Here is a 55,182-nt window from a genome sequence, read left to right on the forward strand (position 1 = left end):
GGCTGGATGGCTATTCCTAGGAATGTTCTGGATCCAGAGAAAGCTGTAAAAGCAGCCGTGATGTCTGAAAAGAAGAGAGTTTTGGGCAGGCCATTTACCCCTGCCTGCCTTCGTGTTCTCATCTTAAACCCCACTCTCTGATTGGCTGCAAGGATGAAATGGTAACGTATGGAAGTCACCGGCACAGTGACTGTGATGGGGAGCACTCAAACAGCAGCAGGGAGGGAGCTGGCTCTGGGCTTCTCCATCCCCATCCTCCCTAATGCAAACAAGCCTCGGCCTCACTGCTCATTACCATATCACGTGTTTGCTAAGAAACCCTTTTCCTGATTTTCCATCATCCTCACTCTTCTTGTCGGCATCCAGAAAGCTGTAAATAGGGCTTCGGTGACATCTATAGGAGTCTCATTCTTTTAAAAATTCAAAGCACGTAATGGCTAATGGTAGCATTTATAAAATCTGAGTAGTAGAAGCATAGGTATATGTTATGACATTTTCTGCACTTTTATCTGCTTAAAAAAAAATTTTTTTTTTTTTTGAGACGGAGTCTCGCTCTGTCGCTCAGGCTGGAGTGTGCAGTGGCGCGATCTCGGCTCACTGCAAGCTCCGCCTCCCGGGTTCACGCCATTCTCCTGCCTCAGCCTCTCCGAGTAGCTGGGACTACAGGCGCCCGCCACCACGCCCGGCTAATTTTTTGTATTTTTAGTAGAGACGGGGTTTCACCATGGTCTCGAGCTCCTGACCTCGTGATACGCCCGCCTGGGCCTCCCAAAGTGCTGGGATTACAAGCGTGAGCCACCGCGCCTGGCCGCTTAAAAACTTTTTTAAAGAAAGTTTGGGGGGCAAAAAGACAATTTACATAATCCAGAGGGAATTTCACAGGAGAACTCATGGTGGGGACAAAGCCACGGGCAGGTGAGGGCAGAACGACCAGGAGGTTTGGTGAGAAAGTGGACGCGGGGGTATCGGGGGTGTTGCCCGTGATTGGTGAGGGTGGCCAGGTGGATGGCTGTGGCATTCATGGATTTAGAGAACACAGAGAGCAGTGGGTACATGGGAGCAGCGCGATGCCAGGGGGACATCCAATACAGCCGTGGGGGGCAGCGGGCCCCTGAAATGTGTTCCCAGGAAGAGGCAGCCACCTGTCAATGATGGTTCAAGCACAGAGTAAAATGGCCAATGGGAGGGAGCCAGACAAGGAGAGCCACGCCGGCGCTCACAGCCAGGCAGAGCAGGAGAAAGCGCTGGAAATGGGAGAATTGGAAGCATTGCTACATCAAACAGCCGAATTTTGAAAAGCAAACAGAGGAAAACGTTCACAACAAATGAAACAGACAAAAGTCTGCTGTTCTGAACAGGTATAGTGTTCTTACCATAAATAAATTAAAAACACCAAGATTCTGATCACCAAGTAGGTAAAATACTTGAATAGATGATTAACCAAAGAGGAATTAAACGTGTTAACAATCCTATGGGGAAAAAAGTTAAAGAAATGAACTTGAAGCTTTTCACCTATCATGTTGCTGGTGTGGTGCTGATGACAGTGGTTTGGGGGATTGTTTTTAATGGTCTCGCTGGTGAAGAAGTGATGATTTGCATTGCTGGTGATGGTGATGGTATACAATTGCACGGCTTTCAAGAAAGCAGCTTGGGAACAGGCATCAGAGGCCTTAAAATATCACATACTTTGCTTGCATCTAATTGGGCCAATTTATGCCAAAGGTATTTTTATTTATAATAGCAAAAAAAAGAGACATAATGTGCAATAAGTTTAGTCTCTCCATTGGGGAAAATGTAGTTCCCACAGATCATCCTTACAGAGTTTATAAGATGAGGAAAGCTCATGTTATTATAAAGAGACAGAGTTTCACTCTGTTGCCCAGGCTGGAGTGAGGTGGCGCGATCTCGGCTCACTGCAACCTCCACCCCCCACTGGGTTCAAGTGATTCTCCTGCCTCAGCCTCCCAAGTACCTGGGATTATAGGCCCCCACCACCATGCCCGGCTAATTTTTGTATTTTTAGTAGAGAGGGGGTTTTGCCATGTTGCCCAGGCTGGTCTCGAACTCCTGACCTCAAGTAATCCACCCACCTCGGCCTCCCAAAGTGCTGGATTACAGATGTCAGCCACCACGCCCGGCCATAATATTATTTTTAAAAACAGAATTTTTTTGGTCAGTGCTAAAAGAGAAGATTAACTGGTTTATCCCATATGCAAAGATGAAAGAGAAAAATGTAATGATCTCAGTAGATGTAGATAAAGCATTCAGGGAATTCAAAGTTTATTCGCACACAAAAGAATACACCAATAACAGACTGTGAAGAAAAAAGAACCCATTCATAATAACAATAGTGGTAGAAATCTACATGGTACTCAGAAATAATTTTAATAAAGTATGCACCCATACATTTGTAGAGAAAATTCCAAATCATTATTAAAAGAAATAAAACATTAATGCAAACATGGCAAGGTGTTAAAATTCAAGTCAGGCAGCCACGTTGGGTGGCCAAGGCAGGAGGATCACTTGAGCTCAGGAGTTTGAGACAGGCCTGGGCAACATGGCCAAAAATACAAAACTAATTAGCCAGGTGTGGTGGTGCACACCTGTGGTCCCAGCTACTCGGGAGGCTGAGCAGAAGAATCACCTGAACCTGGAAAACGAAGGCTGCAGTGAGCCAAGATCGTGCCACAGCACTCCGGCCTGGGCAACAGAGTAAGACTCCGTCTCAAAAAAAAAAAAAAAAATCAGGCATTTGTTACAATAGTCATACATACACATAATTTTATGTATGTTCAAAATAGTTTATTATGAATTTTAAATGAAAATGTATTTAATTTGCCTTAGCTGTTACGTCTTCCATCGCAAAGAGCTGTAACTGCCAGGGTGCAAGTGCAGGTGTTTTTTCCTGTATTTTATCATCATCATCCTCAGCTGTTCACTGGTTACTGGCCTGGGGCTCCGAGCTGCTAGGCTTGTGGGAACTGCATGACAGGGGAGAGAGCCAGTGGCAGTTCCACCGGGAGCGGGGTCAGATTTGTCGCCAACCCAGGTCAATGCTTGTTGTGCTACAATGGCGCCACCTAATGGTCGGTGCTGGTTCTGACATGCGTCCCTGGGTCTGAAGGGACACCACCAGTTGTGTTGGGCAGCCTGTTTCTAGCCACTCTGTGTAAAGAGAATAAAAGATTCAGGACTGGTGCGGATTACAGTTCATCAGCTCCTTTCTCAGTTAGCTGAAGCAGACCAACGCCTTCCCCTCCAGCGAATTTCGATTGTGCTTCCCCCCCTCCCCGCCTTCCAGAAGTTGAGGGAGTGGAGTCCTATGTTCTGGAGGGCTCCCTCCCGGCATCCTTGCCAACACTATCGCAATGTTTGAAGCTCTTAAAAAATCATGCCTCAAACCCACATTTGAAGTGAGATTTGAGGGAGAGAACTATTTCTGCAGTCGGATAGGAAAAAACCGCATGGAATGGGAACATACTTTTTTCCATTTCAAAGCAAGTTGGTCAGTGACGCTATGTAAATGTGTTGGGGTGGTTTTTAGAAATCATGGAATGTTAGGGCTGGACAAGACCTTAGAGATATGTTACTAATTCCCCACGAGGCATTTGAATGTCGAAATGTCCAAGAATGTACGTGTGAAACTAAGAACAAAGTTGACCTAATAATATTATATACTAAAATTACTAAATTTTACTAAATATACTAAAATACTAAATACTAGTATTTCTAGCATTACACACACGTGTTCCCACACCATGCGATGAGGCGTACCTTTCTCCTTCCACGCCGTTTATCAATTCTCTACATCTGCACAACAGACCACTAACGAAGCTGACTGCTTACTTGTATTGACGGTGAAATCATCAACAGCCTGAGTACTTTGCGCTTCAAAATTACTGAAAATCAGGCCAGGCGCAGTGGCTCCAACCTGTAACCCCAGCACTTTGGGAGGCCGAGGTGGGAGGATCACCTGAGGTCAGGAGTTCGAGACCAGCCTGGGCAACTTGGCAAAACCTCGTCTCTACTAAAAATACAAAAATTAGCCAGGCGTGGTGGTGCATGCTTGTAATACCAGATACTCGGGAGGCTGAGGCAGGAGAATCACTTGAACCTGGAAGACAGAGGTTGCAGTGAGCCAAGATGACGTCACTGCACTCCAGCCTGGGCAACAGAGTGAGACTCTGTCTCAAAATAAAATAAAATAAATAATAAAATAATAAACATTAAAATAAATTACTGAAAATCTGTATCTTCATGGAGCAACAGTTGTGTCAGAGAGGCTGCAGAGCATCCCCTAGTCACCGCCTTCAATTAGTTTTATGATTTACTTGGATAACAATGTAATGATAATTGCCAGCATTTTGTGCTGTAATTCTGTCAAGCACTGCACTTGGGGCTGTATTTACAGTAGCTCGTTTAGTCTTCTTGATGATCCAATATGTCAGATACTCTTTGCACCTGTTTTACTGATGAAAAAATTGAGGTTCATAGAAGCTAAGATACTTTCCTAAGGACACACAGCAGATGGTAGGAGGTAGGGCTGAGATCAGCAGCTAGGCTGCCTGAGGCCAAGGCGGGCTTACTTAGCCACAAAGCAGCAGGTAGCAAAGAAGCCCCGGCCCATCACTGCTCACAGGTGTAATGGAGAGATCCCTGGATTGGTCCCTGTCCTTCACAGTTGGAACTCAATACTTATCAGCTGAAGGACCTCAGACAAGTCACCCCGTGAGCCTCAGTTTATCCATAAAATGGGACTTATAACCTACCTCACAGCACCATGAATTAATATGAAAAGTACATAATACAGTACAAGGAAATTTGCCTGATGAATGCCAACATGCCACACAAATGTAAGTTGTCTGTATTACAATATATTTCCCTCCTACTTTTAGTTAACCATTTTTGGAAGCTTGTTTTTTGCAATGACTATCCTTACTCACCAAAGCTTCTGAAATGTTCCTTATTTATGATCTTATGAAATGTTTGTGTGCACACTGTGTGATCATCTAACAAGTCAGTCATTCTTGGCTACTATTTAAAAGTCAAAAAATAAAAGATGTTGGCAATGTTGCAGAGAAAAGAGAACACTCATACACTGTTGGTGGGAATGTAAATTATTCAGTCCCTGTGGAAAGCAGTTTGGAGATTTCTCAAAGAACTAAAAATACAACTACCATTCACCCCAGCAATCCCATTCCTGGGTATGTACCCAAAGCAAAATATATTGTTCTACCAAAAAGACACCTGCACTCGTATGTTTATTGCAGCACTGTCCACAACAGCAAAGCCATGGAATCTACCTAGGTGCCCATCAGTGGAGGACTGGATAAAGAAAATGGGGCTTCCCTTTGCAGCAATATGGATGCAGCTGCAGACCACTATCCTAAGTGAATTATCACGGAAACAGAAAACCACTTACAAGTGGGAGCGAAACCATAGGTATACATAGACGTAAAGATGTACACCACAGGCCGGGCGCAGTAGCTCACGCCTGTAATCCCAGCACTTTGGGAAGCTGAGGTAGGAGGATGACTTCAGGCCAGGAGTTTGAGACCAGGCTGGGCAACATAGTGAGACCCTGTTCCTACAAAAAATAAAAATAAAAAATGCGGTTCATACCTGTAATCCTAGCACTTTGGGAGGCTGAGGCAGGCGGAATGCCTGGGGTCAGGAGTTCGAGACCAGCCTGACCAACGTGGAGAAACCCCATCTCTACTAAAAATACAAAATTAGCTGGGTGTGGTGGCACATGCCTGTAATCCCAGCTACTTGGGAGGCTGAGGCAGGAGAATCACTTGAACCCGGGAGGCGGAGGTTGTAGTGAGCTGAGATTGCACCATTGCACTCCAGCCTGGGCACCAAGAGTGAAACTGTCTCTCAAAAAAAAAAAAAAAAAAAAAAAAAAGTGTCATTCTTAACTCATTTTTACCAAATATAATGTTAAAAAAAAAAAAAGATGTGTCCTGACTCTCAATTTTATGAGCCATTTTGAATGGGTGCCATGATGTGGAACTAGATTAAGATGGGGGAATTAACGGAAAAGATTTGGGTGTTTATTTCATATTTTTCCCATTAACATTCAATAGTCTTTTTTTGTAAACTTTTAAGAAAAAATTAAGTAGGTCCATTAATGAATAAAATGATGATATTGGTCCACTAAGAGGATGTGAGTATGGAAAGTGAGATGTGATGAAACTGACAGATGAAATATCTGGCAGATGAAATAATAGATATAATTTTTGTAACTGATATGGTGTAAAATAAAAAGCAAGACATGTATTCTTGTGTGATTTTTGTTTTGTTTTTTGTTTTTTGTTTGTTTTGAGATGGAGTCTCACTCTGTTGCCAAGGCTGGAGGGCAGTGGTGCAATCTTGGCTCACTGCAACCTCCACCTCCTAGGTTCAAGTGATTCTCCTGCCTCAGCCTCCCAAGTAGCTGAGACTACAGCTGCCACCATGCCTGGCTAATTTTTTTTTTTTTTTTTTGTATTTTTGGTAGAGATGAGGTTTCACTATGTTGGCCAGGCTGGTCTCGAACTCGTGACCTCAGGTGATCCACCCGCCTCGGCCTCCCAAAGTGCAGGGATTACAGGCGTGAGCCACTGCGCCTAGCCTCTTGTTGTCATTATGACTGGGGCTGCCGAGGGTTCTCTGGATGTGGGAGAAGGTCCCGTGCCACAGGGTGGGAAGCCCACAAGGCACTCCAACTTTAGCCCCAGGAAGTGGAGACAGAGAAGACAGAGCTGCTCCTCCCTCCCGGGCATGGGCCCAGGAAAGGTCTTCTTCCCCCCGGATCATGCCTCCTACACTGTCTTTATTGAGAGTAGGCTTTGACAAGGACATGAAAGAGGACGGTGGAGAGAGAATGGGGTCAACCAAGGGCCCTAAGTGATTGTCCCACGTCAGTCTCTTACCCTGGGCTGGTGGTGACTTAGCCCTTGACAACTTACTTGATTCTGAAGGTCCTGATGTGACCAGAGCAGGGAGACCATAGATTCAGCAGTGACGGTCAACCCCCCAGAGGGTGACAATAGAGGCTGGGGGAGGCCGGAGGTGGCTGGGCCCGGGGCTGGCCTGTGCTGTGGACTCTTCCCAGGACCTTGGTGCAGCCAGCCCCATCCCAGGCCCAAAGCTCTGCCATCTGGCTTCTTATGATTTCTATCCCGAGGCTCACAGCAAGACCGTCCTCCCCGCTCCTCCAGATGTTCCTGTCTCTGCAGACACTGGGGCAGAGAAGGGTGAGAGCCAGTGCTCAGAGCTGCCCGGCCATTTGCCTTCAGGGATCATGGGCTTGTGAGGAATCAGGGTGACCCTCATCCAGTTTGCCTGGGACTGAGGTGTCCCCCAGGATGCAGGACTTTCAGTGCTAACACTGGGATGGTCTTGGGCAAGCTGAGGTGATGGGTCACCAAGGATCCCCAGGATTCCAAGTGGCTCCGGGCTCTTTGTCTCCCTCCATTTGGAGACCGTGTCCATCCTGTACCCACAAAAGTGTTCAGTGGCCTCATGGCCCAGTGGCTTTGTGACTGGGTCAGCTGCAACTTTGGATCCCTGATATTTTCTCCATGGGGCAAGAGCGTTGGGTGTTTGGCAGCCACTGTCACAGCCTTTGAGGTGATAACAGCACTGTCATGGGCCACAACCCCCAGCATGGGCTAAAAACAGCCACAAGCCTGACTGGACTCACAGCCACACTGAGATTAGTGCCAGCGAAGTGCCCTCTGTAGGTGGGACAACTGTGCCCCCTCAACTCACTCTGCTAGGAGCTTAATGACAGCCCTGAGGTGCCGGGGCCCGGGGTTGCGGAGCTCCCGTAGCTGAGGACAGTGCTGTTATCACATCATGCCCAGCACTACCATGCCCAGCTAATTTTTGCATTTTTAGTAGAGACGGGGTTTCACCATGTTGCCCAGGCTGGTCTTGAACTCCTGGCCTCTACAAGGGCCTCAACAAGTGATCCACCTGCCTCGGCCTCCCAAAGTGCTGGGATTACAGGTGTGAGCCACCTCTGAGCTACCACTTCCGGCCAGACACCACATTTTTTTTTTATCCACTCATTGGTTGATGGGCACTTAGGTTGACTCCATATCTCTGCAATTGTAAATTGTGCTGCAATAAACATATGCGTGCAGATGTCTTCTTTTTATTAGTATTTAATGACTGAATTTCCTTTGGGTAGATACCCAGGAGTGGAATTGCTGGATTGAATGAATGGTAGATCTACTTTTAGTTCTTTGAGAAATCTGTATACTGCTTTCCTTAGGGTTGTGTTAATTTACATTCCCACCAGCAGGGTATGGGCATTCTTTTTCTACCACATTAGTGCCAACATCTATCGTTTTTTGACTTTTTGGTAATGGCTATTCTGGCAGGGGTAAAGTGGTATTATATTGTGGTTTTAATTTGCATTTCCCTGATGATTAGTGATATTGAACATTTTTTCATACATTTGTTGGTCATTTGCAGATCTTTTTTGAGAAATGTCTGTTCATGCCATTTGCCTACTTTTGTAATGTGATTATTTGGGTTTTTTTCTTGCTGACTTATTTTAGTTCCTTGTAGATTCTGGATATTAGTGGTTTATCAGAGGCATAGTTTGCAAATATTTTCTCCCATTCTGTAGGTTGTCTGTTTACTCTGCTGATCATTTCTTTTGTTGTGCAGCTTTTTAGTTTAATTAGATCCCACTTATTTTTGTTGTTGTCGTTGCATTTGCTTTTGGAGTCTTAGTCATAAATTCTTTGCCTAGACCTGTCCAGAAGAGTTTTTCCTAGGTTTTCTTCCAGAATTTTTATGGTTGCAGGTCTTAGATTTAAGTATTTTGTCTATAGTTGATTTCTGTACACAGTGAGAGATGGGGATCCAGTTTCATTCTTCTACAGGTAGCAATCCAATTTTCCCAGCGGCATTTATTGAATAGAATATCCTTTCCCCGGTGTGTGTTTTTGTGTGCTTTTTGAAGATTAGTTGGACGTAAGTATTTGGCTTTATTTCTGGGTTCTCTATTCTGTTGCATTGGTCTATGTGTCTATTTCTTCATCAGTACCATGCTGTTTTAGCTACTATAGTCTTGTAATATATAATTTGAACTTGGGTAATGATTTGTTCTTTTTGCTTAGGATTGCTTTGGCTATATGGGCTCTTTTTGGTTCCGTGTGAATTTTAGGGTGAGGGCTTTTCTAATTCTGTGAAAAATGACCTTGGTATTTTGATAGGAATTGCACTGAATCTAGAGATTGCTTTGGGCAGTATGATCATTTTCACAATATTCATTCTTCTAATCCATGAGCATAGGATGTTTTTCCATTTGGTTATGTCATCTATGATTTCTTTCGTCTACTTTCTTTCACAGGTCTCTTTGTAGAGACCTTTCATTTCCTTGGTTAAGTATATTCCTAGGTTTTGTTTTGTTTTTGCTTTTTTTTTTTTTTTTCTTTTTTGAGACATAGTTTTGCTCTTGTTGCCCAGGCTGGAGTGCAATGGCACGATCTTGGCTCACTGCAACCTCTGCCTCCCTGGTTCAAGCGATTCTCCTGCCTCAGCCTCTGCAGTAGCTGGGATTACAGGTATGTGCCACCACACCCGGCTAATTTTGCCTTTTTAGTAGAGACAGGGTTTCTCCATGTTGGTCAGGCTGGTCTCAAACTTCCGACCTCAGGTGATCTGTCTGCCTCTGCCTCCCAAAGTGTTGGGATTACCGAAGTGAGCCACCACAGCTGGCCCCTAGAGTTACTTATAAGTGCATTCATACTACTCTTTACACTGAACTCTTTTTAGCCTAAGTAACCATAAAAATAATACAAAACCGACCTTTGACAAGTTGCTTCCGGCACCTCAATTTTCTCTTCTATGAGACGGAATTAATGGTGCGCGTCCCAAAGGCTGTTGTGAGCATCCCAGGGTGATTCAAAAACAGGCTAGAAGGAATGTGCACAATGAACCCAAGCTTTGTTTTGAACCAGAAGGTGAGCTCTGTGACAGCAGGATTTTCCCCAGGTCCTAGAACGGAGGGCACATAGCAGGGGCCTCAAATAGCGTGCTGGATAAATGAATGAATGAACAGGACATTTTTTCAGAAATCCCTAAACTGACAGAAAGGCCCCAGGGCCACAAGCTCCCCCTGTGCCTTGAGCAAATGACTCAGCCTCCGGGACAGGCGTCCCCTCAGGACCTCTGAGTTTCCTCCAGATTCTATCCCGCCGTGAACAGACAAAGCCACACACAAAAGTACACAGCCCTCACCTACAGGCCCAAAGAACGAGGCCCAGGATTGCTCAGGTCGCTAACCTGCCCCACGAGCCCTCCTTCCTTGCACACCAGCCCAGCTGTCCACGGGTGCTGCAGACCCCAGCTGCACTCACAGACTCTGGAAGGAGGCTGACTCATCAGAATTAATAATAATAATCCATCTGCTCTTCCTCAGCCCCTCAGCTGTGAAGGGCCAGGAGCCCAAAAGGAGGTGGGAAGAGGCCAGGCGGCGGGTGGCAGGGCAGAGTGAGACACGCAGCTCTGGGGACTCTCTCGGGGGATTCTCAACGAAGATTGTGGGCCAAGGAATATGAAGGACATGGCCCAGGGCGTCCAAAGGATAACTGCCATTCTGCATGAAGTATGAGGCTGAGCCCCTCCCAGGGTGTGAACCCCGATGGCAGGGGCCATGCGGTCAGGTCTTATGTGGAAGAAATGGGAAACCTCTTGCCACTGAGGTTCCTAAATCACGCTGGGTAAATAAGCAAAGGGAAACCTCCCCCACGACCCCAGGCAGAGCTTTGACAACAAATCAAAGGTCAGCAACGCCATAAATCTACTGCCTTTGCCACAAACAGATTATGAAGAGCTATTTTGAAAATGACTGGGCCAAAAAAATTCCCTGGAGCCAAATCAACTCACAGAGCTCAAACAGAGAACAGGAAAATCTTCCTCCTTCTCTACCAAGAGACCAGACCATGAGGCCCCAAAGCCAAGCACCCAGAGTGAGGGCTGCCTCCTTGCACTGGTGAGAGCACAGTCCCTAATGCCAGACCCAGGACAGTGTTCGTGGCCTTGGGTGCTGCAGACTGACAGGTCTTCCCCCAACAGCCACTGCAGCCTGCAGGCGGACAGCTTCCAAGAGGAGCCTCCCAAGATCCTTCACTCCCTGCCCCAGGAGCCAGGGCCCGCACAGGATTTTCCAGCAGCCCAACCAGGTGCGCGGCTCACCTGGATTGTGCACATGGGTTCAGGTCTGATAGCCCCCGGGGCTAGCCAGAGACCTGGCCCACGAGGATTTTCTTTCCATGAAATGTTGTGTGGAAAACGGCCTGAAAGAATCCACATTGGTATTATCAGATGTCACCACAAGATCCCTGAATTTTACAATGGCTACATTCTGTACAATAATTTTTTACAAAGATGACTGAATTTTCTGAATAATGAATGTGTATGTTATACTTTTAAATACAGCATTGTTTGGAAAAATTTTTTTTCATGTTACCAAAATTATTAAATACAGAGATTTAGAAAAATAGAAACCGAAACCAAAATGGGGAGAGGATCACCTGTAGCCATAATCCCACTATGGAGATGTATTCTGATGATCTTTTAGTGAATTCCCTTGGTATTTTCCTATAATAAGCATTTTTGATGAAAAAAAAAAAGATTATATGGCACATTCTTTTCTTTTCTTTTTGAAATGGAGTTTTCCTCTTGTTGCCCAGGCTGGAGTGCAACGGCACGATCTCGGCTCACTGCAACCTCTGCCTCCCATGTTCAAGAGACTCTCCTGCCTCAGCCTTCTGAGTAGCTGGGATTACAGGCAGGTGCCACCACACCAGCTAATGTTTGTATTTTTAGTAGAGACAGGGTTTCTCCATGTTGGTCAGGCTGGTCTCAAACTCCCAACCTCAGATGATCTGCCCGCCTCAGCCTCCCAAAGTGCTGGGATTACAGGCATGAGCCACTGTGCCCGGCCGGGACAGTCTTTTTTATAACCTACTTCTTTGCTTCACAATACATGCTCAACACTTCCTAGCTCGTGAGCGTCCTTCCGCAATATCATTTTAATGCCCTATGGTATTCTGTTAAGTGGATGTACCATGCTTCATTTAACTCATTCTTTCCTTCAGGATTTTCAATCAGCAAGTATTTCTCTCTAGGCCTCCACAGGCAAATTGTCATGAGTGCTATTCTCCAAATCTGTGGACCACATGCAGACAGTGGGATCATGCTTTCTTGTCCCTAGAGGTTAGGTGTTGCCATGTGGCTTGTTTGGGCCAGTGAACCGGAAGCAGCAATGACATCTGGGCAGAAGCTTCAGGGTCCAGTGCACATTTCTGAACATTCTCTTTCCTGGAGGTAACTCACTGTGAGGCTGGAGACAGAAACTGCTTCCACCCAGATCTCTGCATACAGGCCCCAGCCAACCTACAATGGGCATGCAGCACAAACCAATAGCCAACTCAATGGTCTTACCCACTGGGATTCAGGCCTGCATTGTTTCTGAGCTTGTCCTGACTGACTGGCCTCAGGGCTGATGCCGGAACAAGGTTGAGACAGAATCCCAACCCTCCAAGTGTGTGTGGCCCAGTTGGGGAAGTCTAGCCTACACATAATGGAAGAGTTCAATAATGCACAACAAGTAACCGTTCAAAGCAAAACTGTTGCCAGTGTGCCGCGGGGCAGAGTGGACCAGTTCTACCCTGACAGGACAGCTTTGAAGCAGTCTGAGAATAACGGGGGCTCCTGGCGCTGGAATGGCCTGGGCAGATGCCCTGGAGGAAGGTTCAAGGGGAGGGCTCTGAAGGATGGGGAGATTTGAGGGTCATGGAGGTGACAGATGGAGAAGGGTGGGAGAGCAAAGGGGTCATTATGGAGCAAAACAGAGCCCAGAGGACTGCAGGGGGGTGATTGCTGTGAAGTCAGAGCTCTGAAGACCTGAGAGCTGGAGACGGCCTCCGAGAGAGAGCAAGGAGCCAGACGGGGAAATCACCCCTGTCAGGGGAGGAACCTCAGCCCCCTCCTGTGCTTCCCAGGCTTCTTTTTGGGGGAAAAGTTTCTGTAACTGCCTCATTCAGGAACGCCCTCTGTGAACCTAACTTTGGAGGCTTCATCTGGCTTGGTGTCGTCACACATATGTTATATTCAGGAGTAAGACTGACTGCAGATAGATAAAGTCAAAACCATTGTGATTTGCTAATTCTATCTGAGTAATCACTCTCAACAGCCAGCCACAGGTCCTGGCCACACTTCAGCCTCATCAGCTAGTGCCACTCAGCCAGTGTCAGTCAGCCAGTGTCAGCCAGTGTCAGCCAGTGTTTGTTAGTCAGCCAGTGTCAGCCAGTGTTAGCCAGTGTGTCAGCCAGTGTCAGTCACCCAGTGTCAGTCAGCCAGTGTGTCAGCCACTGTCAGCCAATGTCAGCCGGTGTGTCAGCCAGCCAGTGTCAGTCAGCCCATGTGTCAGCCAGTGTGTCAGCCAGTGTCAGCCAGTGTCATTCAGCCAGTGTGTCAGCCAGTGTCCATCAGCCAGTGTCAGTCAGCCCATGTGTCAACCAGCGTCAGTCAGCCAGTGTCAGCCAGCCAATGTGAGTTGGCCAATCATTGTGTCTGTCAGCTAGTTGGTCAGTGTTCATCCATTAGTCTGTCAGTGTCAGTCTGTCAATCAGTGTCAGTCAGCCAGTCACTGTCAGTCAGTTGGTCAGTCAGACAGTGTCAATGAATCAGTGTCAGCCAGCCAGCCCATCACTGTCAGTCAGTCGATGTCAGCCAGCCAGTTAATAAGCACAGTGCTCAGGTGGCTTCTGACCACTGGGCCTGTTTGCCTTTCTGTTTATTTACCCAGTACCTTTCCTGTTTCTGGGCATTGGGATAGGTGTGTCATCCCTCCGTGAGGACAGAGAGCTGTCCCCAGGAACTCAGGACAAATTAATTACCCAGCTGGGTCAGGCCCCCAGCCCCCATTTTCAGCCCAGCCACCAGCTGCTAGGCTGAGCTGCTGTGATTCCAGGAGCTTCTTGAGCTTAGAGGGCATCTGTTCAGAAGTGAGTTAAAGGAACAAGGTCACCTTCTGACTCTGCAGAGCCTCTTCCTCCCTGACAGGGGTTTTCGGTGGTGTGCCACAGCAGGGCTCCTCTGGCCACAGTCCCAGCATTGGCGAGATTAACATGATGATACCTCTGGCTCTGTGGCAGCGGCCCTTCCACCTTCCTCCCACAGGAGACCGTGTTGTCCATGGATGGGCAGACACAAGGGTTTTCCTAACACAGCTGCCGCTTTCTCAAATAGGACCAGGGTAGAGGGTGGAGGAGGGCAGGGCCATCCCGAGCCTTGATGCAGTGCCCAGGTTTGCACATTGCTGTGGGCATGTATGTTGTCTGCTTCTTTGAGGGCACTGCTCATCACCCTCTCCCCAGCCCCCACCAACCTTGTGGGTTCAGCTATGAGGTGACAAGCCAGAGGTGGGCCTGAGATCCAGGCTGAACCAACCGTAGTACTTCCTTATCCCACAGTAATTGGTCCAAGGGTGGGCACGTGACCCAAGCCAGGCCAATCAGAATCCTCCCCCAAGATCTTTCTGAGGCTGTCTCCTTGAGTCCTTTAGTTGGAAAGATGTGTGCTTAAGCCGGCCACGAGAATGGCTCTCATTGTGCAGGAAAAACCTTGGAAGGAGAGAATAAACAGAAGGAAACAGGTGCAGAAGGAAACAGACAAGAGTCCTGACAGGGTTTTGAGGCCCTAATTCCAGTCAACTCCACAGCTGCCTTCTACCCCTGGCCTCCTGCCATTTGGTTTTGTGAATCACACTTGTAGCCAAGAACCTTGGCTAATACAAACTAGTATAATTCTAGAGCTAGCTCGACTGACATCTCTCACTCATTTGGAAGTGGACAATCCAGAGTGTGATTTGCCCAAGCCCCTTGACTTCTCCCCTTTAGCCCCTTCCAGGGAAAGCCAAGGGAGCCCCCACTTAGTCCTCAGGTGGCTGCAGCGAGCAAACCCTCAGGTAGAGGCTGGGGGACCAGCACCTGCTCCGATGCCATGGCCTTTTCTAGCTGTGAAGCACATGCATCGCATCTTGGCCTCTGACTTCTTTCAGTCAATGTTTTGTTCTGAACATACTCTTGGCACTGAGAATGTTCTCTTGCTTATCTTTTAGGTAACTCCGTGCAGGGTTAGATTCCTGGGCATGTGACCTGTGCCATCGCACAGGGCCCTACACTTCGAAGGAAACCATGTTTGGTTTCATGCTCTGCCGACATCTTGAAATTGTTACACGTTTTGCACAGGGAACCTTGCAGTTTGATTTTGCATAGAGTCCCACAGATTATGCCACTGGTCCCGGCTCTGTGCAATCCCTCCTGGTACCATCTGTGATTCCAAGGAATTGCTCCAGTTCCCAGAACCCCTCTCCCGATCACTCCTATCTTGTGTTTTCTTTACCTTAATGCCTCCCTCCCCCTATCCCTGACTTCTGTGGTCTTCTCCCCACCCCACCCCATAGGTGGACTTTTTCCCCAGAAGCCCACAGCCTCTGTGGCCTCATCTGAGCTGTGTCCATGCCAGCCGCAGCTGGGGTATGGCTCCTCAGCTGAGCTCAATGTCAAACCAAAGCTGGATCCAGTTTATTTGGAAGAATGCCAATTACAGTGGCTTGTCTTGCTTCTACTCCTCAACCCCTGACATTCTGCAGTTCTGCCCCAAACCCCCTTCCAGAGGCCTCTGGGAAGGCTGCCTCAGGGCAAACCCAGGACGGCAACGGCCTCTGGTTTGATCAGTCTACGAGAGCTCTGCTGCAGGTTTAAACAAGAAGAGTGGCTTCTATGAGATGGCTTCATAGTTCTGTAATGAGGATTTTAGAAGTCTAGGAAATGGGCAAGCAGCCTGTGTCCTTGGGAACTGCCTGCTGCACATCCAGCAAAGGGAGGTCCTTGCCATGGCCTCACTGCTTCTCCTGGAAAAGGTGGATTTGAGCCCTTCACATCCCCCCAGGTGGAACAACATGGAACTGCAGCTGCTGAGACTGGCCACAACCTCAGTCTTCTTCACATCTACTTTTTTTTTTTTTTTTTTTTGAGACAGAGTCTCGCTCTGTCGCCCAGGCTGGTGTGCAGAGTGCAGTGGCACAATCTCAGCTCGCTGCAGCCTCTGCCTCCTGGGTTCAAGTGATTCTCCTGTCTCAGCCTCCCGAGCAACTGGGATTACAGGCAGCTGCCACCACGGCCAGCTAATTTTTGTATATTTAGTAGAGACAGGGTCTCACCAGGTTGACCAGGCTGGTCTCGAACTCCTGAACTCATGAAGCCCGCCAAAGTGCTGGGATTACAGACATGAGCCATCGTGCCCACTCTACACCCACAATCTTTAACAGAACAGACCAATCTGGGGGAAAGCCAGTAGGAGAAACTAATAGACAATTTGACAATAAAGAATCCAGGTGTGGTAAAAATGATTTATTTTTGAAGCATGGTAACAGCTATGCAACTAGGAACATTTCATTTACCTGTCCCATCTATGTTTTTGTCACAAAGACATATACTAAGACTTTGGAAAAATTCCAAAGGGGATTACACTTGAAATGTGCTGTGTTTTTACTTTTTTTTTTTGTACGTGTCTTATTCACAGTGAATCAAATAAAATAGCTTTACAGCTTACTAAAACTCAAACTTGTTCTCAAAGGAAGCAGTTTAAACATTTTCAACTGAAAAATCAGCAACACAATCATTCTACACCAGGAAACCGAACCAGGGAGACAAAAAGCAGCTCTAATAGAAAGCATGTCTTGTCAAAAGGTTACAAATAAAAATAAAGGCCCGGGGCCCCGCGCGGTGGCTCACACCTGTAATCCCAGCACTTTGGGAGGCCGAGGCGGGCGGATCACAAGGTCAGGAAATCGAGACCATCCTGGCTAACACCGTGAAACCCCATCTTTACTAAAAATACAAAAAGTTAGCCGGACATGGTGGCAGGCACCTGTAGTCCCAGCTACCTGGGAGGCTGAGGCAGGAGAATGGCGTGAACCCGGGAGGCGGCAGAGCATGTAGTGAGCCAAGATTGCGCCACTGCACTCCAGTCTGGGTGACAGAGCGAGACTCCGTTTCAAAAATAATAATAATAATAATTATTATAATTAAAAAAATAAAGGCCCGTTGCGGTGGCTCATGCCTGTAATCCCAATGCTTTGGGTCTCTACAAAAAATAGAAAAACTTAGATGGACGTGGTGGCGCAACTGTAGTCCCAGCTACTCAGGAGGCTGAGGCACAAGGATTGCTTGAGCCTGGGAAGTCAAAGCTGCGGTGAGCCCTGATTGCACTACTGCACTCCAGCCTGGGTGACAGATGACAGAGCGGAACCCTGCCCTCTCCCCCCACAAAAAAACCCCACACATATCATGAGGAAAATCCAACTTATTTACAAAGAGTGGGCCATCTTCAGGCCTGAGATCCCAATATGTTACGGTAAAATTGTGGGTGCACCGTCCTCTTTGGAAAAAGGGGGTGAGGGACAGCTCTGGCTCAATCCATGCTAATAATCTGGTTTTAAAAGATCAAAGAAGTCTCGGAGAAAAACCTAACATCACTGTATGCCCCAGGGGTGTCATTTACCATGAATGAAAGGGCTGGGAACGCACTCTCCCTGAGGTGCCCCCCAGGCCTGCCAACATCTCATGAAATCTGGTAGTAAACTGGCAAGAGTTCCCTCTGCACCAGCAGGCTGCAGGAAGTTTGTGGAGCTGGGGGCTGGTCTTCTCTGGTCTTCCACTGGGAAGTGCCTCCCGCTTTCCCCAAACTGCCAAGCTACCGAGCCCTCTAGTGAACAAATAAGCCATAGTCTGGAGGGCTGGCATGGTAACCAGAATGGGTGGATGCTGCCAGGAGAGGCCAGGGCCCCCTGAGGATTCGGGGGTCAGCACTCTGGAAGCACCATCTCACTTCTTAGCCATTGTAAATGAGTAGGCCCTTTCTCCTCAAACCCAGAGCTGTAGCTGGCTGGAAGAAATGGCACCAGGAAGATGGCAATAAACTCTGACTGAGTGCATGTCAGCTTTCTGCTGACCCACCTGTAGATTTCAGAGCAAAAGTCCTGACTCACCCAGCCCCACTTTAACTGTGAAGTGTGGCTATCATGTTTACAGTCCCAATTACTCAGGAGGCTGAGGCAGGAGGATCACTTGAGTCCAGGAGTTTGAGGCTGTAGTGAGCTAAGATCACACTACTATACTCCAGACAGAGTGACAGAGTGAGACTCTGTCTTTTTTTTTTTTTTTTTTAAGACACAGTCTTGCTCTGCCACCCAGGCTGGAGTGCAGTGGCATGATCTCAACTCACTGCAACCTCCACCTCCTGGTTCAAGCGATTCTCCTGCTTCAGCTTCCTGAGTAGCTGAAACTACAGGTGTGTGCCACCATGCCTGGCTAAATTTTTGTATTTTTAGTAGAGACAGGGTTTCACCATGTTGGCCAGGCTGGTCTCGAACTCCTGACCTCAAGTGATCTGCCCGCCTCAGCCTCCCAAAGTGCTGGGATTACAGGCATAAGCCACCGTGCCGGGCTGAGACTCTGTTTAAAAAAAGAAGAAGAAGTAAAAGAAGGCAGCTCAGCTGGTACAGTAGAAAGCCTATTCTGGAAACTGCCATGATGGATGGCTAAAAAAAAATTGGAGATACTTAACCCTGAGCCAAACGGTATGTGTCTGTGTGGTGTGTGTGAGCATGTACATGTATGAGAAACTGCGTGTGTGTGTGTGTGTATGTGTGTGTGTGTGTACATTTGTGTGGTGGGGGTATGTGTGTGAAGGCGGGTGAAGGCCCCAGAAGGCGGCCCTGGGACAAAGCGCTCCTGCCACTTGTCCCCAGCATGGCACAGCCACACAATTCAGAGCACAGCTGAGCCCACATCTGGAGGCTGGGCTCCCCTTGCGGGTGCGGTTAGCAATAGCTAACATGAAAACTTCCAGATAGCAAACCTCCCCTGGCCACCTGACTACGTATTTCAAACATTACCTGATGCAATTAAATTCAAGACCATTCAGTCTTTAAACTTCTGACAACGACCCACATTGAGGTTAGTTACGTGGCTGCCAAGGGGGTAGGGACACAGGATAGGTAACAAGAGTTCAGACTCAGCCTGATTGTACAGGATGCACTCTGACCTGTCGCAGTCCTCTGTGTTTGTGGTGGTGACCCACTAAATTGATTTTGTGACCCACTTGTGGATTCTACTGCAGCTTGGACCTGCAGTCTCCGTGCACATGGAAAATCATTCCCTCCACGGAAGTGGGTGGACCTCCCCGCAGCAGGCCCCGGCCTCAGTGAGGATCACCAAGTGCCACCAGGTCCCCACAACCCCGCTCAGGAAGAGCAAGCAGGCTTCCCTGACCATCTTTAAAGAAAAGGGGGCGCCACGATGGGCCCACTCAGGTCCAGGCTGGCAACCACAGGTCCACCCGTCCAAGATGCAAGGCGAGGCTGGGCCATTCCCTGTAAGGGCGTGGTGGTCCCTTAGGGCTTGCCCAGGGGCGCCCCCGCGCTCTGGGATCTCTGCACCAGGAGGATGAGCCTGGCGAGGTCGGAGAGCTCCGGGAACGCGGCCAACACGGGGTCCACCTGGTGGCGCGGGAAGACGCTGTAGAGCGCGATGCGAGCCCGGGCGCGCGCGTCCCCCTCGTCGTCCTCGGCCGCGTACCCTGAAAGTCCCCCAGTGGCGCCGTCGCCCCAGGCCGGCTCCGCCCAGGCGGAGCGCCCAGGGAAGCGGTCGGAGCGGGGTGGACGGGCCCACGGGTCGTCGGGCGGCCTGCGCGGGGAAAGCAAGTCGCCGAGCAGGTCCCTAGGGCGGTGTTCGCCCCGCGGCTGGAGTTGCAGGCCGGGCGGAGGCGGGAGGTCGCCCGGGGAGAACTGGCTCTCCAGGCTAGGGAGGCCGAGCGGGCCTGGCACCCGGCCGCCGGCGGACACCCAGTCGGGCCCGCCCAGTCGGGGCGTGAGGCTGCAGGCAGGGCCCGGGAGAGGCGGCCCGAGGGGCCCCGTGTCGTCGCTGAAGGCCAGCCGAGAGAAGCTCCCTTGCAGGGCGGCCAGGTCCGGGGACCCCCGCGCCGGCGGGAGGCTGTGCGCAACTGGCTCCCGGGGGGCCGCCCGGGCTCCTGCGGAGCCGCCTGGGGCTGTCGGTGGCCGCTGATCCTCGGCGCCCGCGCCAGGCCGGGCCCCTGTCTTGGCGCGGAGCTCGTCGGCCACTGCCAGCTGCGCGTGGTGCGGCCTCTCCGGGTGGTAGAACTTGCACTTGATGCCGTAGGTGCATTTCTTGCCTGAAAGGGGCGGGAGCAGAGAGGGCGCGGCGTGAGGCCGGTGGCGCGGAGGGGCGGTGGTGCCTGGTGCATCCAGGGAGTGCCGGCCCGCGGCCTCTCCGTGGAGATTCCTCCAAGCAGGCTCCCAGGCCGCCGCGGACTCCGCAGACTTAGCTCCCTGGAAACGCCTCAGGATCTGGGCGCGGGGCCGAGGTGGGGAGAAGTGCCCGGGAGGCGCGGGCGGCCTGGGTGAGGGGGCACTCGGCACACTCATCCCAGGGTATGCAGAGGAGTGTCGTTCCCAGGTCCCTTTGACCAGGGTCTAAGACCAAATCTCTGGATTCAAAGCCTTTCAGCCTCCAATTCCCCAGGGACCCTGTGGATAGGGCCAGGCTTAGGGAGAGGGCGGTAGGGAGTGGGTGCTCGGGGCATAGGACTGCGCCTGCAGTGCCGCCTCAGTTCCCACTGTTCTCCCTGTTCGCTGTGCTAACGCTTGCCCTCACCCTGCACGCTGTTCTAACAGAGTCGTGAACAAATGGTCAAGTGTTACCATCCAAACCCAGGGCTTCTGAGAGTGAAAGGGGGAAGGAGGAGTCAGCTTGAATGTATGTATGGTCACCTAATTCTAACAAGAAATGATTGACTGTCGCCCAAGTCTTTACTGAACTTGGAAACATCAAATAACTTGGCGAAGCAAGTCAGTGAAGGAGCTGGCTAGAAGGCTGGCATCCCCCAGGGTGCTGGGATAAAATTCTTAACTCTTCACGGATAGCAGTGACCAAAGTCCATAAGGTGGAGGAGTGGAGAGCAAGGTAGGGTGAGGACAGAAGCTGCCAGGGGCCAGGTGAAGGGACTGAGACCCACAGCTGGGTTTGTGTCCAGCCTCCCGGCTTCTCAGACACAGCTTTGCTGTGTGCATGACCCCTGCATCCGACCCTGGCATGGGACCCTGGCTCCCATGAAATCACCAGCCAGGATGTCAGTTCTAAAATAACCCTGTCAGGAAAGTTAACTCTCCAGGTGGCACAGCTGGAGGGCAGAATTTGGGCAAGAGCCCAGGCTGCTGAGCACCAGGCCAGTGCTTTTTGACTGTGCTCCTGTACTGCCCCCACACAAGGCCCTGAACATGGCCCGCAAAGCACTGGGCACTACCCACCATAGGGACAATGCTGCCAGGATGGCTCTGGGGGCTTCGGCTTCCTGCTCAGGAAGTTGCTCAGGGAGGGTCCATGGCGGCCCAGGGGGTCATCAGGAGGCATGAACCTGGAAAATAAGCACAGGGGCAACAGCAAGACCACCTGGGATTTGCCACCAGCACCTGCACAAAGGGAGCAGGCCCAAGTTCCCCGAAAGCACCAGGAAGCATTCGGCCCCGGGCCCACCATCACCCAGCGGGATGTCACAGCACCTTAAAGCAAAACCTTCCCTTCACACTGAACCCCACGCAGAGCACACAGCACAGCTCTGGCCCTCTTTGGGTGTTTCCCCTGCTGTGGTTCAAGCCAGCAGTGTCAGAATCACCTAGCAACTTAAAAGTGCAGTCATCTGAGTGCAGTGGTTCACATGGGTAATCCCAACACTTTGGGAAGCTGAGGCAGAAAGATCCCTTGAGCTCAGGAGTTCAAGACCAGCCTGGGCAACATAGTGAAACCTTGTCTCTACAGAAAATACAAAAAAAAAAAAAAAAAGAAAATTAGCCAGTTGTTCTGGTGAATGTCTTTAGTCCCAGCTACTTGGGAGGCTGAGGTGGGAGGGATGGCTGAGCCTGGGAGATGGAGGCTGCAGTGAGTCATGATTGTGCCACTGCACTCCAGCCCCAGTGACAGAGTGAGAGATCCTGCCTCAAAAAAAAAAAAAAAAAAAAAAAAAATTGCAGCCTCCGAGCTTCACACAAGACCTGCTTCATCAGAATCTGAAGTTGTTCAGGCATCTGCATTTTAAGAACTTCCCCTTGGGAGGCTGAGGTGGGCAGATTGCCTGAGCTCAGGAATCCAAAACCAGCCTGAGCAACATGGTGAAACCTCATTTCTACTAAAAAATACACAAAAATTAGCTGGGCATGGTGGCGGGCACCTGTAGTCCCAGCTACCAGGGAGGCTGAGGCAGGAGAATTGCTTGAACCCGGGAGGCGGAGCTTGCAGTGAGCCGAGATCGCGCTACTGCACTCCAGCCTGGACAACAGAGCGAGACTCCTTCTCCAAAAAAAAAAAGAACTTCCCAGGTGATTTTTATCCAGGAAAATGAAAGTATAATTGCTCTAAGGGCTCCCTGGCTTCCCACTGTCCTCAACAAAAGGTTAGAAACCTCTATGAGGTTAACAGCTCCAGAAAAGCCAGGAGTGGTGTCATACGCCTGTAGTTCCAGCTACTAGAAAAGCTGAGGAGGGAGGATCCCTGGAGCCCAGGAGTCCAGCCTGGGCAACAGAGCTAGACTCTATATCTAAACAAACAAACAAACAAAAAAAAACATTTCCAGAAGGTTTCAGAGTTGTATGAGCTCCTTGAGGCTTAGGTCCCATTTCTCCTGTGTTTCACCCCATGCCAAACACAGCTCTGGGCTGTGAACCTTCAGGCAAGGAGGTTCAATAGGAACAGGGAGTTTGAATCAGTGAGGAAGTGGATCCCAGGCACTGCCTGCACATACAGCCACCTCCAAGACTTAACCTCCTCCTCTGCGCACCCTGGGGGCACAGGGTCTGGTCTCAGTTTCCATGGCTGCCCTGCCCCTGACCTGCCCTTCTCTCCTCCCTGGCATGGAGCCCTAATGAGGAAGGGAATGCATGCTCAGAGTTCAACAGGGAAAACCCAATTCCTTAGAAGGAAAACGCCCCTCACTAAGTGAGGTCCACTTTTTGTGTAAATACTTTTGTTCCCAAGGCCACTTCCAGGTCATACAAAGGTTCTGTAGAGAGGTTGGGATTCTAAATCAAGGAGGAGATGTTTTATGGGTTGCTGTCCCCCTAAGAGTCCAGAGTCATGCTGAAGTCCCACTCTGCAGAGAGCTGGGTGATCCCCGGCCCTGTGTGGCCTCCACAGCTCAGCTCCCAGCTGCACAGCCAGCTTCTCAGAGTTGGGTCTTGACCAAGAATCTGGGGAACCGCCCACTGTGGTTATTAAAAGTTCCCAAAGACTTCCTCTTCTGCTCTCTCAGGAGCAGGAGCTGTGCCAAGAGGGCCCTGTGGACGTGCCCGGGGCACCAGGGCAGGCGCCCTCGCTCACAAGCAGGCGGCAGGCCCTGCCTCCTGGCAGGCCCTTAACGGAGGCCAGTGCATCAAAAGGACTTGGCTCTGGCCCCAGGCTGTCATCAGGCCAGAGATGGCCATGTCCCTGAGAGCTCAGTGAGGATTTCTGGAGCCCATAGTTACCAGACTAGCCAGATTCCTCCAGGCCACAGACAGACAGTGAGAGCCGCTGGCCTTTTGTAGCTGGAAATGACAATGGGGGCTCCTGCAGGGTACTGCTGCCATGGCTCTGGCCCTCCACCTCCACGGCTGCAGGAGCAGTTGGCCACGGGGACCACAGTACCCCCTGGTGCACCATGTCCTGGGAATAGGTGCTACCACTTCTGGGGCACAATTCTCTCTAGTCCTCACAATGATCTCAGAGGTGACATTATTAATCCCTTTTCAAGGTGAAGAACATTCAGCTCAGAGAGGTTGGGTGGTTCCCCCTTGACCCCCAGCCAGTAAGTGGCAGGGCCTCAGATGGAAACCTCACCTGCCCTATCCAAAGCCCTAGTCCTTTCTCAAACACCACACTGTGTCCCTGGGTCCGGAATCGCTCAGCCTTGTGCAAGCAGCCTAAGCCCAGACCTCTCTCCCCATCGACCCTTCACCGGCCATGGCCATTCACTCAATCATTCCTTTACAACTAGTTACTGCACACCTGTGGGCCAGGCATGCTGGAGACACCACACGTAAGACAGATACAGTCCCTGCCCTCACAGAGCTGAGGAGTTTGTCTAAAACCACGTTCCAAAAACTCAGTCAGAGAGCCCAGAATGAGGGCCAAGCTAACACTGCCTGGAACGGAAATGGAAATGGGAGCAACAGCCCAGCTGGCTGTGCTCTGTCACACACTGCTCTGACCCTCATCCACCTTGCCAGTGTCTGCCCTCACCACTTGCTGAGCGGTTTGTGCCTGTGGCCCTGGTGTCCCTCTCTGCCCCCAGCCATAGCTGGTTGGTCTGGGATGAACTGACCCAAGGGGCCTATTTCAGGGCTACATGAACCAGCCAGGTTCTCTTGAACATTTCAACCCAGAGTCAGGGCCAGGCAGGGGGAGATCTTTACAGCCCAAAAGAAAAGATTCTGGGCCAGGCTTAGTGGCTCACACCTAAAATTTCAACACTTTGGGAGGCTGAGGCAGGAGGATCACTTGAGCCCAGGTGTTCAAGGCTGCAGTGAAGTGTGATCATGCCACTGCACTCCAACCTGGGCAATAGAGCAAGACCCTGTCTAAGAAAAAAAAAAATCTGTTGCCCACTCCCATATGTAATTCAAAACTTTTGTAAAAAAAAAAAAAAAAAAAGGCAGCCGGGCGTGGTGGCTCACGCCTGTAATCCCATCACTTTGGGAAGCCGAGGTGGACAGATCACAAGGTCAGGAGATTGAGACCATCTGGCTAACACGGTGAAACTGCATCTCTACTAAAAATACAAAAAATTAGCCAGGCGTGGTGGTGTGTGCCTGTAATCCCAGCTACTCGGGAGGCTGGGGCAGGAGAATCACTTGAATCCAGGAGGCAGAGTTTGCAGTGAGCCAAGATTGAGCCACTGCACTCCAGCCTGGGTGACAGAGCAAGACTCCTTCTCAAAAAATAAAATAATAAAATAAGATAAAATAAAATAAAATAAAATACAAAAACCTGAAATAAGTGAAAGGCAATACAACAAAGTACCGATCTTTTCCATGATGACTATTTCAATATTCTGAAGTAGGCAGTTCTGTTTTTTTAAGTTAGTGGTGCCCTAAACACATGCTTGCGTGCTTGGCCCACCTCTTGGGCTTCCCTGTGGTGTGTCAGATGTGGCCCCAGGAACAGCAAGGTCAGAGCAAAGCAGCCCGCCTATTGGGGACGTGCCCGCCGAGAATGCGGACCTGGGGGAGCTCTGTCTGAGGGGCTGGGTGACCCGGTGACCCCAAGCCCCGCCACCTGGAAGCAGGCGTGGCCACTGCCCCGCCCCCGCCCCCCTCCCCCAACCGCCGCCGCCCCACAGGGTCTCAGGACCCCAGCCGGACATACCGGTCGTTGACGAAGGAGAACATGAGCAGCCTCTGCTCAATGAACCACTTCCACTCGGGGTTCTCGCTCTGCAGGTCCCGGTAGTTGTCATTGGAGACGATGACGCCGTCCTGCTCGTAGGCCACCTTCACGATGTAGCGGTCGTCGTAGCAGACCAGGCGCTTGCCGTGCACCTTGCGGGACGGCGTGTACACCAGCACTGCCTGCCGCTCCAGCTCCGCCAGCACGTGCTGCTCTGAGGGCGGGCGATGGAGACGCGGGTGAGGGCCCAAGGGCACTGCCCCTGAGAACCACCCCCAACGCGAGGCCACCGGCTTCCTGGGCCGGTCAGATGAGGGCCGGGGAGGTTTTGAGGGGAGCGGGGAAAAAACACTAGTTTTTCCCGCCATCGCTTTCGCTCCTTTCACTCAATTTCACTGAATTTGCCTGAAGCCCCAGGTCAAGCGGGCAGGCGCGTGGCTTCCGTCCTGCCCACATCTTGACAGGAGTCCAGAAAGCGGTACTCTACAAGGGAGAGTCACTTCAGAAGGAAGGGTTTGGCCACAGCCCTTGTCCTTTTGGGAGTTTCATGCCACAATGCCCCTACCGCAGCCGGCACAGGGGCCTCCTGGAGAAAGACATTCGTGTATTAACCCAGACCTTGGTGATGCCTTCAGCATGACGGGGAGCCTTGCATCCACCTGGAAAGCCCTGCATGGGACCCTAGCTGGGAGCCAGAGGTCCATCTTCTCCCACCATCCAGGAACCTGCCTGGGACACCTTTGGGATGGAGCACCCCATCACTGACAGATACAGGGACTCAAGAACATCATAGAAAGCTCAGGGACTAGGAATCCAGCCTGGAGTCTGGGCTGGGCTCCAGTTCCTGGGTACTTCACCCCGATTGAATGTCCATCCAGTTTTACATTTATAAAATGAAGACAGGAGCGAGGCCTCCTCGTCCTGTCTCAGAGTGTCTGAGTAGACGGAGCTCAAGTGAGTGTGAGTTCTTGCAAAAACCAGTCACGAGGTAAACATGTACCAGATGGTACAAACATTACAAGGCCTTTCTTATCAGAGGCTAAAATCTGCATCTCAGGAGAGATGCAGATCAGCTGTTTGATCTGAATTTTGCCTTTGGAGACATGCAGGAAAAAAAAAATCCGTTTGACATGTAATAATTATTCAGGTCCCTCAAGTTTAAGTCCTTTCCCATATGACACTGTTGGCTGATTTTTAAAAGGTGCATAATGCAGCTATGGTACAAAGAACAAAAATAAAGACGCCACATATCTAGCACCTCCTTTGAGAAATAGGAGGTGGCTCATGTTTGGAAGTCCCCTCTGCCCCCTCAGTCTGCAATCCTCTCCATTCCCCTTAAGCCCTTAGGACAACCCTAGTTTTAGAACTCCATGTTTATAATTTCCTTGCTTTTAGTTTTAAAAATGCAGATTATGAGAACCATTTTCTTTCTTTTTCTTTTTTTTTTTTTTTTTTTTTTTTTTTGAGACAAGATCTCACTGTGTCACCCAGGCTGGAGTGCAGTAGCACAATCATGGCTCACTGCTGCTTCTACCCTCCAGGCTCAGGTGATCCTCTTACATCAGCCTCCCGTGTAGCTAGGACTACAGGCGTGCATCACCACGCTCAGCAAATTTCTGTATTTTTTGTAAAGATGGGGATTCGCCATGTTGCCCAAGCTGGTCTCAAACTTCTAGACTCAAGCATCCACCCACCTCAGCTTCCCAAAGTGCTGGGATTACAGGCATGAGTCACCATGCCCCATTGAGGATCATTTTCAGTGTGGTTACATGTTAGACTTGACACAAATGGAATCATACTATACATATACTTAAGCAGCTTGTCTTTTTCGTTCATCATTGTGTTTGTGAGGTTTGGTTGTGTCATATGTTCATCACTACTAGTCTTGCATTTAAGTCCCTGGCACAGAAGAGACACGGGTCTCTTCAGGGTATATCTCCAAGAGTGAATATGGCTGAACTGTATGGAAGGCACTTTACAAGGTAATGCCAAATTGCTTTCCAGAGTGGTGATGCCAAGTTACATACCCAACACAGCACATAAGACAACCTTGCCGAAACTGGCTTTTTCAGGCTTTTGAATGTTTGCCAATCTGGTGGGCACAAAATGGCCTCCTACTGTGGTTTTATTTTGCATTTCTCTGGTTGCTAATGAGATTGAGCATCTTTTAGTATGTTTGTATATTTATATGGCCATATATGTTTTCTTTTCTGTAAACAGCTTATTCATGCTTTAGCCCATCTTTCTGTTGATTCATTGTCTTTGTCTCATTGATTTGGAGAAGTTCTCTCAGGATCTAGGCAGTAATCCTTCATCAGTAATGTGTGATATGTAACCTGCCTCCACACCCTCACCCCAGTTTGAGGCTTGTCTTTCCACCTTTTTGTTTTTGTGGTATCTGTTAATGAATAAAAGCTTTTATTTTAGTATAGTCAAATGTATTCATCTTTCTTCATAAGTTTGCACTTGTTGTGGCTTATTTAAAAATTCCTTCCCTATCCCAAAGTAATTTCTCTACTTTTTCCCACATTATATTTAAGTATTACACTACTGTTGAAATTCACCATTCTTCACATTCAGACCATAAAGAATAATTCAGGACAACAAGTTCATGACAGGGAACTGAACACAAGTATTTATATTCCCTCCTTCTCATAGTTCCAACGTAATGAAAGGTGGGGGGAGATCTATAATCATGTTAAAAGTAGGTTTGCGGACAGCAGCAAATCCAGGATTTTGACACACTTTAGGAAGACAGAAAGCAGAAAGGATCGTATTGATTGTGCAGCATGGAGGGAACCACAGCCCAGAATGTGCACAGAAGGCTGGAGTGGAGGTGGAAGCCATTGCCCTGTAGTCTTGGAGCACTCTGGGTGGTGGAGATGGAGTGGAAGTCGGGCAAAATCAGGATGACTAACTAACAGGTGAGCTGAGCTACTCCCTGGCAGCTGCTCCCAGGAGCATGGACCTCCACTCATTTCCCATCCCTATCCCTATAAAGAAAGTGAAGCTACAACTAGGAAGGAGGAAGCCTCCCATTGAGGCTGTTGACCTCCTAGAATAAAACCATCATCATTCTGCCATTGGAATAAGTGGTGGGCAGAGGCACCAGGCTGCCCGCCTGCTCCATGCCAGGTATACTAAAGTGAAAACTGCCAGTCAACACAAATGGTCCGCACTGCCATTCAGGGAGAAGTTCTCATACTAGGAGAGAAAACCCATGGCAACTGCACAGATACACAGTCATGCGCTGCCTAACAATGTTTCAGACCACGTGTGTGACAGTGGTCCCATAAGACTGTAACAGAGTTGAGAAATTCCTATCACCATAGCCATCCTGACCTTGTAGTGTGACACATGACTCACGTGTCTGAGGTGATGCTGGTGGAAACACTCTTCTGTGCTGCCAGTTGTGTAAAAGTCTAGCATGTACAATCATGTACAGCACATAACACTTGATCATAATAATAAAGAGCTTTGCAGCTGATCTCTTCTCACAGGTGAGCATCCCTAATCCAAAAATCCGACCAACATGATGTTCAAAGCAAATACTCATTGGAGCATTTTGGATTTGGGATTTTTGGATTAGGAATGCTCAGCCAGTAAGCATAATGAAAATATTCAGAAATTCAAAACACTTCTGGTCCCAAGTATTTCAGATAAGGGATACTCAAACTGTATAAGAAGCCAAACAACAAACAAGACCCTGTTTATTTAAACCACAGTGTTCTGACCGTGCCTGGTGGCTCATGCCAGTAATCCTAGCACTTTGGGAGGCCGAGGCAGAGGGATGGCTTGGGTCCAGAAGTTAAAGACCAGCCTGAGCAACATGGCGAAACCTCGTCTCTACAAAAAACAAAAACTAGCTAGGGCCGGGTGCGGTGGCTCACACATGTAATCCCAGCACTCTGGGAGGCAGAGGCGGGTGGATCACCTGAGGTCAGGTGTTCAAGACCAGCCAACATGATGAAACCCCATCTCTAATAAAAATACAAAAATTAGCTGGCTGTGGGGGCATGCGCCTGTAGTCCCAGCTACTCAGGAGGCTGAAGCAGGAGAATCTCTTGAACCTGAGAGGCAGAGGTTGCAGTGAGCCGAGATTGTGCCATTGTACTATGGCCTGGGCCACAAGAGTGAAATTCCGTGTCAAAAAAAAAAAAGAAGAAAGAAAGAAAGAAACTAGCTGGGTGTGGTGATGTGCACCTATAGTCCCAGCTACTGAAGAGGCTAAGGTAGGAGGATCTCCTGAACCAGGGGAGAGCAAGTCTGCAATCAACCATAGTGAGACTCCATCTCAAAACTAAATAAACAAATAATAAAACCACAGTATTCTAATATTTGTAGCTTAAAATATTCCTGGCTGATTGAAGAATTAAAAATGAAGAGGCCGGGTGAGGTGGCTCTCGCCTGTAATCCCAGCACTTTGGGAGTTCGAGGCGGGTGGATCATGAAATCAAGAGATTGGAACCATCCTGGCCAATATGGTGAAACTCCATCTCTACTAAAAATATAAAAATTAGTTGGGTGTGGTGGCACATGTGTGTAATCCCAGCTACTCGGGATGCTGAGGCAGGAGAATCACTTGAACCCAGGAGGAGGAGGTTGCAGTGAGCCGAGATCGTGCCACTGCACTCCAGCTTGGTGAAAGAGCAAGATTCCGTCTCAAAAAAAAAAAAAAAAAGAAGAAGAATTCCCTGGATCTCAGTTTTCTTCTTCTTTTTAAATAAAGAGATTAGATGAAGTATTCGGTAAATAAATACTACCTGACCAAATAAATGTCTCTTTCAAATCCTATAAACTATTAGAAGTGGAATACAGATCCAGTGTCTCTTCAGGTGTTAAAAGCTGTCAGGCACAATTATTTTGATAACTTAACACACCAAAAGAGTAATTTATTCATTCATCTACTCAACAACTGTTTATTGAACACCTAATTTTGAACTATTTATTGAATACTAGGTGTTAGGCTAGGTGCTAGGTGCTAGTGCTAGGGCTATGGCATTGAACAGTCATAATCAGTGCCTTCATGGAGCTTATATAGCGCAGTGACGAAGACAAACATCATTAAACAAACAACTAAGTAGATATTTGACTATCGATGTTAGAAGTGCACCAAGGAAACGTGTCCAGTACCTCTTGAGCATACATCTGCTCCAGCATACCTCTGATAGGGGTGTCAGCTCTTGGTGGGTCCTTCCTCCAGGATGGAACAAAAACTTTGATGTAGGTGTGTCCTCTGTCCCTGAACCAGTCCACAGCCAGCTTGATTCCCCGGCAAGAGAAGGTTTCTTTATTCCCATGGCTACAATGGGAAAACAAAGAAATCTGTAGAGACACAGCAAGTGTTCCTAAGAGTGATTCCCCTGTGAATATCCTGGATCACAGTCTTATAATCAAGAGGGAACCAGGAAAATCTACATTTTAGGCCAGGAGTGGTGGCTCACGCCCGTAATCCCAACACTTTGGGAGGCCAAGGTGGGTAGATCACTTGAGGTCAGGAGTTTGAGACAAGCTTGGCCAACATGGTGAAACTCCATCTCTACGAAAAATACAAAAATTACCCAGGTGTAGTGGTGCACACCTGCAATCCCAGCTACACTGGAGGCTGGGGCAGGAAAATCACTTGAACCTGAAAGATGGAGGATTCAGTGAGCTGCAATTCCACCACTGCACTCCAGCCTGGGCAACAGAGGGAGACTGTCTCAACAACAACAACAACAACAAAAAAAAAAAACCACACAAGAAAATATCTACACTTTAAAGATAGTTCATTCTTTCATTCACAAATAATAACCATTAACAAGAACCACATAGCTTGTGATAGGTATGTAGAGGGTCTTGGGCTCTGTTATAGCTAATATTGAGTGTCAACTTGATTGGATTAAAGAATGCAAAGTATTGTTCCTGAGTGTGTCTGTGAGGGTGTTGCAAAAAGAGATTAATATTTGAGTCAGTGAACTGGGAGAGGCCAACCCTCCCTCAATCTGGGTGGGCACCACCTAATCAGCTGCCAGCATGGCAAGAACAAAGCAGGCAGAAGAAAGTAGAATGAGCGGACTTGCCGAGTCTTCTGGCCTTCATTTTTCGCCCATGCTAGATGCTTCCTGCCCTCGAACATCAGACTCCAAGTTCTTCAGCTTTTGGACTGTTGGATTTACACCAGGGGCTCTCAGGCCTTTGCCCACAGACTGAAGGCTGCACTGTCGGCTTCCCTAATTTTGAGGTTTTGGGCCTTGGACTGGCTTCCTTGCTCCTCAGTTTGCAGATGGCTTATTATGGGACTTCGCCTTGTGATTGTGTGAATCACTACTCCTTAATAAACTCCCCTTCATATATACATCTAGCCTATTAGTTCTTCCCTCCAGAGAATCCTGACTAATACGGCTCCAAGAATACATTCTGAGGACTAACAGACAAGACCCTCTCTTTAACTGAAGCTAAGAAAGATCAACATAAGACAGATAGGAGTAGCCATCTACAGAATCACTCTCACCCTGAGAGATGGTTGTAAATGTGTTATTGGGTTTCCCAAGTCCAAGCAAGGAGGCCAATGCCCCTCAAATTCCACAGAAGACTTCAATGCAGGCAATAAGGAGAGAGTGGTGTGAGATCAGGCAGGGCCTTGCAGACATTATGGAAGATTCCTTTCTTCCTCCTAAGAGGAATTAAAAAGCCATGGAAGGATTTTAAGATTGGAAGTAGATAATGTGATGTGATGTGATGATGTGATGTGATGTGATGTGATGTGATGTGATGTGATGATGTGATGTGATGTGATGTGATGTGAAGTGATGATTCAAAAAGCTCAATCTGAGGCCGTGCGCGGTGGCTCACACCTGTAATCCCAGCACTTTGTGATGCCGAGGCGGGTGGATCATGAGGTCAGGAGATCGAGACCATCCTGGCCAACATGGTGAAACCCTGTCTCTACTAAAACTACAAAAATTAGCCAGGCGTGGTGGCGCGTGCCTATAATCCCAGCTACTCAGGGGGCTGAGGCAGGAGAATTGCTTGAACCCGGGAGGTGGAGGTTGTAGTGAGCCGAGATCGCGCCACTGCACTCCAGCCTGGGCGACAGTGCAAAAATTGACGGTGACTCGGACTAAGCTGATGGTGGTGGATGAGGGAGAAGAGTACGTGAACTTGGAGATATTTATTTAGAAGGTCAAATCTCCAGAACTCAATGACTGATTGGATATGGGAGTGATAGAGAAGAAGGCATCAAAGATGACTCGAGATCTCTGGCTTGTGTAACAGGATGGCGGGCTATTCACTGACACCAGGAATTCTGGAAGGGAACAGGGTTAGAGGGAAAGATGACAAGTTTTATTTTAGACACATATTGAGCTGTTAACATTTCCACTTAGAGGAAATGTTAAGTAAACAGCTAGGGTTCAGTGGAGATGTCTGAGTGACTAAAGCTGTAGGCCATCTCTGTGTAAGCAATAGCTGAGGCCACAGCATGGACAGAATTTCCTGCTCACCTGGAGATAAAGTGAGTGGCCTGGGCTGGAGGAACTCTGCGACTTCGCAGCTGGTTATAGGTAGAGGGGGGCAATATCATATGGGACTCAGGAGGGACTGATCTGAGAAGGAGGAAGAAAACCAGAGGGTGCGCATCAGGAAAGCCGAGGGGAAAGGGGTCGCCAAACGCTGCTCCAAGTGACTGGTGAAACCTGAGACGTCCCTCAGACTCAGTCAGTGGGGTCAGCGGGGTTTCGCTGGAGGGAGACAAGTGGATAGATTTGAGATATTGAGAAGGCAAAATCAACTGGACTTAGCCATGGGGGAGACAGAGCCTGGCCTCAAATTAGATCACTCCACCTCCTCTTCCACCTTCAGATCCCAGCTTCATCCTCGCTTCCTCAGGAAAGCATCCCTTACTCCCTAGACTCCAGCAGATCCCTCTCAAGAGCTCTCACTGCACCCTCCCGCTCCTTCCTGGCACTGGGGAACGTTGGCACCCATCCAGGGGATCGTCTGGGTCTCCCTTCTTTAAACTATGAGTTACTCTTGCTCACCACAGAACTCTCAGTGCCCAGCATTGTGCCTAATAATTATAAGGATTCAATTTAAAAGCTGTTGAATAAACGACTGGCTGAGAAGAAACTCAGCTGAGAAGCAGCTGGAGGAGAAGCCGAAGCCAAGGGAAGAGCTGACCGGAAAGATCCAAACACAGGCGTGACTGACATGGTCTAGGGACCAGAAAGACAGGAGTGGGGCTGGAGCACGAGGAATGAGCCCGGGCAACAGGTGTAAAGGGAGGGGCAAGGATAAGTTCTTAGAGGGCCAAGGGCCACCACGCCACTCATGCCTTCTCCCGAGAAGCCTGGCAGCCAACCCATATGCAGACAAGGATGACATTTTGAATTCGCATTGCTGTGCTCTCTCTCATATGTGACCTTTCCTGCTATTTTCTCAGAGGAGATTAGGATAGTCACAAGTTTATAAAACAAAAAGGATGCGGTGGCTCATGCCTGTAATTCCAGCACTTTGGGAGGCTGAGGCGGGCGGATCACCTGAGGTCAAGAGTTCAAGACAAGCCTGACCAACATGGTGAAACCCCATCTTTACTAAAAATACAAAAATTAGCTGAGTGTGGTGGCGTGTGCCTGTAATCCCAGCTACTGGAGAGGCTGAGGCTGTAGAATCGCATGAGCCTGGGAGGCAGCGCTTGCAGTGAGCCGAGATCGAGCCACTGCACTCCAGCCTGGGTGACAGTGCAAGACTCCATCTCAAAAAAAAAAAAAAAAAAAAAGAAGAAGATAAATATCCCTTTCGCTATTGAGGCTGAACTCTTGAGGCTTGTACAGTGAGGAGAAAATATCAACAGGGATGTCTGTGGTCAAAAGGAAGAGGGAGGCCAGGTACAGTGACTCACGCCTGTAATCCCAGCACTTTCGGAGGCCAAGGAGGCAGGATCACAAGGTCAGGAGATAGACACCATCCTGGCTAACACAGTGAAACCCTGTTTCTACTAAAAATACAAAAAAATTAGCTGGGTGTGATGGCATGCACATGTAGTCCCAGCTACTCGGGAGGCTGAGGCAGGAGAATCGCTTGAACCTGGGAGGCAGAGGTCGCAGTGAGCTGAGATCGCACCACTGCACTCCAGCCTGGGCGACAGAGCAAGACTCCATCTCAAAAAAAAAAAAGCGGGGGAAGAGGAAGCAGATCGCTGGTCCTTTCCAGCCCAGCAGAAGCTGAAAAATAGGGGAGATGGAAGGAGGAGGAGGTCCTCACCCCGCTCCCCTATTCTGGCTCCACCCAGCCCAACCATAGGGGAGGGGGAGATGGAGAAACATCGAGACTGTGTGAACAAGAGGCTGAACCAAAGGCTGAACCTTTGTTTTTCAGCACAGCCTGGGCAGATTGCAAGCCCCTCAGAGAAACCAGGTTTCTGCAAGGCTGCCTTGGAGGAACATGCCTTGGAGGAGAGGTGAGTCTGAAGCCACACCCCATCCCTCACATGACCCCAGGCCTGGTGGACTGTCTGGGGATGGACAAGCTGGCGCCAGTGAGCAGAGAGCATTTTAAGCCAGCATGGCTCCCAGAAGGCCACTTCCATGTTTCCTGTTTAGAGGCCAGGCCAGCCCAGCCACTGTGCAGCAGAACCCATTGAGGGCCCCGGACCCCTTTTCCGGCCCATACCAGGTCTCAAAGGCCCCAGAGGCCATCTGAGACGGGAGGGGGCAGAGAGGAACCACAGAGCCTGAGTCGCCCAGGAGACAGAAGAAACGGAGGCCCCACCTGATGTACACTGGCAAATGTAAGGTGTACCCTCCCCTACCTAAAAAAGAGGGGAAGAGATCGTGCCTGTCATAGAAAATGAGGTCCATTTTCTGTGTCCCTGAAGCAGTAAAGTGAACAATTGATGACACCCTCCCTCACGTCACCCCCAACACACATGCATCTTTTTAACGTAGTCAAGTCCACCCTCAGTTAATTCTCAAGGGAAAATAGCACCACCACAATTATTTTAAAAATTGTTTCTTGGCCGGGTGCTGTGGCTCAAGCCTGTAATCCCAGCACTTTGGGAGGCCGAGGCAGGCGGATCACGAAGTCAGGAGTTCGAGACCAGCCTAACCAACATGGTGAAACCCCGTGTTTACTAAAAATACAAAAATTAGCCACGCGTGGTGGCGCGTGCCTGTAATCCCAGTTACTCAGGAGGCTGAGGCAGGAAAATCTCTTGAACCCAGGAGGCAGGGGTTTCAGTGAGCCGAGATCGAGCCACTGCACTCTAGCTTGGGTGACAGAGTGAGATTCCATCTTAAAAAAAAAAAAAATACTGTTTCTTAATTGCTGCTCTCTTTTCAGGGTCTCCTTCCATATTTGCGTTTAACCTTTCACAAGCCGTCTCTGACACCTTTGGTGGGTGTAGGAGGCAGTGTTCAGTGGTGAGAGAGAGGAAGGGAACCTGGACCCTGGCAGAGCTCTCAGTCGCCCTGAGAGCCCACTCCTCAGCACACAGGCAGGAATGCACACACCAAAGGCATCCACTCATCTGCACGTTCCTTCATAGACGCAGCGCAATTCCTGAATATCTACTACAAGGCTCTGCACTGCGTGCTAAGAAGAGACATCACCCCTGCTTCTTGGAGCTCTTTTTTTTTTTAAGAAATGGAGTCTTGCTCTGTTACCCAGGCTGGAGTGCAGTGGTACAATCATGGCTCACTGTAGCCTCGACCTCTCAGCCTCAAGCAATCCTCCCACCTCAGCCTCCCAAGTTGCTGGGACTACAGGTGCGCACTGCCACACCTGGCTAATTTTAAAAATTTGTTGTAGAGATGAGGTCTGGCTATGTTGCCCAGGCTGGTCTTGAACTCCTGGCCCCAGGTGATCCTCCCATGTTGGCCTCCCAAAGTGCTGAGATTATAGGCATGAGCCTCTGTGCCTGGCCTTGGAGCTCATTTTTAAGATCTGTAGAGGGTTCTGTCTGCCAGGGCACTTTGCACGTTTTGCCTCATTTAATCATTACAACAAGCCCTTGAGGAAGTGACCCTGTCCCCATTTTACCCTTGAGGAAACTGAAGCAAGTGTGTCCAATTCTCTGATCTAGGGGCAGCCCTCAAAGCCTGACCCCTTAGGCTGCAAACTCTTCCTCCCTAGTCTCCCGAAGACCACTGATTCCCCTCAACTCCATCTATACCCCAGAATCCAGATGGCAGCTCCTTTGGAGCAATAGTAACCCACAGTTTAAATGCTCATGTTTAGAAAAGGCAACTCATGCCCTTATTAACCAACACTGTGAACCAGCTCATCAGGCAGCAAGCCAAGAGCCAGGCCCTGGGAAAAGGAGACAGGAGCTGGGAGTTTTGTTTTTGTTTTTTGTTTGTTTTTGAGACGGAGTTTTGTTCTTGTTGCCCAGACTGGAGTGCAATGGCGCAATCTCGGCTCACTGCAACCTCCACCTCCCAGGTTCATGTGATTCTCCTGCCTCAGCCTCCCAAGTAGCTGGGATTACAGGCATGCACCACCACACCCAGCTAATTTTGTATTTTTAGTAGAGACGGGGTTTCTCCATGTTGGTCAGGCTGGTCTCAAACTCCTGACCTCAGGTGATTCGCCTGCCTTGGCCTCCCAAAGTGCTGGGATTACAGGCATGAGCCACTGCACCCCACCAGAGCTGGGAGTTTTGAATGACCGAAGGCACAAAGAGGAAGTGGGTTGGCACCCAAGGCAAATTTTGCCTGCCTGACAACTGTGCCTGGGGTAGCTGCAATCAGAGTGCCAGCCAGTTTCAGTAACTAGACAATCCAATTGTACACCACTGGATCTTTGACTATCGCCAAGTAGTTCCTGCAGCGGCTAGGGGTTCCCAGAACAGTCACATGTGGAGGAAGGTTGTGGCTGTGGGCGAGAGGAAAGAGAGGAGCAATGATTCCTCAGGGATCTGAGATGTGAAGGGAAGCTGCTGTTGCCACTCTGTTTCTTATTGGAGGTTCAATTGCAAACACTCTGATCCTTCTCACCGGGAGATCTCTCCCCAGCTCAAGGCAGGGGAAACAGACCTTGAGCAGGGGCTGCTCTGGGAGCTTTCACCTTACAGGAAATGGGTGCAGACAGGCAGGAGCCCAAGGCTAACGTCGGACAGAACAGCTTCAGGGTCTCAGAAGCAAGTCTGACCCCCAGCCCGGTCATAAACCCCCACCATTCTCTTTCTTGCCTGCTGGGAATCCACTGAGAGGGGCATGATGAAAACTGAGAGGTATGATTTCAAGCCTGATCTCTCTCTTCCTTGGGGATCCCTTACTCCAGCACAAACCAGAGCCTGCAGAGTGTCCTGAGAGTATAAAAATGTAAACAACAGCCAAAGCAAAAAGCCCTGTGCACTCCAAAATGAGGACACATTTACATGAAACCCTACTCTGGGGCAGTAAGAGGATGTGAAATTATCAGGTGGTTTCCCCCCAAGGTTGTACTTTGAATCCCGCCTTTTCTAGATTTGCCTACAGAATGTAAAACAGGCCAGGCACTTGTGAGTCTTCCCACCCTAGGCAAGAAAATGCTGCAACTGTTGGCTCATGAGAATTCATGCTCTTCCCACACACCATGATGCCATTTTGAACATGCTTTCAATGAAAGCTGCCTTCTTTCTAAAAAGTTGCTGGACATTATTCTTAAGGCCAGGTATCTATGGACTCAGGTATTCAGCTGAATGACCTGAGATGATGTCCCTCTCTTTCTCACAGAAACACACATACAGCACTACCTTTAAGGTATGGAGACTGCACTCAGAAATCAGTCTTTGGGCTGCTAGTCCATGAGAGCTACTATTCGAGGCACATGTGGCACCCTGAGGGCATCCTGGGTACCAGCCCTGCAGAGGGTCCCTGTGAAGGGAGTGGGGCCTCACACCTCCTGCCTGCAGCTGACAAGTCCAGGGCTTGTCAACTGCAGCCAGAGCCCGCCTCCGTTCTGCCAGGCTCTGGCTGCAGGACAAGAGCCTATGGGTCAGGGTCTCCTACCCTGTGGCCCTTTCCTAGGCCAGCGGGGAGAGCAGAAGGAATGGTAATGTCTGGGGGGAACGCGAGGCATCGGAGAGAGCACTGAATCCAGAGCTGGCTCTTCTTGCTCTGTGACCTCAGGTGAGTTACTCTCTCTGAACCTCTAAAGAAGAGAAACTCCTTTATGAGAAAAATGTATTGACCAGGCGCAGTGGCTCACACCTATAATCCCAGCACTTTGGAGGCTGAGGTGGATGGATCACTTGAGGTCAGAAGTTCGAGACCAGCCTGGCCAACATGGCGAAACCCCAGCTCTACTAAAAAAATACAAAAATTTGGCTGGGCGCGGTGGCTCACATCTGTAATCCCAGCACTTTGGGAGGCTGAGGCAGGCAGATCACAAGGTCAGGAGTTTGAGACCAGCCTGGCCAACATGGTGAAACCCAGTCTCTACTAAAAATACAAAAAATTAGCCAGGCATGGTGGCACACACCTGTAGTCCCAGCTACTCGGGAGGCTGAGTCAGGAGAATTGCTTGAACCCAGGAGGTAGAGGTTGCAGCGAGCCAAGATCTCACCACTTCACTCCAGCCTGGGCAACACAGCGAGACTGTCTCAAAACAAACAAACAAAAAACTACAAAAATTAGCCAGGTGTAGTGGCAGGCACCTGTAATCCCAGCTACTCAGGAGGCTGAGGCAGGAGAATCGATTGAACCCAGGAAGTGGAGGTTGCAGAGAGCCAAGATTGGACCACTGCCCTCCAGCCTGGCAAAAGAGCAAGATTCCGTCTGAAGAAAAAAAAATAAAAATAAAATATATTTATTTATTTCAAGCATATGTAAAATAACCACCTTGAATCCTCACCCGTTAGAGATGAAAAGGCCTTTTAAGGTTTAGCCCAACCTCCTAATTGTGTAAATAGGGCTCAAGCCAGGTGACCTACCTGAGGTCACACAGCTGGATGGCTGAAAAGGGACAGCTGTACAGTCCAATCTATAGCCACTTGCCACACCTGGCTATTCACATTTAAGTTAAAATTAACTTAAAAAATAAAATGTAGAAGCCAGTTCCTTGGTTGCACTGGCCACATTTCAAGTGCTCAAACGCCACATGTGGCAAGTGGCTCTGTGGGGACAGGGCAGGGGCAGGCCTTGCCCTCACTGCGGGGAGTAGTGTTGGGCAGCCCTGGCCTAGAGGTCCCATACTTCTGACTTCCCTGGTTTCCTTTATGGGGTATAGCAAGAGGTCCAGCAAAACTGGGGGCAGCCATAGGTCTGTTTACCAGGTCCCCATCTTCCACTCTCCCCACATCATCACTTGGAGTTCTCATTACGTTGACCCACCTCTTACAAAATGATGAATGATGCCAGCAGTCCTGCTTAGGAGAGCCCATTTCTCTAAAAAGCATTGGGCCAGTGGCCCACTCTGTCAACCTCCAGAGAGCAGCCGCCAGGCCTTCTGGGTTCAGCCAAGCACGACCAATGGCGTTGGGCTAAACATTCTGAAGCACTGGGGAAAGAAGGCCACAGAAACTTCCACCTATTGTGTCATGGCTAGGAAGCACAGGTGGGGGTCAGGGTCTGATTCAAGCCAGTGTTGACCAGAGTCAAGCCTGTCGAGTCCCTTCCTGTGTAACTGAGAGGGTCAGAACAAGAACTGATGGCCCACTCTAACATTCTCTGTGCTAACAGGGGACACATGGCCTAGTGCCTCCCGAAAGGCACAGGAAAAATAAATCCCTGGCCATAAAGCATAGTATTATCTGTAATTTCACATTCTATGTCAGTGGGTTATCATATTTTTGGGGATGACAGACCCTTTAAGTATCTATTGAAAGCTATGAATCCTTCCCCCAGAGAAACACATATACGTACGCAGACATGCCACATTGTGTATATCATTTCAGGCCATTGCTGGCTTTGAAGATAGAAGCGGCCATGAGCTGAGGAACACAGTCTCCAGAAGCTGGAAAAAATAAAAAAGACTCTCCTCTAGAACTTCCAGAAGGACGCTTCCGGGGGACAGAGCCACAGCCAGGAACAGGCACACTGAAGAACATTCCCGCCAACAGGAGCCACACTTCTCATCCGCTCAAGGTGGAAAGAACAGGTGTCCCACTCGGTCTTTAAGCCCCTCCCCACCACTGCAAGGCCAGACAGTGCATGAAGCAGTACTGCCTTCAAAAACAGAAAATGGCAATGTCTGCAATACTACAAAACCTCAGTGAAAGGGAATTTTCAGAAACCATGTTTCTAAGGTTAATTGAATTTTGAGGTCAACAGATAACAATGAGACACCACTTTGGGTTTCAATCACCCATTGCCTGTGAAGGGTCAGCACCCACTTGAACCTTTCATGACTAAGGATATGGCAGACCCGGAGGGACATGAGTCCTACTGAAAGTCCCATTGGAGGACACAACAGATGTCACTGCAGAAGGAGCAGAGGATGGGGTGGAACCACACACCCTACTCTCCCCAGAATTTGCCTTTAAAAGGAACAAATTAAGTCCTGTGATCAGGTGGCGGTTGTGCCATTTGTCTCTTTTCCCTAACTACTGGTATCCAGGGGCAGAGAGAGGGGATATGTGTGTGTGTAGACACATTGCGTGTGTGTGTCCGTATATGACACACACAGAGCATAGGTACATGTGTTCTGGTTAACTCAAGTGTTTCGGAGGTAGCCAGTGTGTGAGAACATTTATGCTCTGACACATTCTTCTTAGTAAGTCTGCATAAGGGTTTCGATGTGTAACCCGCACAGACTGAGCATGAGAAAATTAATCTGATTGCAATCGTGGGAGGTGGGGGGCAGAGGTGGGGGATCAATGGATGTACCCAGGACACATTATGGTCATGTACAAACAGAGGATGTGGCTTAAGTTTGACTCCAAGCAGCAACAGAGACTCCCATAAAAACAAAACCCTCCACCACTATCCTATTATAACAATTTCTAAAACATGCCCTGTCCCCAAAGAGATTCTCTGGGGACTGGGCATATTTCTTGTTGCCCCTGAAATAGTCTTTTTACCCTACAGCCACTCTGCTGTTTTGATTTGGAATCACAGAACTCATACAACCTTAGGGCTGGGAAGGTCTTTGATTTAAGCATTCAAAGCCTTCCTTCTATGGAAGCCCAGGGAGAGAGGTTCCTTGCTCAGATCATATAGAGGCCAGGCCCCTCTCACAACCCCTTCTAGTCTTTCTAGGACCCTCAGAACCTACTGGATTCTTAAAAATCCTTTTAGCTTCCCAGAGATCTTAAATTGAGCAGAATTTCATAGATTTACCTATCTGGTGCCTATATATGACATGGATGACAATGTGACAGAGACCCCATGGTCCAGCCCCTAAGTCCCAGGAGAAAGAGAGGGCTGCATCGCCTGCTGATATCATCAATGCCAGGGAGACTTAGCTGATTAAAAGTTGAAGAAAAAAAAAAAAAAAAACTCTCAGTACACACCACAAAAAGTGCAGGGACAGCCCCTGAGGCTGGACCATCTGGGTTGAACCATTGCAAACCTAGGTCCTGCAACACCAAATCCGAAGTGAGCCCAAATCCCCAGGGGAAACTCTCGGAGGCTCTGTTGACACATTTGGCACTGTTGAGAATTGCTTTTCTGGATTCCCACCTATGGTGGGAGTAACTTAGCTTTTGAAAAGGGAAGCACATATATTTACAGCTGGGAGTGAACCGTTTCCTATGGCTCTGCCCTTTGCACGGCTGTAACAAAGCCAAGTGGTAGAATAATCCACTTGTTTGGGCAACGCCCCACTTCGTCCAGCAGGGTGTTGGGGGAGGCTGCAGAGATTCCGTCACAGAGGAGCTCAGCCAAGACAGACGGATAACGACTCGGGCATGAGGCTGGCATTCCCAAAACCCACAAAGATGCCAACACACAAATGTTCACACAGCCGCCTCTGCAGCTCAGGGGGCCACAAACAAATCTCTCAAACTTAAGGGAGCCGCAATACCGCCTCCCCAGCAACCCCAGCAGAGGGCTTCCAGCGCACTTCAAAGCACACCTTGCCCTCTGATGCTCATAACCTTGAGAGAGTAGAAGAGATATTTGTGGGCCTCTTTCACAGAAGGGGAAATGAATCCTGCAGCTTTCCCTGAGTCTCGCAGCTGGTTAGGGACAGACTCCCAACAAGAAGCCACATCTGCCAACACTCAACCCAGGGCGCCCCCCTCATTACCACACCTTCCCCAAAAGAAGGCTCTTCCTCTAGGTTATGATAATAACAGCTACGCTTGTTGAACACTTGCTCTGTGTCAGGCACTATCCTAGGCATTTTGTGCACAAAAACCCTCTATGGAGATCTTATCCCAACCGTACAGATGGAGAAAATGAGGCTCAGAGGGGTTAAGTGACTTGCTTAACACCACACAGCTATTAAGAGAGGGCACAGGGATTCAAAGCCTAATCCATTGGCCCCAAAGCTCTTTGGACCAAACCACAAAGAAGAGGGACAGTTCTCAGGGCTCCTGTGAACACGGGCCTCCCCAGCCCCAGCTACAGGATGAAGGGAAGCTACCTCATCGCCACGTTGCTGCCATCAATCACTATGGGTCGCAGAGAACTGGCCAGCGCTCCGAAGTCCTCTTCCAGGGCTGTCTCTGGGCCGCGCTGGGCAGAGTCCGGGACCCCACAGGAGCCCCGAGGCACTAGCCTGGGTGCAGCCAGGTGCTCCAGGGTCCCCGGGCGGCTGCCTGTGCGGATAAGCTCCTGCAGCACGTCGTTGACCAGGGCGCCCTCGCCCAGCTTGCCCAGCACCCGGAGCACGTCCTCCCGGTCGTAGCCCAGCTTCTGGAAGAATTCCATCTTGCTAGGGTGCTCCATGCTTTGCCCAGCGGCCACTGGCCTAGGTCCTGCCCCAGGCTTCCTCCTCTCAGAGCCCTGCAGGCATGAGCTAAAGAGAAAAAAAAACACATCCATCAGGTGTTTCCTGGGCAGACTGGGGCAAGGGCAAGATGTGCCTGTGCTGGCTGCCTCCCGGCCTAGCTGTCAGGAAATCAGGTGGAGCCCAGTCCCACTTGGGACTTTCAGTTGCTCAGTGTGGCTGCAGAGCTGCAGGAGCAATCACGCTGCTTTCACAGTGAGCTCACTGAGGCCTTCACCCCACACTGCTGGGCAGGGCACACACTCGACCACACACCAGGGCTGCAGGGGCTGAGCGTGCACCTAGCACTCGGGACAGGCCAAACACAGGTTTCTTGTTTCTCAGGCCCTGTGGGGGGCTGAATAGTGACCTCCCAAATTCCCATGGTAAATTCCTCACCCCAGTACCTCAGAGTGTGACTATATTTAGAGCTATGACCTCTAAAAGGAGGTCACTAATCCAATATGACTGGTGTCCTTATAAGAAGAGGAAATTTGAACACAGAACACACAGAGGGACCACCATGTGAAGTCTCAGGGAGAAGGGAGAAAGCAACCCTGCAGGCACCTTGACCTCGAACTTCCAGCCTCCAGAACTGTGAGACGATGAATTTCCCTTAAGGCCCCAGTCTGTGGTACTTTGCTCTGGGGCACCCAGCACTCGGGACAGGCCAAACACAGGTTTGAAGCAGACTAACACAGGCCCCTGGCTTACCCAGGGCTAAATGCCCCCGGGCGAATTCTACTCCCAGAAAGGCAGTGCTCCCACCCAAATTCTGCATGGTGCCCTGCACAGCTTTCCCTAATGATTGACTCAGACCGCACTGAACCTCTGCAATAGAAGGGCCTGCCCCGGCTGGGCGTGGTGGCTCACGCCTGTAATCCCAGCACTCTGGGAGGCTGAGGCGGGCAGATCAAGAGGTCAGGAGATAGAGACGAGCCTGGGCAACATGGTGAAACCCCGTCTCTACTAAAAATACAAAAATTAGCCAGGCATGGTGGCGCATGCCTGTAATCCCAGCTACTCTGGAGGCTGAGGCAGGAGAATCGCTTGAACCTGGGAAGCAGAGGTTGCGGTGAGCCGACATTGCACCATTGCACTCCAGCCTGGGCAACAAGAGCAAAACTCCGTCTCAAAAAAAAAAAAAAAGGGCCTGCCCCAAATTTCATCTATCCCAGCCAGGCATTATGGCCTGGCCTACACTGGGGACTGGGAGGTGGCCTGGGAAGGGGGCTGCAGCCTGATAGATGGTTTCTAAAGGAAGATGACGAAACCAACAGGAACACACTAGACAGCCTGGGTGCCTCTCTCTTTTCTACCCGCAAAGACCGATATATTTCAAAAAAATTTTTTTAATACAGAAATAATCATGAAAACATATTTATTGCAAGCGAAAACTCCAAGCAACGTAGAAGCATAAAGAATAAAAAGACATGATGTCTCTTCTGCGCACCCCAAACCCACTCGCTTCCCCTACTGTTTTTCTGCACCCCTCTAGTGCTTTCTCTGTACGTTTACTTGCATGTCTAATAGATAAACACAAATATTGTTTGAGTTGTTTTGTTTTAGTTTTACACACATGGTGTCATATTATACTTATTGCTCAGCAACTTGCTTTTCTTATTAAAAATGCATTTTGGGGGCCGGGCGCAGTGGCTCATGCCCGTAATTCCAGCACTTTGGGAGGCCGAGGCGGGTGGATCACAAGGTCAGGAATTCGAGACCGGCCTGGCCAACATGGCGAAACCCTGTCTCTCCTAAAAATACAAAAATTAGCCGGGCATGTGGCACGCACCTCTAATCTCAGCTACTTGGGAGGCTGAGGAAGGAGAATCGCTGGAACCTGGGAAGCAAAGGCTGCAGTGAGCCAAGATCGTGCTACTGCACTCCAGCCTGGGCAACAGAGTGAGACTCCATCTCTCAAAAAAAAAAAAAAAATGCATTTTTGGCTGGGCGCGGTGGCTCATGTCTGTAATCCCAATATTCTGGAGGGCCAAGGCAGGTGAATCGCTTTAGCCTAGGAATTTGAGACCAACCACAGCAACATGGCAAAACCCTGGCTCTACAAAAAATACAAAAATTAGCTAGGCATGATGGCGTTGGCCTGTAGTCCCAGCTACTTAGGAGGCTGAGACGGGAAAATCACTTTAGCCCAGGAGTTTGAGATTGCACTGAGCCGAGATCATACCACTGCACTTCAGCCCAGGTGCAGAGCGAGACCCTGCCTAAGAAAATACAATAGGATAGGTTAGAATAGGATAGAAAGAATAGAATAGAATAGAATAGAATAGAATAGAATAGAATAGAATAGAATAGAATAGAATAGAATAGCAGTTGGAAATCTTTCCATGCTAGTTTACATGTTCTACTGCTCACTGTATCCCCAGCACTTAGGACAGTGACTCACACAGTTGAATCTCAATGTACATGTGTTGATTGGTGAATGAATGAATGAGTGAATATGTGCTTCAGTGTTTAACCATATGTCATAGGATGAAAGTTTGTTTTCCATTTTTCGCTGTTACAAATCAGGCTCAGTGAACATTCCGGCACATCCACCTTTCTACCTCATCCTCATCTCAGTATCACAGGCTCCTGACCTTCAGTCCCTCTTCTCCTATTTGACTTCTTTGCGTCAATCACTTCTCTCAGCCAGGTTCCCTCTTTGGCCTGGCATTCTCTGCAGGCCTGTCCCAGGAGTTCAGGAGCCAGAAAAGATCTAACAATGGCAGAGTCTGGCAGATGAAGGGCATTTCGCAGCCAGCCCCCTGGACAGAGAGGCCTCTGCCGCAGCGGCCACCTGCTCACCTCCCACTCCACCTCAGCCCACTGATGGCAGGCACCACGTGAAACAGTGAAACTGACCCCAGGGGCACCAGCCCCTTCTAACTGCCAAATCCAACAACATCTTCACAGTCCTTGCCTTATGCCACTTCCCTGCCGCTTTTGAAACTGGGAACCACTCCTTGACTTGTTATTTTAAGTTAAAAAATTGTGGACTGCCCTTTCTTGAAACTCTCTGTTCCCTTAGGCTGTATAACTTGGCCTGATTCTTCTCCCCAATTGGTCCAGCTCTTTCCCCCCTCCTTCGGTGTTGGGGTGCCACCCAGACCCTCCACCAGCACCTATATTCTGATGGGCCCCACAGCTGCACGTCTTGCTCACACCTCCCACTGAGCACCAGGCACAGTTATAAGTCTGTGAGATAAACACTGTGCTTGCTATTTAAGTGCTATGGGAACTCAGAATGCAGTCACACAGAGACATGTGCTAAGTGACTACTTCAGTGGTTCCCAAGGTGTGGTCTAGGGAAGCTTGGGGGACTCCAAGATTTTTTCAGGGCATCTTCAAGGTAAAAACTATTTTTAGGCCGCGCACGGGGCTCATGCCTGTAATCCCAGTACTTCGGGAGGCCGAGGCGGGCGGATCACGAGGTCAGGAGTTCGAGACCAGCCTGGCCAATATCGTGAAACCCCCTCTCTACTAAAAATACAAAAATTAGCTGGGCATGGTGGTGTGCACCTGTAGTCTCAGTTACTCAGGAGGCTGAGGCAGGAGAATCGCTTGAATCCTGGAGGGAGAGGTTGTGGTAAGCCGTGATCGTGCCACTGCACTCCAGCCTGGGCAACAGAGCAAGACTCCATCTCAAAAAAAAAAAAAACTATTTTTATAATAATGCTAAGATGTAATTTCTGTACTTTACTCTTATCCTCTCCTGAGTGTACAACAGAATATTCTAGAGTCTACGTGTTGTGTGATACCACAACAGCTTGAATGCAGAAGCAGGTATGAGAATCTAGCTGTCTTCTATTAACCCAGACATTAAATAGATTTGCAGAAATGTGAATTAGTGCCAGGCTTCTTACTAATTTTTTTTTGCTTTGGAAAATAAAGTTATTTTTCATGAGATATGTCATTTATGTCAGTATAATTGGTTTATTATTATGTAGAAATAAATGAATTTTTTAAGTTCTTAGTTTTCATTTCTAATAAAGTACATATCCAGCGATAGATAGAACCCACATAAACAAAGTCTCTTTAAGAACCTTAATAATTTTTAAGAGTATAAAGGGGCTCTGAAACTAAAAAGTTTATTCTTAAATCTAGAGCTGTTCCAACAGGTATTTCCACATAGATGACTCCATGTCGGTGACCTATAGACACGCCCTCCTTCTCCCAGGGCCCCAGTACAGAACATCCAGTGTCTTTACTCCCTCAATCTGGCCCTCTCAAATCTATCTCCTACTGTCCTTTGCCCCACCCACCCCTCATTCCTGCCATCTTCACCCCATACCTGATAACTATAACAGCCTCCATCTGGCTTGTAGCCGGCATTGTATTTCTAAAACGAGTCGGATCATGTTCGCCACCTGCTTCGAAATCTCCTCACTGGCTACAAGAAATACACCAAATTCCTAGACAGGCTGCCGAGCTTGTCACAAACCAGCCCTGAAACTGACCACCTCACTGCCCACCCCTGGCCCACCTGACCCCTTCTCTAGAGCCATGCTGACCGTTTCCCTGCTCCCTAGACATTCCAGAATGTTCTCACACCAAGCATAATGGCTTGTGCCTGTAATCCCAGCACTTTGGGAAGCCAAAGTGGGAAGATTGCCTGAGGCCAGGAGTTCACAGTGAGATCCCATCTCTTCAAAAAATGTTAAAAATTATCTGGGCATGGTGGCATGTGCCTGAAATCCCAGCCACTCAGGAGGCTGAGACAGAAGGATTACTTGACCCCAGGAGGTTGAGGCTGCAGTGAGCTGTGATCACACCACCGACCCAAGCCTAGGTGACAGAGCAAGAGCCTATCTCTTAAAAAATAAAACTAAACTTAACAAACAAACAAAAAAACAGAATGTTCTCAGCACTGTGTTTCTGTGTATGCTTTCCTGTCTACCTGGAAGTCTCTTTTTGTCTTGGAAGACATCAAGATTCAGCTCAGATGTTATTCAGAGCAGTCATCCCTGAGCCTACAGACAGAATGAGCAGCTTGGCCATCTCATCTACCACAGCACTTTGCTCACACCTGTCTTATAACACAGTGAATTATCATTCTTCCGTTTCTCAAGACACTGAATTACTCAGGTATCCTGACCTATTGCCTCAGAATCACCAGCACCAGATGATGCCTAGCATATCTGAGGAGTTTAATGGATTTGTTTTTTTAATTTTTAGAAATTTTGGGGTCTCACTATGTTGCCCAAGCTGGACTTGAACTCCTGGGCTCAAGTGATCCTCCCACCTTAGCCTTCTAAGTAGCCAGCACCACGGGTGTATGCCACCATGCCCTAATAGATTTTTAAAACTAAATGTCCAAAGCTAAAGTTATCTTTCCTCCTGAAATATCTTTTTCCTTGGGCCCCCAATCTTATTGAATGGCATCCGCCGGAGGCCCAAAGAAGAAATCTCGAAGTCCCCTTTCACTCCTCTCTTATCCTTACCTCTACAACCCACTGGCCAATAATTCTACTTCCTGGACATTTTCCATAACCACCCTCCCCTTCACACTCACACCACCACCACCCTAGCTCATTCACTCCTTACTGTAATAAACACTTGCCGCTCACTGACTCAACACCAGCATTGTGCTGCATCCCAGCTCTATGAAAACAAAATAAGACAATCCAATGTCAACTCATTCACAATCAATTCAAGAAAATAGACAGAAAACGTTAACAATGAGCTGTAAACCATGAAGATACACGAAGATAAGCACGTACTTTCAATTAGAAAAATGTGCTTTCAAATGTGGTACACATACATCACGGAATACTATGCAGACATAAAAAACAAAATCATGTCCTTTGCAGCAACATGGATGGAGCTGGAGGCCATTATCGTAAGTGAATTAATGCAGAAACAGAAAACTAAATAGCACATGTTCTCACTTATAAGTGGGAGTGAAACACGGAGTACATGTGGACACAAAGAAGAGAACAATAGATACCAGAACTGACTAGACGCAGTGGCTCATGCCTGTAATCCCAGCACTTTGGGAAGCTGAGGCAGACCAGCCTGACCAACATGGAGAAACCCCGTCTCTACTAAAAATACAAAATTAGCTGGGCGTGGTGGCGCATGCCTTTAATCCCAGCTACTCAGAAGACTGAGGCAGGAGAATCGCTTGAAACCAGGAGGCGGAGGTTGCGGTGAGCCAAGATCGTGCCATTGCACTCCAGCCTGAGCAACAAGAGTGAAACTCTGTCTCAAAAAAAAAAACAGGTAAGGAAGGTCTTATCTTCCTTTGAGGGGCAGGGAAGGCCAAGGAACTGTTGGAGAGAACTGAACTGCACAGTGAAGGGAGACTGGCTCTTCCAAGTGGGAAGAAGTGCCGTGTCACACTCCACGCCATCATCACAGTCGGGCCCAACACACCCTCCAGGCTCTTGGCCACCTGCCTCCAGCCCAGCCTCACCTCCTCCCTGACTGGTGACCAGTTCTTCTCTCTCAGGACGGTTGTCCCCTCAGCTGAGGTCCACCTGCAGCCCAGACTCCATTAAGGAAGAGGACACTCGCCCAGCCTGACAGGCCAGCCTCACACCAGGGCCACGCACTGAGCCCAAAAGGCTTCCAGTCAGGCTCTGCCCTCACCCAGAACATCTGCCTCACAGGCAAACCCCACTGCCACACCCCTCAGAAGCCTTCCCACCCCTGACAGCCCAGCCACCTCCATCCCTCCCCACACAGGCACTGTGACATTTGTTTTAATTTGGAAGAAAAAGAAAGGAAGAGGGAGGAGATGTGGGAGAAAGAAAAGAGGGTGAGAACTAAGAGAGAGAAAGGAACAGAATAAAGGAACAGGAGACAGAAACAGAAAAGTTTACCTTCCTGTGGCTCAGCCTTCTTTTTTTTTTTTTTTTTTTACAGAGAGTCTTGCTCTGTCACCCAGGGGAGTGAAATGGTGCGACCTCGGCTCACTGCAACCTCCACCTCCTGATTATCAACCGATTCTCCTGCCTCAGCCTCCTGAGTAGCTGGGACTACAGGCACATGCCACCACGCCCAGCTAATTTTTGTATTTTAGTAGAGATGGGGTTTCACTATGTAGGTCAAGCTGGTCTCGAACTCCTGACCTCAAATGATCTGCCCGCCTCAGCCTCCCAAAGTGCTGGGATTACAGACGTGAGCCATGCTCCCGGCCGTGGCTCAGCCTTTGTATCCAAGGCCTTCCCAATACCCCTGGTGGGAAGATGGGGTAGATACAAGTGTTCCCTTCCTGCGGGTGAGGAAACTGACGCTCGGAAAGTAAAGGCTGCATGGCTAGTAAAATGGCAGAGATGATCGGCAGTGACGAAAATGATCTGTCGTTTTGAGATGTGTTCAGGACACAGGCAGCATCTTGTTAGCTGGGTCAGGTGACTTCTCTTCGGTCACCAGGGAACGGCTCTGAGGAAAGTCCAAGTTTCTTTTGCAACTTGAGCTCCATGTGACAGAAACATGAGCGTTTCCAAAATGAAAACACTGGGGGCTTTCGCCTGGGGGGGCGCAAGGACAGCCGCCCGGGGCCCAAGTAGGGGGCACTCCCCCGGGGGCCCTCGGGGCACAGCCCGCAGCCCGTTTTCTGAGGAGACTGAAGGGGCAGGCGTGGCCAGGAGAGCTGTTTTCACACTAAACTGAAAGAATGCATCTACTTCAGAGGCTTTTTCTCCCTTGAGACTTTAAAATCAACTTGGTTCCTTTTTAAAACTTCTAAATACGGAAGAAGCGGGGACAGGAGTGGGGTGCTGCTCTTAGGAGCCCACTGGGCCCTGGGGCCGCAGCCTTCCCCCGGGACATGATGGTCTCTGAGCTGCAGCTCTGCCAGCCGCGTCTCGTTTCTTCCTTCCTATTTTGAAGACCTGAAAGTCTGAACGACTTCATTTCAGTTTCCTTCCTCCGTCCTGACTGGAAGTCACACTCTGTCCAGAAGATTAGCGACAACACTTAGAAAATCCTCCAAGTGGCCCCGCAAGGCCCTGGGAGGTCACAGGAGCAGCTTCCTGTTGTCAGAGCAGGCCCCTGGGGGTGGGTTCAGGGCGGCCTGGAAGAGCAGGGAGGAAGGGAGGGGGCCCCACGGCTGGAACAGACCAGATCTGTCCATTCTAGAATCAGCCAGTCCAGGGGAGGGGTCCCAGGTTCTAGTTTGCAGCCTCTGACTAGAAGGGCCCTGAGGAAAAGAGAAACAAAGAGGAGAGAAGGAGTTGGGGGAGAAGTGGCAGCTCCCACAGGTGCTTCCTTGTATATTATCACATCTGTGGGAACCTCAGTGTCCTGGGAGCCACCTCAGTACTCCCAGTGCAGGGGGGGAAACTGAGGCAAAGAGCAGCTTTGGTGACATACCCAGACCCCTACTGTAAATAAGGGAGACCAGACTCCCAAAGGTGGCAATTCGCCAAGGCCAGAAGGCACTGCCCAGGGCTGCTCAGGTGCCACCCAAAGGCCAGCGGCCACCATGAGGTGCCATGGAGCAGACCACAGCCAGCCCAGCCCCAAGACCAGCACACTCAACACCTCGCCCCTGCCCCCCAAGTCTGTTCCCGGGTCACCTCTGCCAGCTCCACAGAAATCCACGAAATTACGGCCTCCAGAACCCGGCCACCAGGGTGAGGAGAAGTTGTCTTGTCCTGAGCTTCTCCACAGAGGCCAAACAGAAAGTTTCTGGTTCAGCTCAGAGCTAGAGGCCCTCAGTGGAGCTGTCAGTTAGATTTTGAGGAAGTCACAGAGAGGCAAAGACGGTAGTTCATGGGACTAGTGTTTCTCGCCTGGCCTTTATTTTTTTTTTAAGGGAATTTGTAATTTTTAAATTGTCTTTAAATTGTGGTAAATTATATGTAACATAAAATATACCATTGTAACTATCTTAAGGGTACAGGTCAGTAGCATGGAGCACATTCAGACTGCTGTACAACCATCACCACCATCCAGCTCCAGATCTCTTTTCAGCCTGCAAAACTGAAACTCTCAGCTCATGAAACGTAACTTCCCATTTCCCGTCCCCAGCCCCCGGCACCCACCATTGTACGTTCTTTTTAAATAAATATGATGATTCTAGACAGGTCTTAGGGGTGGAACTGTACAGTATTTGTCCTTTTGTCACCGGCTTATTTTGCTCAGCATTATATCTTCAATACAAACTCCCGGGTTCAAGCAACCCTCCCACCTGAGCCTCCTGAGCAGCTGGAACTACAGGCACACACTCCCATGGCTGGCAGGTTTTTTTTTTATTTTTTGTAGAGATGGGGGTCTCACTAAGTTGCCCAGGCTGGTCTCAAACTCCTGGCCTCAAGGGATCCTCCCTCCCTGGCCCCACAAAGTGCTGGGATTACAGGTGTTAGCCACCACTCCCAGCCAATTTCTCTTGTTTTTGAAGCTGAATAACATTCCTTTGTATGTATACACCACATCATGTTTATCTATTCACCCTTCAGTGGACGCTTGGGTTGCCTCTGCCTCTGGGCCTGTGTGAATGATGTTGCTGTGAACCTAAGTGTGCTGGCCTGGCCTTTTGCTTTCTCAGACTTGTCCCCTGCTCTTCTGCATTGTGATGGTTTCTCTAAGGCGGACACACAAGCATTTAAGCCCTGATCCACATCCCGGAGCAACCCTACTGTAGTCCACATCCCAACCTGTTCATGGGTCAGGGATGGGCACCCCATGGTTGGCATCGTCTGGCCTTAGAGAAAAGCTCATAATCTTGGGGGCCACAGCTGAGGTTTCTTATGGCTGCAGGGAATTTGTCTTCATTGCAGTCAGATTAAGATTTAGTTCAGTTTCCTCATTAGCCTTTGTGAGGCCCACAGAGGCATCCTCTATAAGAGATGCTACCAAAAGTTCCTGGCTGCATTCAGCCTGGAAACTAGGCTTCCCATAGATGATAACGAGTCTAGAAGATGCTCTCATGAGCAAGGTGACAGGGCTCAAATGTGCCTGGGAGTTCTACTCTTTCTGATTTCCTAACATGTAAATATCTTCAAAGGCCACAGCAGGAGGTTTTACTGAAACTGAAGAGCTTCCTCTGTTTAATCTTCCCCCCAAAAAAGTCATCTGGAAATTAAGCACGATTTTGCTAAAATGAGCAAGGACTTCACCTAAATGAAAGTAAAGAGGGTTATCTTATTTTTTTATTTACCACTTAAAATCATTTAGAGTGTAAGAAATCAGATTGTTCAGGGTCACACTCCCCCAAGGACTGCTCTCTAACAGCCCTCCTCCTGCCCCTGCCCCGGGGTTCCAGTCTCTCTCCTCCACCCCCGGACTCAAGTCTGCGTGGTGTTGGCCACACTGACTGACGGCCAAGAGACATGCACTCACCAGCAGGGTGTGTCCCTCCGGTCTTCACAATGAATGCTGGCCCAGTCGCCAGCAGCCTTCACGCCAATGTTCTCCCGTCAGCGAGGCCAGGCCCCCAGGTGCCACTGGAGTCAGAGGAGGGCAGCTGGCGTGTGCCAAGCAGCCACTAGGAGCCACTTCATGCCAATGCTCCACTTCCTGCACGCCACAGTCACGTTCAGCTGCAAAAGTAGTTATGCCTTGGGTTTTTTTTTTTTTAAGAAAAAAAAAAAAGGAAAGGAAGAAAGCAATTAAATGGTGGGGGGGGCACTTAAAGTTTGCACCTCAGCATGAGTCACCGAATCAAAGTTCAGCAACCACATGCAAAACAAACCCTCCGTGAGGGCAGCAAGTCTCCGTGAGGGCTGCTGGGGTTGGCTGCACAGCAAAGCCAGGAGAGGCTCCATGAGAAGAATAGCATTCAGAGTCCAAGGGGGAGAACCCCTGTTCCAAGAGGGAACTTGGAATAGAAGTTCTCCTGCCTCCAGCTGAGAAGATGATCGGATTCTAGCTGCTCCTGGGGAAAGTCGGTACTCACAGCTGGACACAAACATAGCTTGCAGGAGGAAGAGTGTCAGGGCTAGAGAGAGCAGAGATGGCTACGGAGATATGGGTGCATATGGAGACATGGCACAGGGAGGACTCTGTCCCTGCCTTCACGAAGGGGAATTCCAAGCAAGTCACGAAGTCCTTCTGACTAGGGACCAAGGCACTAGCCTGTGTCAGAGATAATATGGCCCTGTTGCTCCCTACTGCTGCCCTGCGTAGCGTGGGTGGTGGCTTCTCTCCCACTGTGGCAGGGGAAGTCTGACCCCAAATGACCACAGCATTCTGCAGGCTTCCTGGTCTCCAGCCTCACCAGGTACATGCAACAGACCCAGAACTCTGAAATTATTTCCTAAATTTGGTGATGCTCATCAGGGGTCAGAAGAAGAGGAAAGAACACAATCAAACCACACAGTAGCCCACCTCCCAACAAACCTCCGTGTCTCAGGCAGCAACTTGCTCAAGGACACACAGTCAACCAGCTGGCCAAGGTGGGTTTAGAACCCAGGTGTTGGTGCTAGGGAGGTAAGAATGGCACAATGTAACTGGAATGTGTAGCTCTTTTTATTTATTCACCACCTGTCTCCCAAAGAAAATGTGAAGCAGTGTAGGTGATTAAGACACAGAGAATGGAATAATTAAAATAAAAACTAAGGCCAGGTGCAGTGTCTCACGCCTGTAATCCCAGCACTCTGGGAGGCCAAGGCGAGAGGATTGCTTGAGCCCAGGATTTCAAGACCAGCCTGGGCAACATGGCCAAATCCCAGCTCTACAAAAAATATAAAAATTAGCCAGGCATAGTGGCACACACCTGTGGTCCCAGCCACTTTGGAGGCTGAGGTGGATTGCTTGAGCCCGGGAGGTTGAGGCTGCAGTGAGCTGTGATTGCACCACTGCACTCTAGCCTGGGTGACAGAGTGAGATCCTGTCTCAAAAACAAATAAATAAATTTTTTTGAAAGTTCAATCAGAAATCC

The 55,182-nt window shown here is 49.3% G+C and overlaps 1 protein-coding gene across 5 annotated transcripts; it reads right to left on the reverse strand.

Annotated features, from left to right (window-relative positions):
• Window positions 1–16,412: 16,412 nt before the first annotated feature.
• ZC3H12D (zinc finger CCCH-type containing 12D) lies at window positions 16,413–53,926 on the reverse strand. 5 transcript variants are annotated; one of them, XM_055267037.2, is made up of 7 exons: window positions 53,643–53,926; window positions 50,177–51,498; window positions 43,005–43,379; window positions 30,677–30,816; window positions 25,494–25,728; window positions 21,407–21,513; window positions 16,413–20,271 (listed from the first exon to the last, which is right to left on the reverse strand). In XM_055267037.2, the coding sequence occupies exons 3-7, from the start codon at window positions 43,307–43,309 to the stop codon at window positions 19,475–19,477; spliced, it is 1,584 nt and encodes a 527-aa protein (XP_055123012.2). In that variant the 5' UTR covers window positions 43,310–43,379; window positions 50,177–51,498; window positions 53,643–53,926; the 3' UTR covers window positions 16,413–19,474. The 5 variants fall into 5 exon arrangements, with proteins under 5 accessions (XP_055123012.2, XP_055123019.2, XP_055123047.2 ...); XM_055267044.2 differs by lacking the exon at window positions 53,643–53,926 and adding an exon at window positions 51,878–52,012; XM_055267072.2 differs by lacking the exons at window positions 50,177–51,498; window positions 53,643–53,926 and adding an exon at window positions 49,869–49,948.
• Window positions 53,927–55,182: the final 1,256 nt, after the last annotated feature.

Source organism: Symphalangus syndactylus, chromosome 2 (assembly GCF_028878055.3).
Source record: "Symphalangus syndactylus isolate Jambi chromosome 2, NHGRI_mSymSyn1-v2.1_pri, whole genome shotgun sequence".
In the NCBI taxonomy this organism is placed as follows: domain Eukaryota; kingdom Metazoa; phylum Chordata; class Mammalia; order Primates; family Hylobatidae; genus Symphalangus; species Symphalangus syndactylus.

What these genes read in the sequence shown, in the direction of transcription:
- ZC3H12D (XM_063632354.1), bottom strand. Translation starts at nt 48,946, where the DNA reads ATGCAGCACAATGCTGGTGTTGAGTCAGTGAGCGGCAAGTGTTTATTA. An exon ending in AGCTGACACCCCTATCAGAG is followed by an intron (nt 25,729 to 30,676) that starts GTATGCTGGAGC and finishes GCCCGCCCTCAG; the next exon opens with AGCAGCACGTGCTGGCGGAG. An exon ending in TTCTCCTTCGTCAACGACCG is followed by an intron (nt 21,514 to 25,493) that starts GTATGTCCGGCT and finishes CTTATTTTCCAG; the next exon opens with GTTCATGCCTCCTGATGACC.